The sequence below is a fragment of the Puma concolor genome, chromosome C2 (genome assembly GCF_028749965.1).
Source record: "Puma concolor isolate L17-30 chromosome C2, mPumCon1.1.hap2, whole genome shotgun sequence".
NCBI classification, from domain to species: domain Eukaryota; kingdom Metazoa; phylum Chordata; class Mammalia; order Carnivora; family Felidae; genus Puma; species Puma concolor.
The window spans coordinates 157,554,163-157,609,123 of NC_141675.1; the positions used below are offsets into that span (position 1 = coordinate 157,554,163).

The 54,961-nt window shown below is 60.9% G+C and overlaps 2 long non-coding RNA genes across 5 annotated transcripts; one reads left to right on the top strand and one right to left on the bottom strand.

The window, feature by feature from the left end:
• The first annotated feature begins 2,788 nt into the window (after positions 1-2,788).
• LOC147577654 (uncharacterized) lies at positions 2,789-12,987 on the top strand. 3 transcript variants are annotated; one of them, XR_015240502.1, is made up of 5 exons: positions 2,789-5,562; positions 6,560-6,634; positions 7,037-7,171; positions 7,278-7,611; positions 10,976-12,987. It is a non-coding gene; the product is annotated as an uncharacterized LOC147577654 (long non-coding RNA). The 3 variants fall into 3 exon arrangements; XR_015240501.1 differs by lacking the exon at positions 7,278-7,611 and having other exon boundaries at positions 2,795-5,562; XR_015240503.1 differs by lacking the exons at positions 2,789-5,562; positions 7,278-7,611 and adding an exon at positions 5,684-5,959.
• An 18,892-nt stretch (positions 12,988-31,879) lies between these two features.
• LOC147577655 (uncharacterized) lies at positions 31,880-45,131 on the bottom strand. 2 transcript variants are annotated; one of them, XR_015240505.1, is made up of 5 exons: positions 41,215-45,131; positions 40,129-40,236; positions 34,320-34,539; positions 33,830-34,223; positions 31,880-32,302 (listed from the first exon to the last, which is right to left on the bottom strand). It is a non-coding gene; the product is annotated as an uncharacterized LOC147577655 (long non-coding RNA). The 2 variants fall into 2 exon arrangements; XR_015240504.1 differs by lacking the exon at positions 41,215-45,131 and having other exon boundaries at positions 40,129-40,472.
• Positions 45,132-54,961: the final 9,830 nt, after the last annotated feature.

The following is a 54,961-nucleotide window of genomic DNA, read 5'->3' on the forward strand; positions in this document are numbered from 1 at the left end:
ATGCAGGCAGGAGAGGGGCTGACCCGGGGTCAGGACCCTGTTCCCCTTCCTCTGGGCTCCAGGCCTCTTCCCCGGCCACCAGGCCCTATTGGTTTCCTTCCAGGTCTGACCCTCGATGTAATTGTTACCCTCCCCAAGGTCCCTGCCGCCAAGCCTCCCCTCCCCCTCCTTCCTCTTTCCTTGGTGACGATAGTGACAGCACTAACCGAGAGCCCCAGCACCTGCTGGCCACCAGACCCGTGTAGCATTTGGGGGTGGCTCCCTTTCCTTGAGCACACCCCCCACCGTGGAGGTCATGAATTAATGCCCCAGAGGGAGAGGTCCCAAGTACCCACGACAAAGTCACCATGTCCCCAGAATCTCATGTTTTTACTTAAAGCAAAATTCATTCACATATGGTTTTCTCCTCGGTACGGATTGACGCTTTACGATAAGTGCTCCCAGAAGGCTTTGCTCACCCCGCCCCAGAGCCTCCTGAGCTGAGCTTCCTGCTCTCAGAAGTTGCTGATGGCTCAAGGCATCGATGTCAGGGTGACCGAGTGACAGCGTGTCACCCGGCAGGCAGGCAGGGGAACCAGACTCCGAGTCTGGTCTTGGCCAGCACAGGGCAGGGTGGGGATCCTGCTGCCCGAACAAAGGCCTGTTTACCAGGGCAGGAGGATGCCGGCCTCGGGCAAGCCAGGCCCTGCGGGATCCACCCACGGACTCACAATGGGCAGCTTGTGTCCCAGCCATCCGATCCTCCCGGGGCTACCCTGGGCCTGGTGCCGTGGACAAGGCAAGCGGGGGGTCGGGACGTGCAAAGAGGAACCTCTGTGTCCTTGGCCAGGCCAGATGCACGTGTGTGCCTGCGCGTCTGCTGAGACAGCATGGGCAGAATAGTGGCCCCAAAGCTGTCCACGTCCTGATTCTGGAAACTGGGAATGTGTTACCTTCTGTGGCCAAGGAGGGTCTGTGTCAGAGAGAGGCTGGCTGTGAATGGAGCGGGGGTGCCACAGGCCAAGGGGTGCGGAGACCTCTAGAAGCTGGAAAAGACCAGGAAACTGATTCTCTCCTGCAGCCTCCAGAAGGAACCAGTGCCACCCGCACCTTGCCTTTAGCTCAGTGAGACCCTGTAGGACCTCGGGCCCAGGAGACTGTACGGGACTAAATCTGTGTGGGTGATCTTTGTTACAGCAGTGACAGGAGCCCCGTGCTCATCGGGACCCGCTCCCCACCGTGAGTCACCGGAGGCCGTTACACCTGGCAGAGCCTGGAACTCCCCACCTGAATCTCAGGGAGAACCCCTTCCACGAGGGGCTGGGGGATCAGGTGAGATGGGGCACACAGGGCCCAGCACAGCGGGATGGCGTCCGTGTGGCCAGGGCCAGCTCCTTCCTCCCCGTGGTGTGGGTTCCAGACACTGGTTCACCCGCTTGTGTAGGTTAGGGCCTGTCACTGGGGCAAGGGGCTGTGGGGAGCCTGTGAGGTGGGCCGTGGGTATGCGGGGAGGCTGAGGGGGGAGGCTGGGGAGCCTGGAAAAGGGAGCCGTGTCCCTCCAAGATGTCCCCAGCTGTGGAGTATGCTCCCTGCACTCACGGCTCCAATGGGCTGCGGGTGAGCAGAGACATTGATCCTCCAGGGCCCAGAGCTGCGCGTGGGCAAGACAGATCCTCTGCGGGGAGCCCGGAAGCAGCCAGCCTCTCTCTGTCGCCAGGGAACCCAGCAAAGATGAGGGTTTTCTGCAAGATCAGGATGTGGAAGCAGGGAGGCCAGGGAAGGTGGCAGGGTGCTGGGCGGGGGTCACGGTGGACAGCTGGACTGGAGGGGCTGGACTGGAGGGGCTGCACGGCGCTGAGGGAAGGAAACCCGCGGAAGGCCCGTCTGGCGCAGAGGAGGGGCGGAGGGACGGTGCCAGGAGGCAGTCAGGGCTAACAGGCCGGGCCGGTGGTTGGTATGCAGCTGGACCCCATGAGGGGCCCTCCTAAGCCCCACGAGGCGCCCCCTGACCAGGAAGGGGGCGGTGTCCAGGTGGAGACAGCCGCTTCCTGGAATCTTCCCATCTCTACCAGCGTCCTGGACCACCACTCAAAGCAGCATACAGCACTTATCTGGAACAGTCTGGAACAAGGTGTCGGCCGGGCCCCGCCCCCTCTGGAGGCTCTGGAACGCGAGCTGTCCCCGCCTCTCTCCCAGCTCCGGAGTTGCTGGCAATTCTTGGGCTTCCCCGCTCTCTGGCCTACATCCTCACATGGCTTCTCTCTGTGTCCGTGTGTCCTTTTCTGTCTCTGTTAAGGACACCCTCACGGGATTGAGGGCCCACCCCAATCCAGCCTGGCCTCCTCGTAACTTGATTAGACCCACAAAGACCCGGTTTCCGAATAAGGTCCCTGTTACAGGAACGGGGGTTAGGAGTGGACATCTCTCTTCGGGGGACAAAATTCAGCCCACAACACCATCCACACCACGGAACGGAGCAGAGACAGCCGAGGGCCACCCTGGGGCGCCTGCACGGGGGCACCGGGAGGGTCTGCGTCCGTGAGCCCATGCCCCCTCTGTGGACCAAGGTGACTCTGAAAGTCTTCTCTGTTTTCCCACTGGTGGTGCTGGGCCAGCTCCCAGCCTGAGGCTCTCCCACTCCAATCAGGAGGGTGGGACCAGACCCGCAAGCGGGGCCCCCGCGGCCCCTCCTGGGCCTGGGTCTCCTCCCCTGTGGCACAGGATGGTGGACACAAGCACACACGTCCAGGACGGAATCGCAGGTAGAGTGCAGAGCCTGTAGTAGGGGCGGGACACTCATGTGTCCTTGTGGACAGGTGCACAGCCTTGTGACACGTGCTGGGGACACCTTCAAGGACAGTCCCCCACCCCCTCTCAAAGTGCAAAGGTCAGCCACTGGACAGAAGCCCGGTCACGGGGTGCGGCAGCCACTGCGGGAGCAGCGACCGGCTCCGTGGAGCCTGACCGAGCGTCCGCGGGCTGAGTGAGGCCAGAGGAGTTTCCGGAGCGAAGGGCGGCGTCTAAGGGAGCTGTGGAGGCCGTGCGACCCTCCCACACAGAGCCGGGTCCCGTGCAGCCGGCCTGCCACTCGCTCCCTGGCCGGTGACTTTGGACATGCGTGATGGCCGCGGCAGGCCGGAGCCTGTACCCGGTGGCCCTCACCGCCTGTCCAGCCAACCCCACGGGGCGAGGCTTCTCCTGCTCCTTTCCACCGAAGCAACACGACCCTGCCAGCTGGAGCTTCGTGAGGAGCTGTCCCTGGAGACAGGGTCCTGAGGGGGTGGGTATCTGGGAGTCGTCCCGGATGAGGCCCGTGGCCGTGGCAGAGCCCCCATGGACGGGTTTAACCTCCCGCCGGAGTTAAAGGCCCGGTGGGTCTGTCTCTGGCCCGGGAGTTCTCTGGGAAGGTCGTCTCAGAACTCAGCCAGCAGCAGCCAGAAGGCAGAGAACAACTCCCCACAGAGACCGCCCAGGCCCCTCAGCCCCCGGTGTCCCACAGGTACCCCTGAGAATGAGCAGTCACAGAGCGTGCTGGGTGCCCCAGGGGCCACCCGGCGCTCCCCTACACGACAAACTGGTGAGCCTGAGACCGCTGCCCGAGAGGCCCCCCCACCACCCCCGCTCACCAGCAGCTAGAAACGTGGCCTCTGGGGAAGGAAGGGCTACCCCTCCCTGAGCCAGAAACTCAGATACTGTCCGCCTGGGAATCTGGGGTGTCTGCTCCGGTTTCCCTCTGCTCTCCTGGGGGTGCCTGGGGGTTCCTGTTGCTGAGATCTGCTCCCCGGACTCCTCAGAGGCCTGGGGAGAGCGTGTGTCCATCTGTCCCCAGGGACAGCCCTGCCTGTCCTGCCAATGGCACCAAGACCGGGGCGGCAGGCCTCCTTCCCACACCGGGAGGGAGAGAGGACCACATCCGGGCCCCTCCTGGGTGGCGGGCGTCCCGGTCTGCTCTTTCACCGCCAGCCCGGGCACCCCCTTCCGAGCCAGGCACCCCCACTGGTTCCAGGGCGTGGGCACCGACCCCAAGGCCTTCCCCACCCACTCCATTGTAGGGCTGCAAGCTTAGCACGTGTGCAAGTATTTGTGGCCAGATGCCTCCCGTCAGCCCTCCCGGGAGGCCTCCACCATGAGTCACTGGCTCTGGTCTGGGGTCAGGCAGCAGCGGCCTCGCCCGTTCAGACTTTGGAGGCCTCACCCTGGAGAAGTGGGGCACCGACCCAGCTAGCAGCCTAGAGGGGCTTGGGGGGAAGGGCAATCGGTCCTGCTCCTGGGCCCTGCCCCTGCTCTGAGTCGCCCGGACTGTGACCCTCAGCGTGGCGGACGAGCTCACAGGCTCTCCATCCTCGGTTCCTGCCCGCCGTAGATGAGTCATGGTGACAGCGGATGGTCCCACCAGGCCTCATGATGTGTGGTTCTGTCCTGAGTGGCTCAGCTGTCAGGCTCCATGCCCGGGGTGGCCAGTCCCGTGGCCAGGAAGAGCCAGGGCGGCTGCTGTCCTTTACCAAGGCAGACCTTCGTGATGTAGAGCTACCCACAGGTCACAGGGCAAGTGGTGGGAGGGCAGCAGGGAGAGGAAAGGACTCTTAGGGTCTGAGGTGCTTGGTGGGGCCAGGACAGCCCCCCCCCATCATACATGAGCCCCCAGGAGTGGGGGGAACAGCCGCCCAGGTTCTTGTCCTGGCCCTGCCCCAACCGAGCTTGCCCTGGGCCAGTCACCATCCCCTGGCCTCGGTGTCTTGATCTGGTCCCGAGACACCAGCTTGGGCCAGTTAGGTGAGCTCATAATCAGGACAGGGGACTTGTTCCTCCTGCTCACCTGGCCTCGTGGGCTGAACCGTGGCCCCAGGAGAGATGTCCACCCAGCCCTGTGAATGTGACCTTCGTGCGACAAGAGCCTTGGCGGGCGTGATTAGGGTCAAGATGAGACCATCCTGGCCGGTGGGGAGGGGACATAACCCAGCGACAGAAAAAAGCACACACAGACTCACCGGGAAAAGGCGGAGGTCGGAGGGATGTGTGGGAGCACCGAGGGCTGTCAGCAAGGCCCCGAGGCTGGGAGAGGACCCCCTCCCCGGAACCCTCAGAAGGAACCGGCCCTGCCCACGCATGATTTTAGCCTCCCAGTTCGTTGATCTGTTACGGCTGCCCCAGAAACAGGTACCAGCACAGAGCCCGACACGGGGCTCAAACTCACAAAACCACGAGATCATGACCTGAGTTGAAACCAAGAGTTGGACGCTTAACCGACTGAGCCGCCCAGATTCTTGGATTTTCAGAGGAGAGCAGACTGTGACCAGTGCTCCTTGTAAGCAAGGACAAGGCCGCGGGGACCACGTCATAAGGAAGACTCGTGTCCTTGTGCTCGGGACCCAACCCCGCAGTCTGTGTCACGGACAGCGCACGGGGTCTGGCCTCCAGGCAGCCGCGGCATGGCTGGGGGGACAAGATCTCCCACCTGGGGCCGAGGGCAGCACAGGACAGCATGCGTTGGAAAAAGTGGTGGCCCTGAGGCCAGTGGGTGAGCTCTGGGTGAACATGGGTCCTTCCTGGTCTGGTGCTTGGAGGAGGAAGCTTTCTGAGCAGGTAAACTGAGGCACATGCCCAGGGCGTTGGGCTGAGGAAAAGAGAGTGTGGGCAGGCCAGAGCTGTGGGAAGGGGGATTCGAGCTGCCGCGGGTGGTCCCTCGTGGGAGGCTTGTGGTGGGGGGGGCACCTTCCAGGGAGCGCCCTGGAAGGTGACAGGAGGCCACAGGGTTTTAGCTCTGAGGGGGACGTCGGGGGACACCTTTGCAGCAGGCCCTTTGCAAGGATACAGTGTCGGATCTGTGAGGTGACTCACACTTTCCTGCCCCAGAGCGGCAGGGGTGGTGATAAGGAAGGGCTGGGAAGGTCACACGGGGGAGGCGCGAGAGGCAGTGGGGTCACATAGCTCAATCCGAACCCGGCTCGGGCTGGAGCCTCCACGGGACACCAAAGACAAGGTATCGGGAAGCGGACGTTTCCTCCCGAGCTTTAGTCCCTGTGTTTTTCAGGGGGGTCCTCGGGGGAGGCTTTCATCTCCGTGAAATTGCAGGTTCGCCGTGGCGGCCGGGGCTCCTGCCAAGCCCCTCAATTAGCCAGAGGCCTCTGGTGGCTGTGGGGAGCCCGCTGCGGGAGAGAATGCGCTTCTGCTCCCTCCTCCTGGGGCCCGACCCCGGGATGCTTGCATCATGGAAACTGCTTCTAGAAACCCCATGGCCTGAGCCGCCCCGCTCCTGGGGAGACCGGAATGCCAGCTCAGCGGGCAGCACCCGGGCGAGCGTGCCTCCTGCCTCTCCCCCGGGACTCCCCTGGCTCCGCAGGCCTGGTGACCAAGAGCTGTGATGTCACCGTCACCCTATGAGGCTGCCAGGCGCCCGGCGTGAAGGCTCCTCCTGGCCAGCTCGGCACTGACGCAAATCAAAAGCTTCCAGCTCTCTGAGCGGCGGCCACCGTCCTCAGCCGGCAGCTCTGTGGTCCAGCACGGGGCTGGCAGGGGGGAGGGTGGCGGGCAGAGGGCTCCAGCGGGCCTGGCATCTGAGATAATCAGCTGCTTTTTAAAGGGCGGCCAGCGTGGTATGTGGGGCTCCCCGGAGGTCAACAGGGGCCAGCCCCGCCCCCCCGCAGCCCCTGGCAAGGTCAGCCCCGCGCTGCGGGGCCTCAGGCGTCGCCTGCCAGGCCACCTCCTGCCCCATGTCCCCAGCCAGAGGGTGCCTGGGGTCCTTGGGCTCCGGGCAGGGCTATTTGCCTGGAGTGGCGCTGGCAGCGTGGGAGGAAGTCAGGCCAGATGGACCCACCCCAGGGCGAATGGGGGCAGGGGCCGGGGCAGCCTCCGCACGGCATCCCGCAGGGCTGGGGTGGGACCCCCCCCCCCCCCCCCCCCCCCCCCCCCGCACACGGGCCTCCGCCTGGAGCCGCGCCACACGGCCCTCCTTGGCTTCCCGGGGCGGTTCGTGGACACGGGACACGTGTCCAGGGCTCCTCCCGGGAGTGTGGGGAGCTGGGCTTGGAGGTCACGGGGACCCGGGGTGCCCTTCCAGATGGCTGTGGATGAGAGCCACCATGGGACCCTGACTGCCCTGGAAGAGGCCAGCCTGCCGGGATGTTCTGTTCTTCCTTAAAGACACACGCACGTGAACACGCTTCCACACCCACACGTGCACACACACATGCAGGTGAGTGTGAGCACGTGCGCACACGCTTACACTCACACGTGGGCACACACGCACCGTGGGTGTGGTTGCTTTCCACGTTCGGATCAGCACTGGCTTCAATCGACAGGGCACTTGGCGGGATTTGACCGCTTCTAGCACAGCACGAGGACCCTCTCCTCTCTTCCTGCCCCCCCGACCCCGTGCAGTCAGAACCGCAGCCCTCTGGCCTGGACTTGATGGCCATGGAAGAACAGAATATCCAGGGGCCACGAGTAGCCACCCGGGAGGGTGACAGTGAGACAGCAGTGGGGGGTCCGGGTGGAAGGACGCATCAGGAGCTGAGGACAACGATGCCAGGGCCTACCTCCCGGCCACGTTTGCCCTCAACCGGCACCCGGGCCGGGAAGTGCAGTCCCGACGCTTTGGACCGGCCACTGGCAAACAACCCCAGGGCGCGGCAGGTGCGGGCTGGGGGGGCGGAGGCAGGCTGGGGGGCATATGGAGAAAAACCCTGTCGCACAGCCCGAGCTCACCCTGGGGGTCACGCTGTGGGGTGTGGGACACAGCAGCCCCTCTCCTCTTGGCCACTGCGATGTCACCCTTGTGGGCGGCCCTTGGAGCGGGGAGCCCATCCCCGTGGAAGGGCCTATGGGGCGTTCTGCCTTGCGGCAGGACCACCTGGGTGGCTGGGAGGCCGGCTCTCTCCCTTCCTGTCCAAGGGCTCCGCCCAAGGGAGAGACACCTGCTGCTGCGCTGTGGGGACACGGGTCCGGGGTCCCTGCAGCCTGGGGACACCCTCCAGCACCGTCTCGGAATCACGGCCTCAGGAAACAGGGTCACTCACGAGGTCAAGGGCTGGTGAGGACTGACTCTGAACACTAAATCTGTCTGTCGCTGCCGTCGCTCTCTTTCCTGACCTGCACTACAATCCTGCCGCGCTGTTCTGGATGTTTCCAGCAGCCGTCCCACGCAGCTCTGGGCCTTTCTCCACGCAGACGGCCGAGAGGCAGGCACAGAGCTGATGGGGACTGCCGGCAGAAGCGTCCAGAACAGTGCAGCGGGATTGCAGCGGGCTCGGAACGGAAGACAGCCTGGGCTCTGGGCAGAAGGACGTACAGGGCAGGTTGGGCCTTGCGGGAGACCTCCAGGCTAGCCGGCGCTCCTGGAGTTCGGCCGCTGAACCGGATCCTCCGCTCGGGAGTGGGCCGACCCCCCGACCCTCACACTCGCCGGCAGCCCTGTGTCCTCAGGCCAGCAGGGCAGATCCTCCCGGGCCCCGCAGCCCACCTGGCCCCCGGCGCCCCGGGCTCGTCGGGAGGGAGCCGTTCTCTGCAGGCAGGGCGTCCCCGCCCACGGCCTCCCTTCCGCTGCCCTCTTTCTGCTCTCTGGGCTGAAGTTGGCCTTTGTGTTGTTTTGTTCTAGTAACCAGTCCGCATCGGCCGGCGGGCAGTCGGCCGATGGTCACGCTGTCCACGTGGCCGGGCTGTCGGCTGTCATGTGCAAGTGGGGACGGGGCCGGGGGGGGAGAGAGGAGCCTAGCAGGGGCTCCCCCAGGCCCAGCAAAGGCACCCCAGGAATGGGAGGACGCCCCTCCCCACCCCACTTCTGGTTTTCCAGACGGAAAAGCCGGCAGGAGGGGCTGAGCGGACCAGCCGCCCGCCCCTCCCCTCCCCTCCCTTTGGAGACCCGGGCGCCCAGCCCTGCGCCCCCAACCGAGGGGGCATTTCTTCTGGTCCTTCTGGCCCAGCGGCCAAGCCGCCAGCGTCTGTTTTCCCGCCGGCTCCCCGCGGAGCCGCAGTGGCAGCGCCCCAAAGTCGGTATCCGCACACACTCCAACCTGCCCTTCAGTTTATAAGACGTCAATATTTGCTCTTCCATTGAGAAAATAGTCAGAGGTTTTCCTTTAAGTGCTCTGTACACATCAGTGCCCTTCAAAGCACATGTTGTGCTCTTTCTACACGGTGGAAAGGAGGAAGCCTGGCCTGTGGCTCCCGGCACAAAGCAGCCCTCCCATATTGTCCCCGCCGGCCTGAATGTTCTAGAAGCCAAGGCACCTGGGGAAAGGAGGACAGCAGGAGCCCCTGGCCCGACACCAACGCCAGGAGGAGGCAGGCGTGGTCATTCTGAGCCACAGGCATCCCAGCCGGGCCCCAGTCCTGGCCCGCAAGCTGACCACCAGCCCACATGGGAGGTTTGGTCTGAAAGGCAGCGTTTCTGGGGTCCAGGTTCTCACAGGGCCTTTGCCGGAGAAGCGGTCATCAGTGAGACAGAGAGAGAGAGAGAGAGAGGCCCTGCCTGGGCATGGAAGGTCTGCATTTTACACTCAGCCTCTCACTAGACGCCTGACCCCCTGCTTACCCTCTCTAGGCCCCGGTTCTCTTACATGTGGAAGTGGTGGGGGGGAGGCGCGTGCAGCCCACGGTATGTGCCTCTCCATAGCGAGGCGTGGCCACAGCAGGGGTAGTTTTGCCGTGAGGATTGGCAGGTGTTCCACACCTGGTAACTGGTGCCGGCTCATCGTTGGCTCTGGGCTCCGGAACCTCTCTGGAGCCTGAGCCGAATCGAGGCCTAGAAGGACCTCATGTGACATGCCAGCGCACAGTAGGCCCTCTCTAACAGCTTTGCCTGAATCCACACGACAAACAGATGAACGGTGACACAAATCGCTGTGGCCGTGCTCTCTGGCTGCCCCCCGGCCCCCTTGCCCTGAGCGCAGGCACCCGCGAGAAGGCCACGCGGGCACCGGCAGGCTGGCGTCCCTTCTGGTGACATTTACACCACAGCCTCCTGCACGTGTGGGCCCCCGGTGGTCCTGAAAGTGGCTACACGGGCACGGACAGCTTGCTTCCTAATTGCTGGACGCCCGGGGTCCCTCAGACCTGGACGGACACGCTCCTGGGCCCCACCCCCACCAGAGCCTCCCCTGCTTGCGAGCCCTCGTCCTCCTCAAAAGCGGCTTCTGCAGCGACCAGGCCACCTTCTGGCTGGGGGGCTGCGGGATGTGGGACTGAACCCACGAGGACCCCCGTAGATCCCAGGTCCAGCGGCAGGGGAAGGTGCTGGGCCGCCCGGGCCCCTGGGACCTCATTCAGGCCATTGGCTCACCCTGCTGGGCCCACGTCCCCTGTTTCTGGGAGACGATTCTGCGAGTTGCCTAGGATGACGTCGGTAAAAAAGCTTGCTTCCTGCCTGGGGCTCTGAGGACCAGGTCTGCCGTCACGCCTATGACAGAGTTCTGCGGGCCCTCTGGAGTTGACATGAGCTGTCTGGGGCTGGCTGGGGGAAGGCGGTTCCTTGTTTCTTTTTCCACAGCAGGAGCAGAGGTTTAAGTAACAGATGGCCTGAGTGGTGGTGGTGGTGGGGGTGGGGGCACAGGTGGTCAACCCCGTGGGCCCGTGGGAACCAAGTGGTGGCCATGCGGGTAACTGGGGCATTTAAATAAGGAAACACTAGGGGCGCCTGGGTGGCGCAGTCGGTTAGGCGTCCGACTTCAGCCAGGTCACGATCTCGCGGTCCGTGAGTTCGGGCCCCGCGTCGGGCTCTGGGCTGATGGCTCGGAGCCTGGAGCCTGTTTCCGATTCTGTGTCTCCCTCTCTCTCTGCCCCTCCCCCGTTCATGCTCTGTCTCTCTCTGTCCCAAAAATAAATAAACGTTGAAAAAAAAAATTTAAAAAAAAAATAAATAAGGAAACACTCAGGTCTGATCACAAGCCTGTGAGTGTGTGGGGGGCTTTCCCTTTCTTTCTCCTGCTAGAAAGCTCTCCTCCGTCTGGAGCCCCTCCAGGCCAGGCTCTCCCTTCTTATATCTGCCCCCTTCCTCTTTCAGGAAGCAGCCCTGACCCCCACCCTCCTGCTTGCTCCCCTTGGGTCTCCAGCCTCCAGGGGACCCCTCTCGAGGGTCTGCTGACATCCTGCCATCCCAGTCTGCCGGACTCCTCTCCACCTGTCTGGAAGACAGGGCTGCTTCCTGACAGGTGTTCCTCTGCCTTCCACATCCTGGAAGCTTCCCCAGGGCTGAAAATGCCTGGTGAGTGGCAGGCCAGCCTCAGGTGGACTATGTGGGGCCTTTACGGTCCAGAGGTTTCCAGCTGGTGTCCCGCTCAGTCGTCCGATGGCCAGTCGCCCGTGTCCACCTTGGAGCTGAGTTGGGCTGGGAGATAGCAGAGTGGGAAGCCCAGAGAACGTTCTAGGCGGGCCTGCCAGGGACAGGGAGTGAGCGCCTCTGTCTGGGAGGCCCGTGGGAGGCTATTGGTCCAACGGCACTGCCAGAGGACGTGTGTGAATCCCAACTCCCGAGGCAGACGGCTTCGGAGGTGTGGGCCACCGCCTGCCTCTGACGCGGCTCATTCTGTTCGCCTCTGCTTCCTGGCCCGCTGCGGGTGGAGTCCCCTGCCAGGAACGATGGTGCCACCTGGCTCCGTCCTCGACGCTCTGACGTCTGCACTCCGCCGTTTGGGCCAAGATGGAAACCAAGCGGAATGTTCCTGACGTGGGATCTCCTCGTCCCACGGTCCCGTGGCACCTGGGCCACGTCGAGTGGGAAGGAGAGCCGTCCCTCCCCGGGTCATCCTTCCCCTCTGGGAGCATCGTCCACTGTTAGTTTTGGGGGAAAGTGGAGTCTGCAGAACTCTCTGGCCCCTTACGACAGATAGGCAGGAGTGTTGAGACGAGGGCTCAGGTGGTCTGAGTCCTAGCGGGGGCTGAGGACCACACACGGATCCCCCACCACCTCCACGTGGCTCACACCCACCCCAGCCATCTGCCACCAAAGTACTTCCGGCACCCCGCCCCCCCGCCCCCCACCGGCTCTATGGCTGGGACCACGGGCCGCCCCCTGCCCCCAAGACCCAGCTGGGAAGTTGGAAAAGTCTGGCCCCACACCAACCGAAACGTGACCCCAGAAGCCCAGGCTCGGCCCCACTGATTCATCGGTGGAGCAAACTTCCTGCCCCCACCTGCCCCCACGCGGCTCACGCTCCCGTCAGCCAGAGCTCGGGGAAGAGGGTGAGGCCCTCCTGCTTGCACAGCGTCCCGGCTCCGACCCCACGAGGCTGGACATCTGCTAGGCTGATGACGGACGTGACCACAGGCAGACGGTGGGCATCAGGGCCACAGAAGCCCAGGATCCGGCGGAAGAGGCCCTAAGATCAGCGGGCCACAGGGCGCCGTGTGGGGCGGCAGGGATAGGACGCAGCGTCAGCTTTTCAAGTCCTGTGTGGATCTTCCTGCACATTAGCAAAAAGCGTAGAGCATCAAAACCTCGACGGAAGGATGTTATCTCTTGTGGCCGAGACTGGTGAGGAGGGCCGTTAGCCCCGGGCTGGCTGAATGGAAAGCGCCAGGCGTGTCATGGACCGGCCTGGCTGAAATTCTGCCGTGGCCGGTGGGTGACGGAGGCGTGGGGTGCATCGATCTAGCCCAGGGCTCTGCGAACTGTTTCTGGAAAGGGCCAGAGAGTAAATATTTAGGCTCTGTGGCCGGCGGTCTCTCTGTTGCAAAAGTCACAGGAGACACGACGTGGACAAGTGGGCGTGGCCGTGCCACAATGAAACTTTATTTATGGACCTGAAATTTGACTTTGGTGCAACCTCCACAGGTCGTCTTCCCCTCCCCCCACCCCAGGCACTTACGAATATTAAAACCGGGGCACCCGCGTGGCTCGGTCGGTTGAGCATCTGACTTTGGCTCAGCTCACAATCTCACGGTTGGTGGGTCGGAGCCCCGTGTCGGGCTCTGTGCTGACAGCTCGGAGCCTGCTTTGGATTCTGTGTCTCCTTCCCTCTCTCTGACCCTCTCAAAATAAATAAATAAACTTTAAAAATAACTAAATAAATAAAATGTTAAAACCCTTCTTGGCCAGGGGTCAGACACAAACAGGCCAGACCTGGGCCGTGGCGGCACAGCCTGTGGGCAGAGTGCAGATTTCAGAGTTTAACACTCTCGGTTAGGACGAGGTGACAGTCCCAGAGGCGGGGGACTTGCCCAGTCCACGACTGCAGTGGCAGAGACTGGTCCAAGGCCCAGCCCTGCACTCAGATGCACTTACTGCTTCTGTTTTCTGGGGCTGTCGATGGGGGCGGGGGGAGCTGGTAGTGGCCGTTGGACCTGTGTGACACCCTCCTGACCTCAGCAGCACCCTCTGTTCCTTCAGGAGCAGGAGTGGTCCGACTCTGGGTGGTTCTGGAGGCAGCCCGTCTCAGAACCAGCCCCTAAGGACCCCAGAGACCCACACGGCAACCCCAGGTTGGCCAAAGTAGCACCGTCTCCCGGCAGGTGCACTGGCCCACGGGGCGGCTGACCAGCAGGAGCCTCGGGGCCATCCCTGCACATGGGGAGGAAGGGGCTGTAGTTCCTCTGGGGTCTTGAAGCTGGACCACCTTGCAGGCCTTGGGGGGCCGCGGCCAGGACCCCCTCCTCCAGGCAGCTGAAGGAGTCTCATCTGCAGAGGGAGAGAAAGAGCCCCCACCGGGACAGGAATGTGGACCCTGCCCTAGAGTGCCTCCAGCAGAGCCCAGAACACACACTAGCCTTGCTCCTGCATGTGGCCTGCGCCTCGCAGACGCCCTGCCACTCACACCCGAGGCCCTCCCCTCGGTGCCTGTGTGGCTCAAGGCCCTGATCGGCCCTCAACCCCTCCAGAGGGTCCCAGAACCACACACGGCAACAGACGAGCCTTAGGACCTGGCAGCCATGCCGGAATATTCCAAAGGCCCCGGAGGCTGTCAGAGGCCGGGAGTGTGATCAGAATCCCCAAATGTTCCAGGACAGGAAACCAGTTTCACCCTCAGTGCTTCCCCCGCTGACGGCCACTTCAAACCTGGCCGCCGCACAACCACAGACTCACCGCCGTTCCGAAAACTGCCGCACGTCGTCCCGGGCACACGGCGTCTGGCAGAGGCCCGAGTAAAAGATCGGTCTTCTAGATTAAAGCATGCGTCCTCTGAGGCGGTGCCTTGTTCTGCCCCCGAGGGGAGCGGGCAAGACTGAAGAGAGAGGAGGTCCAGCCGGCACCGTGCGGACGCCGCAGCCCCTTCGACGGGCGGGGACCGCAGCCTGGCAGGGGGTGGGGGCTCCCCCGAAGCCGAGCCTGCGCCCGCCTGCTCGGCACCGTGGGTTACGGGGCTCCTGTCGGGAAGGGCTGGCTGAGTCGGGAGCCGGCTGTGCAGGTGGTGTCGACGGGACCCGGTGGCCTTGATGAAAGCAGCCGTTGCCTGCGGACAAAGAGGACGAGAGGTAGCCTCTCTCACCCTCTCTGGGGAAACTGAGACCGCAGGGCAAGGGCCTGGGCGCCACGTGGCACTGTTGGGACCCCGCTCCGGCCTCTGGGCTGCCAGGAGGTGTTCTTCCTGTGCCCCGAGGAAGGCGGGGAACATGGTCATTTTGGAATGTGAGCCGTGGGGGCCCCCCTTTTCCTTTTAAAGTTTATTTATTTATTTAGAGAGAACCAAGGGGGGAGGGGCAGAGAGAGAGAGAGAAGGGGACAGAAGATCCAAAGCAGGCTCTGCGCTAACAGCGCCCGGCCCGACGTGGGGCTCGAACTCACAAACTGTGAGACCGTGACCTGTGCCAAAGTCGGAGGCTCAGCCTGCGCACCCACCCGGGCCGACGTGCACACACAAAGGCCAGGTCCCAAGAGGCAGAGCCTGAAAGCCGATTCCGGGAGAAGTAGGAGGTGCCATCGGGAACTGTCGGGCACAGGCCCTGAAGTCTGGCTTGGCGGGCTCCTCCTTCCCACATCCCTGCTAAGTGTGGAACATTCCGGAGAGCACTGGGTCAGGCAGGGAGCCATCAGCCCCGTGATAGCTGAGCCTGTGTGTGGGTGACGCTGGCCCGCTCCGAGCCATCCCCGAAATGCCTCGAGGCGAAGGGGGTCGTTTAGATGTCTGGTTCTCTCAGTTCTGCGTGAAAAATTGTCTAGCCTCGTAGTTTTTATTACATGTTTGCCTATGTGTGTAGACCTTGCATAGACGCAGTGAATCAAATCGATTAGCAAAAGTGTATTCCGCCATAATTTCTAAAGCACCCCCACGTAATGACTGTGGTTTAAAGTACCTGAAAAAATGTTAATAGAAGGTTTGACTCCTCTGCACATGAACTGACCTCTTGAAGGTCACAGCTGAATGGAGGCAGGGTCTGGAAACGGGAGGTACCTGGGTCACCTCGGGACTTCCTCCCAGAGTGACTGTCTTCACCCCCAAACTCACCTCTGCCCCTCTTCCCCTCCCCTTCTCTCCCCTTCCCTTCCCCCCCTGCTCTCAGGGCTCTGGACCCTGAGGGGAGGGTTGGGCCCCTGGGAGTCCGTGACTAGCCATCCCTGTTTGTCCAGGACGGAGGGGACGCAGGGCTTTAATGCTGAAACCAGGACTCCCGGTCACCCAAGCTGGGGGACAGTCACACCCTGGGACCATCAGAGGATGTGGTCACTCCGGTTGGGATTCTGACAAAGGGGCTTGGACTCTGGGGTCCTGGCTTTCCTGACTGTGCCCCGAACTCTCTGGCCAAGGGTGGTGGCCAACCCCTGGCCAGATCCTCACGCCCCAAGGGCAGGAGAGGGACGCAGGTGGCACCTGTCCCCTGTGAGCGTGGAGCGTGCTGTCCCGGGCGCTCGCTCCGCAGGGCCCGCGACATTATATACAGAAGAGCTGATAATTAGTCACCAGCACGATCCAGGCGTGGTTCCTCCTTTCCATTTCACGGCTCACATCTCGCCCTCCACTCCTGTGCTTCCTTCCCTCCTGGGGGCTGAGATGCCAGCACGCTGAGTCACAGCTGCTTGAGCGAGGACCGCGGTGGGGGGGGGGGAGGAGGGGGGCGGGGGAGGCCTGGTGGCCGGAGGGGAGGCTCGGGGCCGTGCTCAGAGGCCCACTGAGGCCATGGAGGGGGCAGCCACGAAAGTGCCTTCAACCCTTTTAGCCTGACTTTAAGAACAATGCAGAGTCATTCACACGGAATTTGAAAATAAAGAAAATTATAAGAAGCAGAAGGAAGAAAATACACTCAACTCACCACACAGTGAACACTATCAACGCTTTTGGAATGTTTTCTTCCAGTCCTACCTGTTTCTGCACATTGTAAAAACAGAATTAAGGCTGCGTGTGTGTGTGAATGTGTGTGCATGTGTGGATGTGTGCATATGCGTGCATGTATGCGTGTGAGTGTGTGCACACGTGCGTGTGTGTGCACAAGTGTGTCTTCTTTGAGTGTGGGTTTCTGCTCGCTTGGGGTTTAGCTCTGTCTACAGGGCCGATGGTTTTAACTACACTTCTGTATTTTCTGCAATCTTGCTGTCCTGGTGTCTGTGGCCTCCCTGGCTGGGGACAGGCGGCCCTCCCCGGGTTAGCCAGCTGCCAGAGACGGCCAGGGCTCCCACACACCGGCACCCCTGATGCCCCCACCGGGGATCAACCCCGGGGCACGTACCGGGCAACAAGAGACTGCCTCTGCGGCTCAGAACCTGCCAGAATGGCTCAAACTGGCCCGTCCTAGGCTGGCTCCCCTGCCTTGTCTTTCCTGCAGAAACCCAGCCTTCCCCTTGCTTCTGCCTCCCGACCTGGGCCTGGTGCTTCCCCATGTGGCCCCACGTGGTGTCGTGCCCCTTTCTCTAGTACGGAATAAAATATCTTCTTCCAACAACATGGGTCCCTCTCGTTCTCACCTCTGTAAATGAAACCCTGGGTGCAATTCTGATACAGTACGTGTGTGTGCAGCTTGCTCCCGTCACTTAACATTGTCATGTGGGTATTTCCCAAGGCCATTGATGTTCTTTTTCAATGTGATTTGTAATGAGCATATAATACCCTCTCCCATGAGTATACCAAAATCCCTTTTGCTATCTTTGGTTTGCTTCTATTTATTTTTAATTACCGAGAGGAACGTTTTTGTGCATCGATATTTCCCCATGTTTTGGGATCTTTCCCTAAGTCAGGTGACCAGAAATAGACGTGCTGGATCAAAGGGACATTTTCAGGGGCGACATTCATGCTGACAATGACCTCTGACGTTGCCTGCATGTTGGCTGGAAGCGTGGCCAGCCCTGAGGACTGTCCGCTATATAAAGCTCACCAGTTCGACAGGGAGAGCATGGTGTGGAGGTGTCGTGGTTTGTATTTAACCACTGGTCAGGTAGGGCCGTCCTCCCTGTGTTTTGTGATCACAAGCATTTGCTTTCTAGAGAATTCCTTATGCCCGTTCTTGGCCTGTCTTTCACATCATGGTCACCGAACCTGTTTTTGTTTTTACTCGGAGACACTCCTTGTGTACGAAGGGGGTTGGTTGCAGTTTTTGAATTGCTTCTCCCCTAAAGCCTTCGTGTGTTGAAGACTTGGCCCTTTGTATCTCAGAATGTGACCTTGTCTGGAAACCGGGTCGTTGCAGATGTAATTAGTTAAGAGGGGTCATATTGGAGAGGGGTGGCCCTGATCCAATACGACCGCTGGGAAATTTGGACACAGACACGTACAAGAACACCACGTGAAGATTCAGGCAGAGATTGGGGTGGGGCGTCACCTACCAGCCCCAGAACGCCAAAGAAGCCAGCGAACCAGCAGGAGCCGGGGGGAGGGCCGGGGACAGAGCTCCCTCCCCACTCTCAGAAAGAACCAGCTTCGCCGGCCCCTTGGCTTTGGCCGTCCAGCCCCTCCAGAACTGAAATGACGACGTTCTGTTGTCCGTACTACTCTGTGGCGCCTCGGTACAGCAGCCCCAGCAAAGTAATGCAGGGATCAGCCCCGCGTCTACAGGGCCGGCCAACACGTTCTCCAACGTTCCCACGTGGAGGAAGAAGGTCACCTCCGGGGCCCTGGGGAGCTTCTCTGGGGCTGGCCCTGCGTGTCTCGTCACAGAGGTGCTGGGCTGCCCCGTCCCCTTTCCTCCCCGAGAGGAGCCCGAGATGGCCTGACACCCGATAGCCCCTCGTCCCCATTCCCTCTCCCACGGCCCCCGCTGCATTTGGCACCCTGGTGACTGCAGGGGACTTCCAGCTACAGCATTGATCCCCACCGTCCCCAGAAATGAATCTGGGGTAAAGGGCTGCATACGCCCGGTCCTAGCAAAGCGTCAAAGATCGAACTGCTTTTGCCCACCAGGTTGGCCAAGTCACTGGATGTTGACTAAGGACCCCGGAACAAGGAGCGGCTGACTCAGCGCAGATGATGATGCCAGAGGAGCCTGGTGGGGGCAGGCGGCAGAGGAAGGCAGGGGGCGGGGGTGGCGCGTTCACGCCTGCACAGGCCCAGGCGGCCTCGGGGGATTGGAACGTGCAGGATCGGAGCCTACAGGACCATCCGCACTCATGCCAAGGTCAACAGTGTAGCAAGGATGTGGTTTCCATGCCCCGGCACATTCTCTCCCTCCCCGCTTTTCGCCCACGTGTTTTCTAGGGGTCAGTGGCTGCAAACTCACTTCCCAAGCGCACTGCCGGCCAGCTGCGTGGGACAGCCTGCAGGGAGGGAGAGGGGAGAGGACAAGCTCGTCCCGCTTGAGTTGAGTCAGCGGCCACTAGGAGCGTGTCCCTGTCCTGCTCAGGTGGCCCCTCCGTGGCACTTCCAGGACCAATGGCATCCCAGCCCTAACTGCCGGGCAGGGGCACAGCTCCGTGGCCGAGAGCAGCTCCTGCTGCTGGGATCGCCTGGCCTGCCTGTCCCTCCAAGCCACCTGCCTCTGGGGCCCCAGCACCCGGGTGGCCAGTTCCCGGCACTAACGTCCCTCTGTCGGAATGCCCGCACTGGCTGCTTTTCCTGCAGGGCCCTCAGCACCATCCCAGACCACGGGGCCAGGGACAGTCAGAGCCCGGGCCATGCCGTCACGCCTGAACCCTGCCACCGCATCTGCCTGCAAAGGCACATGTGAGCGGCCCCTCCCGCACCGCTCCCCCCTCCCCCGCAGGTCCACGTGCCCACGTGCACGGCGGCATTGTGTTCCGTGGTGGCTCCCGGGCCCGACCTGTATACCTGTGACTGTTATGAGCCACTGTGCGATGGGGAGGGAATCTCCTGAGCTCGGTGTTGCCCAAAAAACAGAAGCGCACGAATACAAGGGGTGAGACCACAGGTGTGCCCCTTCACACTCGTTTGCCTTTTTCCCTATTTGTTCATTAATGCCAGGGTTACACGTGCACAAGGGCCACACTGCTGGCTCTGCGGGGGGGGGGGGAAGCAGAGGGGAAGACTTCGCTGAGTACGCGTCCCGTCGTGCCTTCAGAATTTTAAAGCACCGCACTAAGTATGCATAAAAGGTGCTGTTTGTTTGAAGAGTTCAATTTGTGGCGGGTCGAGGTGGGCGGGCCGGTGCCCCGGGAGGGCCCGCACCGGCCCCGGGCAGCATGGGGTGTCGGGACAAGCCCTGGCCCACAGGAGGCCCCTGTAAACATGGGAAGCCGGGCCCCAAGCACCACCCCCACCCCCAGCCTGCATCCTGGGCCCACGGCCTTGCTGCTCTTAAGGGCGCTGGCTCTCGCCACCCCCGAGGCCCCAGGAAGGTCGACCGGGGACCAGCAAGGGCACCGGCTTCTTTGGTGCGATGAGTGGCTGCTGCTGGGCATGTGTGCCTCACGACAAGCCGGCGGGGGCCCACTTCAAACCCACGCGCTGGCAGCGAGGGACCCCGGTGATGGTGGCCGTCTGCATTGCTACTCCCTGGCGGATTCACGCCAGGCCCCCAAGCCAGCCGGGGAGTCTGAGCTATGTGAAGACGTCCCCACGGGGACAGGCCACACGGCACCGCTGGGCCCCGAGCAGACGTTGGTGCCAGAGACCAAGGGTGGGCGGGTTCCTGGGCCCTGCACGGGCTCCTGGCTGAGGTTCGGACCAGGCCTTAAAGAACTAGGACTTGACATTTTTCATTTCGGAAGCATTGTGCCTCTTGACAGTGGATTATCCGCTGGGAGCTGGTTTCAGTGCTTCTTGGCCGAAACCTTTGGCCGAAGCCTTGTTGGTGGCCCGGCTTTCATGCCGCTCCAGACACCTCTCCCCGTTGGTTCTGACCTCAGTGGTCTGTTCCTGCCCCTGGCCCCTGCCCCCTGCAGCCAGCACAGCGGGCGGGAGCCCGTCTTCCCAGGCCCTCTGTGACGGCTGGTCGATGGCCTCCTCCGTGGGCACAGACAGATCCTACAGTGGACTCTGGCCGCCAGAGGCCAGGCCTTGGGTGCTGACCACCCCTCCCCCGCCCCCAGGCACATGCTTCGGAGGGCCGGCCGGAGAGGATACCGCCTCCAGGAGCCAACCAGCCACCCTGGAGCCCGGAGAGCGTCCTGCCTAGACTGCAGCTCAGTGGTGCTTGGGTCTGGGAGCGAACCTGTCGGCTCTGCGCCATGGACACAGCAAACCCAGGACCTTGAATCCTGAGATTCATCCTCCAGAAGTTTCTTCAGCTGCACCTGTCTTTCCTGGCCTGAATAATCAAGTGGCAGGAGCAGGGCCCCTCACACAATCTCGAGTCTACCCCAAATAAGTGAGTTGCCACACTAGCTAGTCACTGCTAAGCACATAGACAAGCTACTCCTTTAAATTTTTTTTTTTTTCAACATTTATTTATTTTTGGGACAGAGAGAGACAGAGCATGAACGGGGGAGGGGCAGAGAGAGAGGGAGACACAGAATCGGAAACAGGCTCCAGGCTCTGAGCCATCAGCCCAGAGCCCGACGCGGGGCTCGAACTCACGGACCGCGAGATCGTGACCTGGCTGAAGTCGGACGCTTAACCGACTGCGCCACCCAGGCGCCCCAAGCTACTCCTTTAAGAAAGAAGCTGCCTCAAAGGGAAGGAGCAAGGTGACGACCGCAGGCCGGCAGGCGGAGGGGCTTGTCCCCGCAACACCCTCCCGCCCCCGCGAGTGAACAACTTGGGACTGATGGAAACAGCTCTGGGAGGCCCCAGGCTGCCATCAAGAAGCTGCAGAAACCCAGAGGGCACAGGAGCCCGGGACAGCCTGTAGCGGAGCAAGCTTGGCCTCCACCCCCGCGTCCCCAGCCTGGCGCACCGCAGCCCCGAGAGGGATCCCCTTGGCACGACCTCCCGTGGAAGAAGGGCAGCCCTCGTCACCCCACAGACTCCCGCGGGCTCAGCCAGTGCAGCACCCGGGCCACAGGGCTGCCGGTCCGGCCCCACCGCGGAGAGGGAATGAGCCACCCCCCGGGCCGGAGCCCCCACCCACGCCCCCACCCCTGCTCCAGAGCTACCCTACCCTGCACACGCCCACGCCTCAGACTCGGGCCCTGTCGCCACCGCGTGCAGCCGGAGGGGCCCCCTGGCCACCGCGTCCATCCGCGTGTAACAGGAGTACAGGGACCCCGGCGGCCTTTAGCACTGTGCACCCGGACAGCCCCTGCCTCCACCGCGGACGCCTGCAGCCTCGGTTGACGTGGCCGCACAGAGACGCTGCCCCACATCCGCAGCCCGCTGCGACCCGCCACCCGCTGGAGCTGGGTCCGCCACACCTCACTCAGCGCCCTCCTGCTCATCCGTGGGCATCACTCCTCACGGGTTAGAACGCCTATTACCGGCTAGACAACAGACAACGTGTTGCCGAGGACCTGGAGAAAAGAGAAGCCTTTGCTGCTGGTGGGAATGTAACTTCTGGAAACCAGCATGGAGGTTCCTCAAAGAATTAAAAATACAACGACTTGATGATCCAGCCATCTCACGGCTGGGTACATATCCAGAGGAAAAGGAAACCATGGGGCTCCTGGGTCGCTCAGTCGGTTAAACATCCGACTTCAGCTCAGGTCATGATCTCGCGGTTTGTGAGTTCAAGCCTCGCGTCGGGCTCTGTGCTGACTGCTCAGAGCCTGGAGCCTGCTTCTGATTCTGTGTCTCCCTCTCTCTCTGCCCCTCCCTCGCTCATGATCTCTCTTTCTATGTCTCTCAGAAATGAATAAACATAAAAAAAAAAGACAGTGAAATCAGGACTTCAGAGAGCAATCTACGTCTCCCTATTTATTGCAGCTTTATTCACAATAGCCGAGATCCGGAAACAACCTGAGTGCTCACTGAAGGATGAATGGATAAAGATGTGGTTTATGCATATGCTGGCGTATCATCCAGCCTGGCGAGGAAGGAAAGCCTGCCATTTCTGAGCGTGTGGATGAACCTCGAGGTCAGTGTTCTCCCTGAGATGAGCAGGTGCAGACAGGCCAATATGCGTGTGGACCCTGCATAGCAAAGAGCGCCACGGTGGCTCCCGGGGCTGGGCTGCGGGGAGGCAGATACGAGCAGGTGCTGGCCAAGGGTACTGAGTTTCAGTTAGGCAACATGAGTGAGTTCTGCAGACTTTTTAAAAAATGTTAATTTATATATTTTGAGGGAGGGGGGAGATATAGCTCGTGTATGCGAGCGGGGGAGGGGCAGGGAGGGGGAGAGAGAGAGGATCCCAAGCAGGCTCCGTGCCGTCAGTGTAGAGCCCAACGTGGGGCTTGATCTCATGAACTGTGAGATCACCACCTGAGCTGAAATCAAGAGTTGGGCGCTTAACCGACTGAGCCACCCCGGCGCCCTGAGTTCTGGAGACATAATGTATGACAACGTGATTACAGAGGACAATGCTGTATGTTTGAAATTTGTTAAGAAGGTAAGTTTCTTTTTTTTTTTTTTTTTTTTTTTAATTTTTTTTTTTCAACGTTTATTTATTTTTGGGACAGAGAGAGACAGAGCATGAACGGGGGAGGGGCAGAGAGAGAGGGAGACACAGAATCGGAAACAGGCTCCAGGCTCTGAGCCATCAGCCCAGAGCCCGACGCGGGGCTCGAACTCACGGACCGCGAGATCGTGACCTGGCTGAAGTCGGACGCTTAACCGACTGCGCCACCCAGGCGCCCCTAAGAAGGTAAGTTTCAAGTGTTCTCACAAGGAAGAAGAGAAGGAGAGTTATTTGAGGTGACAGATCGGTTTGTTAGCTCAACTGTGACTTTTTATTTCACAGTGTATATGACTATCAAAATAAAATCGTATGCCTTAACTATATATAGTTTTTATTTGTCAGATTCCTTAATTTATTTTTATTTGATGTTTATTTATTTTTGAGAGAGAGAGAAAGAGAAAGAAAGAGAGACAGCATGGACAGGGGAGGGGCAGAGAGAGAGGGAGACACAGAATCCGAAGCAGGCTCCGGGCTCCGAGCTGTCAGCACAGATCCTGACGTGGGGCTCGAACCCAGAACTGAGAGATCGTGACCTGAGCCGAAGTCTGATGCTTAACCTACTGAGCCACCCAGGCGCCCCCAAATATTCCTTAATTAAGAAAAATTAGCAGTGGCTTGGTCTTAGGTGTGAAGCTGGATCCCACCTGAGCCCCTCCTGCCTTTGAGAAGAAGACGCCCCTAAAGAAGCAGGACAACAGGGGCGCCTGGGGGGCTCAGTCGGTTAAGCGTCCTACTTCGGCCCAGGTCACGATCTCGCGGTCCGTGAGTTCGAGCCCCGCGTCGGGCTCTGGGCTGACGGCTCAGAGCCTGGAGCCTGTTTCCGATTCTGTGTCTCCCTCTCTCTCTGCCCCTCCCCCGTCCATGCTCTGTCTCTCTCTGTCTCAAAAATAAATAAACTTAAAAAAAAAAAGTTTCCTTAAAAAAAAAAAAAAAAAAAAGCAGGACAACAAACACAGCAGGACACGAGTCTAAGCCATCGCTTTGGGGAGGGGTGGCGCCCGCACAGAGTCTGTGCTCCGTGTAGGGAAGCAGCATGTGGCTCTCTAACACTCGGGCACGTGGTTTCCATCCAGTGCATCCTCCCACCGGGGCCGTGGCCCAAGGGACAAGGGGAGACATGCCAATTGCCCCTGCAGGTCTGAGCTGTCTCCTTTCTCGCTCAGCATGACGACTGAGCACTGGCATTTCCCACCCCAGGCGCGGAGAGTTTTCAAACACAGATGCACCTGTCTTCGTGGCCTCCGGTGGCGAGCGTTCTGAGCTCTGCTTCACAGATGGGAAAGCCGTGAGGTTAATTAAACCATTTGTTGCCCCACGTGTCGTCGGCTGTGGGCTGGGAGCCACCCGGAGACCCGCTCCCGTCGACCTTGGCTGAGCAGCACACAGCCGGAGAGCCCCCCACCCCCACCCCCCTGCAGAGCCGCCCCCCAGCCGGCCCGAGGAAGAGGCCGGGGTTAGAGCTGCACAGCAGTTTCTTTCCATTCTCGAATTTTATGATCACTCCGTTCCTCTGGGTCCCCAGGAATAAGAAACTGTGCCTGTCAACCAAATGTACGTGCAGACCGTGTGTCTTGTTAGATGGCCCCGATTATCTGAGAAAATCTGATGCTCCAATCAAAAAAAGGACACATGGGCATGTTGTGGACAGAGGTTATTTTTTTTTAATGTTTTATTTATTTACTTGTAGGAAATTTACTGTCAAATTGGTTTCCATAGGACAATGATCATTTTGAAATAGTCAAAAGAACGGGTCAGGCCCATCCGGGGCCCACATGCCTGTTCCAGCTCAGCCTCCGGGGTGCCATCGGCTTAGAGCCCGTTCCTCGTGAGGCCGCCTGTGAGCGGACGGTACACCTGTCCCACCTTCTGACTTGGAGGAGCAGGACGCTGGCTGGGTCCTGTCTCAGGCTGGGTTCCCCAGAAGCACAGCCCGAGGCGGAGTTTGTGAAGGTGATTGGTGGGGAGGCGAATCACCGAGCATTAGGAGGTGAGTTACGTTCCCCAAACTCACGTGCTGAAGTCTCAAATCCCAGGACCTCAGCATGTGACCGTATCTGGAGACAAGGTCTTGAAAGAGGTGATTAGGGCACGATGAAAACATTAGGGTGGCCCTACTCCAACCTGACCAGTGTGCTTATAGGAAGACGATTAGGACGCCCAGAGAAACGGCCGTGCGAGGACACAGAGGGAAGGCAGCCATCTGTGAGCCAAGGAGGAGGCCTTCTCAGAAGCCAGTCCCATCAGCACCCAAGCTTGGACTTCAGCCTCTAGATGGTGTGGAAAAGGTGTTCTGTTGTTTAAGCCCCTGGTCTGGGTTGTGTCATGGCAACCTTACTCATTCCCATGGGAATGGGGGAGAGGGAGACGGGACAAGGGAGGTGGCTAAGCTAGGATGTTGGCTGCAGAGGAACATTAACCTGTCCCACGGGGGTCCAGACTTTGAGCTGTCCCACAGGGAGGACCCAGCCCGCGGGACTTCGGGTGTGAGCTGTCCTGCACAGAGGACTTGTCCCGCAGGGGCTCCAGGCCTGAGCTGTACCCCAGAGCCCTGAACCCCTTCCAGAGACGCAGCAGCCTCTGGGCTCCTAGCAGCTCACGGCCAGGGGTGGTGCCGAGGCCTGGAGAGGGGGGTTGGGTGGGGCAGCAACAGCACCCACTGCCTCGCACGGGGAGCTCCGGCCGGCCTGAGCGCCTCAGGAACTCATCGATCGCCGCCCCGAGCGGGATGAGATTAGCATTCGGACACCGGTGCCCAGAGGGACAGCCACCGGTGAGGGAAGCAAAGTGCCCATAGCACATAGGACCTTGTGGGACCTCGGGGCGCTGGGTAGCCTTTGCACGCGGCTTGGGCAGAGGGCAGCCCCAGGGGATCTAGAACTGTGGCCTCCGGGAAGGGGTCCGGGGAAGCCACTCCCGGGGGCGCGGCCCAGGCCCCGCTGGCCTCACTGCGCATTGCCCGCACCTCCCGACCTTCCAGTGCCCCCGAAGTGAGTTGCGCAGCTGGCTGTGCCCCGTCCCCCAAACCTTCCCCGTCGCTCCCTGCTGGCGGGGGTCCACTCACCCCTCCTCGTGCCCGCTGAGGCGCGTCTGGGGACCCCACAAGCAGTCGCTGTAGGCGCTGGCTGGCAGGCCGTGTGAGATCACTTGCTTTTTTCCCCGTGATGGCAGGACACGGGGCCGGGTTGTGCCGCGTAACCATTGAGTTCCCGCCTAGAGGAAAGAAAAGATGCTCACGAGGGAGCCCAGCAGGAGCCCTGCTCCCTGCTCACCTGCTGCGGTGCACGTGCACACGCACGGGCACATGCGTGTGCCGGGCTGGGGGGGGGGTCCGACCGAACGTTCCATCGGTCCCAGGCACCGTGCCCGGATGGCATTCCCTGCGTCGGGTCTCCCTCTCATCCACTCGATATCGTGCAGATTTATTCATCGCTTTCTACCTCTCTTTGCTCATCTATAAAATGGGGACACCTGCTGCCTGCCCGGTTGCCATGACGATTAAATGGACTCTCTGCCCGACCCCGGTGGGGAGCCCCGGATGGCTGCCAGCTGACCTCCGTCCACATTCTTCACACGCAGGGGCTCGAGCACTCGGGGGACCCACCACCTGGGCCCCCCGGACCCACCACTCGCCGTGGCTCTCGGTCACCGGGAGTCAGACGCGGCAAGGCAGGTGCAGGGTAGGCCCAGGTGTCAAAGGTGATGGTGAGAGCTGTGGTGTCCAGCTAGCCGTCCTCTCCCCACGTGGACAAGGCTCCTGGTCGGGCCACGACCAACAAGGAAAGCTCCCGCACTCCTGTGGCGTCTTCGGTCTCTCCCGCTTGCTTGCACACCAGGCTGCGAGCCACGTGCCGTGTTGGCCAAGGCCCTGGAGCCATGAGGGTCACCACCCTCCCCGTCTTGCAGGGACAGGGACAGAACCCCAGATGAGAAAATGACTCGGCCGAGGTGGCTTGGCGTCCCTTCTGTTGCGGCCCTCGGGATCCTGCTCTGCATACGTCCCGCCCACGCGGCCCCCAAGCAAAACCCGAGCTCTGATGACACGAACGGCTTCCACCCTGGTTTCACACGCCCAAGGCAGAAGGCGAGAGAGGTTCCGTGTCCCTTTGCGTGAGAAGAAAGCAGGAGCAGGACCGTAGCCGCCACGTGGGCTTGGGATGTCTGCCCGCAACGCCCAGAACACCCCTTGCAGACACGAAGGGTAGGGTTTATCTTTACCAAGTGGCCTCTTTGGAAAGACCTGGCACGCGTGGGCAAACAGGGCACACGAGGAGCAGTCCGCCCGTTGCCAGCCCAGCTGCCCAGGTCGCTGTGTTCAGTGAACGTCCCTAACCTGGTGCGGTGCTGTTGGTCATGGCGGTTTGGGCGGTGGCCCTGCCCGTCGGTGTGGGGCAGCGGAGGGTCTGGCCCTCCTGAGTTCCACTGTCCACACCCAGGAGAGCCGGCCCCGGCTGGGTGAGGTTCCAGGATGGACGCTGTGAGCCCGGTCTGGCCCCGAGGGTCGGTTCCCTGCAGCCTCTTTGTTTATAACGGCCTGGGGTAAGTCCCACGTGCATTCCGGTGACAATATACATATACACGAGTCAGGAGAGGAGCGGGAGGGAAGGTCCAAAAGGTTCGCCACGCCAGAAGGCAGTGCTGATTGGTTTGGCGTTGCATGGAAGGTTTTAAACCCAGCCCGCCAGACAGCTCCCTCCAGGCAGGGAGGACGGTCCAGACAGACGGAGAGTGCGCCTCTCCCCTCTCTGTCCTCCCGGGAGAGCGGAGGACTCTCCGTTCCTGGGCACTGAGCCCCAGAGTCTCCAAAACCACTCTCTGTCCTCCCTGGGGGACACCAGCCCTGCCACGCGGGACCTGGTGGGAGAGGGACACAAAAGACGCGCGGCGAGCAGATGTCACCCGCCCCGGTGAGTGCGTGTCACTGCTTAATTTAGGCTCAGCGTGGAATTCTGAATCACGGCTCAGACACAGCTCAGAGAGGTCGGTTTGTTTTTCAAGGAAAAAACATCCAAGGGGATTTCTCTCAGTGCGTATTTTCTCACGACCCCGGTCCTTCCTCTTGTGTGCCTTTTCACCATGTGTCCCCCTCTGCCGTCACACGTGGCGTCATCCCCCCCCCCCACCCCGTCGTCAGCCGCTCAGTGAGACTCTACCAGCGTCAAACACCGCCCCCACCTTCCCCTCCAGGGCACGGGCTCTCCCGCCCGCTGCTTCCTCACGGCCGATGCTCCTTGACCCGAGGGAGCCCGCGGCCCGCAGGCGGCCACCTCTGCGCCTCGCTGCCAGCCGGCCACCCGCACCGCCCGCGGGAGCTTTTGGAGCGGCAGAGGTCCTTCAATCGAGGCCCCGGATGTGCTCCTAAAATTCCGTCCCCGTTTGAAAAAACGGATCACACAGTAAAAGCACTCGGGGACGTGGCTATCGGTGCTTCTGGCAAATTCAGGGTGTTCTTTTCTGGAGAAAAAGGTCCTTTGGAGAGCGAATCATCTCTTTCTGATTCCTGGATTTTGCACGCTAGGTCTCTTGAAAGGACGCGTCCCCTTGGGACCGTGTTCATGACAGAGCAGGAGCCGGACAAAGCAGGACAGAGGAGGACCTCAGAAATAGGCACGCGGGCAGCGGCTGCCGGCCTCCGCGGTCACCCTGAGCACGACGCGTGGTGCTGACCTGGGGGTCCGCGTTTGCCACTATTTTCCAGAAGCACTTCCGGGGTCACAGGCCTGTGGGCCTGCAGTCCTGTCCTCTGGCCGTGGCCCAGGACCTGCCAGGACCTCGTTTCTGATTCGGGAGCTCACCAGCGCAGCAAAGGTGAGGCGCGGGGTCTCCCTGCACTGTTTCCTGGGCAGGGGTTGCAGAAGCAGGAACGGTCACCGCCTTAAAATGACCGATCCAAGCCCATCTCCCTGCCCCCACCCACCCTCGCGCCGCTTCAGCAATGGAGCAGAACGGGCATCCCCAGCGGTGGGCCCGGACAGTGGCGGCGGTGAGCCCCGGGGTGGGGGGGGTCCCTGTTCCGTGTCAGGTCGGGGACCACAGAGGGATCTGGGTTACTCTAGTGGCTACACCCGAGAAAGCCCCCCGAGGCTGCCAGCCTGCCCGGGGTCCCCATGGCAGGGCTGGGGACGGGGTGCCCGTTACAAAGGAGTCAGCAAAGACACGGCACGCAGGCTAACTGGTGATCGATCACCTCCTTCCTCCCCGACATCCGCAGGAGAGAGGGAGGCGGTTGGCTCAGGCCAGCTCTGCTTCCCCCAGCCGGATGGAGCCCTTCCCTGTGACCTGCTTGCAAGAGGAACCCGGGAAGCGAGCAGCCCGCCCGGGGGCGTGTCGCAGGTGGACGGAGACACTCCGCGTGGTCAAAAGACCTGGTCTGTTTGGGTCAAGGACAAACCCACCTGCATTTCGAGGGTTGTGGAGACTCCTGGGGGCCTGGCTGGGGGATCAAAGGGCTTCAGCCCCCAGCTCACTGCTGGTCCCAGGGAGGGTCAGAGGGCCCAGTACGTCATAATACCCCTGCTGGAACCCCACGTTCCTCGTCTGCCCTCCCCTCGCCCCTATTCTTGGCAGGGCCGGCTGCCCTGGAAGAGGGGTCCGCTTGTAAGGTGGGTGGGACCAGGTTCTTCCTCCTTCCCTGGGGGAGGACTGGGCTTCCGGCCTGCTGGGGGACAGGTGCAGACACCTGGAGGCTCTGGCTGGTGACAGGGACACAGTCAGAGAGCCCCCACCCCAGCGGAGGCCTCAAGGGCCGTTGCCAGCTCCAGTGAGCTCTGTCCCCTTGGCCGTGACCCTGAGGAGGCTGCCCCGGGCGAGGGCTGGCTGCACCTTTATCCTGGGTCCCGAAGCCAACCCAGCCCGGACGGGCACCTTGCGCAAGAAGGAAATCTCCTGTGGTCAAGCACCGTGAGTCTGCCGCGGGTCCCTACAGCCTGACCTGCTCGGCTGACCGAGCGAGCACCGCCCTGGAGAAGGAAAGTCAGGTGCCCGTTAGCACCTGCTGCCTTGTTACGCAGGGTCGGGAGCCACTGCAGACACAGCCAGGGGCCAGGTTCAAGCGGCTCGCACCCCATGGGGTGAGGGCGGTGCACAGCATGCAGGGGGGAGGCGTGCAGCCCTGCAGCCCCCGGCCCCCGCCTGGGGACGCATCCAATCTCCCTTGGGAGTGGCCTCAACCCTGCAGTGAAGGCCAGGTGGTGCCCGTCCTGCTCCTGGGCTCCGGGCCACGTGACCTGCCCTGGCTGAGCAGAGCCCCAGGCCCGCCCTGGACTTTTCCAGAACCCCTGGGAGAAAGGAGCACGCTTTGCCCTTTTGCCGGCTTTGGAGGATGAAGGTCCCGGGAGGAAGGAGCCAGCACGCGGGGGAGGGGCAGCCGCCTAGTGGGTCTTTTCTCCATAAAGGGCAAGGCGTTTCACTCGTTACTTGATGGAGGGTTTGGGGTCACTGGCCGCCTCTGTCACATGTTCTCCTTCGTCGTGCTTTACATCCTCCTGGAGCTGTGCAAACACTGTGAGCTCAGGGCTGTTGTCAAACATGGACGCCTGCCTCCGTGGGTCAGGTCAGGAAGGTGGGGCCGTCCGCGACACCTGAGTGTGGGGACACCGACAGGCCTCCCAGCCGCTGGACACACCCCAGGGCCCTGCTCCCGGCTGCTGGCTGCACGACCCCGCCCGGCTCCGACAGACCCCGACCCACTTCTCGGCACACCCGGGGAGAGATTGCTCAAGGGCACCGGGCGCAAACCCCCTGAAAGTTCACCTGGGGGCTGCGGGAAGCTGGCAGAGTCCTCTCGGTCTGTGAATGATTCATGAGGGCCGCCAGCTGAAGGCCCGGTAACAGCCGAGGGGCGGGGGGGCAGGGAGAAGGGGACAGCGTGGACAATGTCCAGGCAGGACAGCAGGGGCCGGGGGGGCCCGGGTCTGACCTGTCCGGGGGGCTGCTGCACTGGAGGAGCTTCATGGCCACCGGCCAAGGTGCAGCTGGTAAAGAGTGGGGGCCACCAAGGCTATTCTGGACCCCGTGGGGGAGGAGGGCCGTTCTCCCATGGCCGGCGGGGGGCCGGTACCCAGTTCAGTGACTCCGGAATCGGATGCTGTCCTTGTTCAGCAAAGCCTGGTTACATGACCAGCGAGTAAGACGCTGCCCTGGGCACTGTGGGGGCTGTGACAGGTGCCAGACCCCTGCCTCGGGGTGTCTGGGTCAGGCAGGGGTGGCCTGGGGCTGCACAGCGTGCAGAGAGACCCCACCCCCTCTCCCAGGATTCATTCCAGAGACTGCTGGGTTTCGTTTTCCCTGTTCTTGGCTTCTTTCATCACTTTCCAATCAAAAGCTTCATTTAAAAGCACACTCTGAGCTCTGCAGGGAGGAGAGGGGTCAGTGGCGGGCTGGCAGGCTGGCGGGTGGGGGGGCCCGGTGAGCGGGCAGAGTGCAGAGGGCCTGGAGGGCAGTGAAACCGGTCTGCGTGACACTGTGACAGTGGACACAGGTCACCAGCCTTTCGCCTGAACCCGCAGGACTCACACCGGCAAAAGCCTTCCTGGCCTGTGCGCGGTGATGACGTCAGTGTGGGCCCATCCATCTCCATCACGGCGGATACGCTGCTCGGCCGGCGTTGGGGGGGGGGGCACGGCGGGGTGTGGGGCCCGGGAAACGGGACATCTGTCCTGTGCTCAGTCTGCTGGGGACCTAATGCAGCTCTAAAGAATAAAGTCCGTTTTGTTTTGTTTTTTAAAGCGTATGCCCGAGAGCCCTTCAAAATGCATCTTTCCCTAAAAACTCAAATGCATGTTCACTATTAAAATCCTGTATATTTATTTTAATCTTTAAATTTTTGCAATGTCCCTGTAGTGTGTGATTTGTCCTCATTCTGTTTGGGGAGAGGAAGAAGCACGAGGTCCCCTCCCCCCGCCCCCGAGCCCCCACCTGGCTGGGCCTCCTGGAGACTCCCCAATACACTCTTTTCTCATGCTACCTCCCATCCTTCTGGAAGCTTCCCTGACTGCTCTATCACTTAGGGCCTGGGCAGCCGCAGACCCAGGTTTTGTGGGCCTAAAGCTTACACTTCGGGGCATCACTCCAAGAAAAAGAATACAAAATTATAACCACAAAGTGTAGGTGCAAACGAGACTATTTGGAACCAGAAAAGAAACCATAGCGAAAGGATCATATTTTAAATTCCGTGTGCATGATAAAGTCAAGGAAATTTATCGATCACTTGACATACCTGGGTAATTCCCTTTTGCCTTTTTTCTTTTTTTAAAGTTTATTTTTGAGAGAGAGAGAGACAGAATGCGAGCGGGGGAGGGGCAGACAGAGAGGGAGACACAGAATCTGAAGCAGGTTCCAGGTTCTGAGCTGTCAGCACACAGCCGGATGTGGGGCTTGAACTCATGAACCGTGAGGTCTTGACCTGAGCTGAAGTCGGATGCTTAACCGCCTGAGCCCCCCAGGTGCCCCGATAATTCCCTTTTTTCTACATTTCAACTGGATACCCTGATTGTCTCTTCATGTGGCTGTGATGTCATAACATTTCCTATAAAGAGAATAAAAAGATAATTCAGGCTTTTCTGTTGCACTGTTGATCAAAATTTGCTTCTAGGGGCGCCTGGGTGGCGCAGTCGGTTAAGCGTCCGACTTCAGCCAGGTCACGATCTCGCGGTCCGTGAGTTCGAGCCCCGCGTCGGGCTCTGGGCTGATGGCTCAGAGCCTGGAGCCTGTTTCCGATTCTGTGTCTCCCTCTCTCTCTGCCCCTCCCCCGTTCATGCTCTGTCTCTCTCTGTCACAAAAATAAATAAACGTTGAAAAAAAAAATTAAAAAAAAAAATTTGCTTCTAATTATTTATAGGAAAGTTTCTTTACTGATGATGTTGAGCATATTTTCAGGATAATCAAATTTAGGGAACCCTCTGCTGAGGTGTTCTGCTTAGTATTTATACGAGCTGTCAGGTTTGGAGAACGTTCCACAGACTTCCCCTGGCCGCTTCCCAAGCTCTCACGATTCCAGGACCAGGACTCACCGGGCGTGCTGGCGTCCTGACCCGACCTGACCTCTGGCCCTGAGGCCAGGGTGGCAGAGGGCAGGAGTTTCCAGATGCCCATGACCCAGGTATGCCGCCCAGAGGTGGCCGTGAACCATCAGAATAGACATCCACTCCACCCGAGCTAGACGTGGCCCCGATTCTATGTCTCCCAATGCCTGTGGCTCTTGCAAGTCCCCAGAGGGGACATGCCTGGGGTGGGGAGGGGCCCAGAACCCATGCTCCCCCTGCCAGAGGCCCCTGCCCCCTGGGGGGTCTGAGCCCCGCATGCCAGAGGAGGGTCACCCAGAAATGTGCAGCTAGGGAGAGTTCCCGGGGGGTGGGGACAGGCCAATCCGAGGCTGCCTGCAAAGGACAGGGGTCTAGGGGACTTTCCTCCTGGCTCTTCAAGGAAACCCCAGCCCGGGTCTGCGGGTCGCACGTCGTGGGTGTGTCCGGAGCCCCAGCCCAAGTGTGGTCGTGACAACACTGGTCACCCCAGGACGTCCTCGGGAAGGGCCACTCTTGTCCCCTGCTGACGTCCCTTGAACAAGGGTGACAGTCACTCACACAGAGTGTGAGAAGCTGCTCCCTGCCCCCGAGAGCTGTGTCCCCCGCCCCTCCCCAGCAGCAAAACGTTACTGGTCCCTAGGGTGAGTCGGGGTGGGGGGATGGGAGCACGCACTGTGCGGAGAGAAAACTCCGGCGGGGGCTTCACGGGCCTGTCCCCCCAGGCCCAGGGACAGCGTCTGAGCCGGGAAGGGAGGGCCGAGGCAGGCTCCCTGTGGTGGGTAGGAAGGCAGGACTGGCTGGCACTCTGGTTGAGACGTAGCGAGGCAGGTCATGAGGGCAGGCATGGTGCCCGCGTGAGAGGACCCGTGGTTCCCTCCCTTCCCGCCCCAGCCCTGTCAGCGAGAGCCGCCCCCCCACCCCCCCGACATCCACGCTGGGGCCTCGCTCTGTGGACACCGCCTGCTGCAAAGGCGGGTCCCGAGCGGGTGACGGCCCCACCCTCTGTCCCCGCTGCCCCACACAGCGCGTACAGGTCGCGTAGGCTCGGTTCTCTCAGCCACTCGGCAGAATGAACACGTGCCGTTTAGGGCATCCTCTTGTGTAGTCAATCAACAAACACTCCTGTGTGAGTCTCCTGCACGGGCACTGGTGGCGAGGCGGTGGGCAGAGCGGACAGCCCGCCTCGGAGAGCCCGTCGTCCCAGAGCAGATGCCGACCCCCGCGGCCGCTCACACGCACAGGAACACGTCGTTGGCAGCTGGGATGAGTGGCCGCTCCAGGGCGAAGACAGGCCGGGTGTCGGGTGGGGGGATTAGTCACGTCTTCCCGGCGACTGACACCTGAGATCTTGGGACCGGAGCTAGAAGGTTGGAGGTGTGGCGGAGGCCGAGGGTGAAGGAAGGGGAGCCAGCACTGGCAAAGGCCCTGTGGTTGGGTGGGGGGAAGGGTTTGTCAGGAGCGGAGAGGCCGTGGCCGGCGGGCAGAGAGAAGCCCTTCGGGCAGGGCCGAGAGGGGCTTTACCGCAAGTGTGGTGGGCAGCCGTCCCCGTCCGTACGCTCTGACCGCCCTTCAGGACGCCGGCAGAGCTGCTCTGCGGATGTGCTCAGAAGTCAGGGAGTGCCGTCCTGGGCGCCCCAGCTGAGAGAGCGCCCAGAGACCCAGGGGAGGATGACGAAGGCCTGGCCGGGTGTCGGTGGGGCGGCGGAGGGCACACAGTCCCATGCGTGTGACTTGGTCCGTCCTGGGGGTAGGGTAGGGACGAGGGAGGGGTCCGGATGTGCCTCTGCTTCTATTATTTTGAGTTTTTAAGTTTATTTTTTTAATTGTGTTTATTTTTAGAGAGAGAGAGAGAGAGTGAGCAGGGGAGGGACAGAGAGAAAGGGAGACAGAGAGAATCCCAAGCAGGCTCCGCACTCAGTGTACAGCCGGACACAGGGCTCCAACTCACGAACCGTGAGATCATGACCCGAGCCGAAATCAGGAGTCAGATGCTTAACCAACTGAACCACCCAGGCACCCCAGGTTCTGCCTCTGCTTCTAGAACAGCAGGCTGGGAAATGGGTAGCAGGGCCCTCGGCAGTCACAACAGGTAAAGTCATGCTAAGGTAACAAGTAGCCCCAAGCCCCCCAAGGCTTAGGCCCCAAATGTATCTGTCACTCGTGGGACATGCCCATCACGAGGGACCCTCCCGAAGCCCACAAGTCGCCCGGCTCACCCCCATTGGCTAGACGAGTCACCGTGACAGGAGGGGACAGAGAGTGGGAGATTTGTGCGAACCGCTCCCGGGGCTGTGGGGTGTGGGCGGACACAACCCCCGCCGGTTTGGGACACTCAGGCGAGGGGCCCTGAGTGGACCGACCCCAAGGAGGCCGGTCAGAGCTGGGGAACCCTGGGCCCCGACAGGCACAGCCGGGGCTGAGGACCGAGACCCCAGGTTCGGAAATGGAGAAGGATCTGAGTGGGCAGAAGGCAGAGAACGTGGGAGCCAAGCAGCAGAAGGGAGCCCAGCTGGAGAGATTTGGGGGTTTCCTCTTCTGTTGTTGAAGTTGCCTTATTGTTTCTAGGATAAAGAAAGCCCCTACCTCCTGAGTGGGCCAGAGTGATCAGCCCTCCGTTTAGCTGCCTAACAGAGGAAAGAGTGCCTGCCTCTGGGTGGGGGGAAGTGATACTCACCCCCCGGCTGCCTTTCTTTAACCGTGATGCCCAGAAGACAGTAAAAGATTATGAGACATGAGAAGTAGGAAAATGTGACCCTGAATCAGGAGGGAAAATTTGGCATGAGAGGCCGACTCACAAATGACCCAGATGTTAGAGTCACTGAATGAGGACTTGAGAATAACTATGACAAAGATGCTAAAGAATTTGGAGAAACATATAGAATGAGTTAAAGGAAGGAGAGTTTCAACAGAGACATGGGATCTCTGAGAGAAGGCATCATACGTCTGGAAGCTCGGTGTTTGCACCCCAGGATTTGTCATGTGGGCAGAACGGCAGCACAGGGAAGAGTGAGATGCATTCCAGGGTGAGCTTGAGTGCGAGGGGCTGGCTGTGCACATGGGGCATCACACCGTATATGCGTTTAGTGTGTGGGGGCTGACAATACAGTTTGGGCAAACACAAGCCAATAGAAATTATCCAGGGTGAGGCATGGGGAGAAAAGAAATAGGGGCAAAAGGGACAGAATTTAGGGGCATATGAGATCACCGCAAATAGTCTATCATACACGCTTTCATGTAACTGGCATCCCAGAAAGAGAAGAGATCGAGAAGGGGGCAGAAGAGATATTTGATGAGATGGTGGCTGAGGATTTTGTAGAATTGATAAAAGACATCATTCTACAGATTTTAGATGCCTCGTAAATCCCAAAGAGGATAAAGGCAAAGGAAGCCACACCCAGGTACATTAGAGTGAACCTGCTAAGAACTAAAGATACGGGCAAAATCTTGGAAGCTTCCAGAGAAAATGATACTTTGCCACCCAGGGAACAGCAATGAGAATGATGAGCATCTTCCAATTAAGAACAATGAGGGGCGCCTGGGTGGCTCTGTTGGTTAAGCATCTGACTTTGGCTCAGGTCATGATCTCGCGGTTCGTGACTTTCATGAGTTTGAGCCCCATGGTGGGCTCTGTGCTGACAGCTCGGAGCCTGGAGCCTGCTTCAGATTCTGTGTTTCCCCCTCTCTCTGCCCCTCTGTCTCTGTCTCTTCTCTGTCTCTCTGTGTCTCTCTATCTCTCAATAACAGATAAACATTAAAAAAAAAAAAAAAAAGAACAACGAAAGCCAGAGGCAACTTAATACACCTTCAAAATGCTGATGGAAAGAACTTTCAACCTAGAATTCCATACCCAGTGCAAACATCCTTCTAAAATGAATACGAAAACGAGGACATTTTTCAGACAAATAAAGAATTTATCAGCAGCAGACCTACAGAACAGAAATAATACCAGAGGAAAGTGATCCCAGATGTGAGCCTAAGTCTGTAGAAAGGCAAAGACAGAGCACCAGGAAAGTCTGGAAAGGAAGAACAAAGGAGGAAAGAGAAGGTGGCAATAGCAAGACTGAAGGTCTGAACCCAGCCATATCACTAATTACATTAAATGTAAATGGACTAAACACTCCAGTGAAAAGACAGAGCTTATGAGATTGCATAAGAACATCAAGACTGAACTGTATGCTATTGCCAAGAGACACAGTTTAAATATCAGAACACAAAGAGATTGAAAGTATTGGGTAGGGAAAGGCACAGTGTCACACTCTAACCATAGAAAGTGGGTGAGGGGAGCCTGGGTGGCTCAGTCAGTTAAGTGTCCAAATTCGCTCAGGTCGTAATCTCACGGTCCATGAGTTCAAGCCCTGTGTCAGGCCCTGTGCCGACAGCTCAGAGCCTGGAGCCTGCTTCAGATTCTGTGTCTCCCTCTCTCTCTGCCCCTCCCCTGCTCACATTCTGTCTCCTTCAAAATAAATAAACATTAAAAAAATTAAAAAAAAAGAAAGTGGATGAGACTATATTAATATCAGACAAGTTGACTTCAGGACAAGAGCATCACCTGAAGTTTCTACATAAACAAGGTGTTGGCTCATCAAGAAGGTGAGGGAGTGGAAGAGCTCAGGATGTTTGCAGGGATGTTTACAGATGTGGGCATTTTGCAGACCAAAGACAGAATGAGTGATGTGGTTCAGAGTCCCAGGGAAGAGGGAGGCTTAGAAAGGAGTGAGAGAGAGACACAGAGAATGACCAGCAGGCGAGGAAGTGTGGCTGAAGGCAGAGAATGGGTCAGCAGACTGCGGTCTCGTTAACAAAGTACATGCCAAAGCTGTTTTCTGGGAGAGTGAGGTAGGTGATCCACGGGGTCCTTTGTCCGTGGGCATAAATGGGAATAAGGAGGGAGGGTGTCAGGACACCATCCAATAGCCCCTCTGTAAATACTTCCTGGTACCCACTATCAGCAGAGGGCTGGGGGCCAGGACCAGGTGGAAGACTGGATGTGGGCACCAAGCTGATTCACAAGCTGAGTCCCTCCACCCCCAGGCTGCATGCAGGAAGGAGCCTAGCTGTGCTGTGTGACCTTGGGCGAGCCGTGGTCTCTGGGCTTTGGTTTCCTCAGCCAAGTACGGGGGTACTTCCCCTGGCTGGAATGGTGCCCCGGTGGCTCTCTCTGCCCAACAGCACTTGACCCCATCAGGAAAGCAAGCAGGTCTGGTCACTGGCCCACACCTCCCGGGACAGCCCTGGTCAGGCAGTGAGGCAAGGTGAGGCTCACCTGTGCCGAGGTGGGTAGGCCTTGTGGCAAACGGAGTAGATTGGATGCGGCACAGAGTGAGAGCCAGAAACACAGCTCTGGCTGATTGGAGACCCAGGAGTTTGTGCTTGTTGTGCAAGAGGAAAGCCTAGTTCTGTGTGTGTTGGTGTGTGAGGGGCATGTGGGTGTGTCCATGGTGTGTGTGTCACGTGTGTGTGTAACACACATGTGCACAGGCTCTACCTGCACACAGACCTCTCTTCCCGACGCCCTTCCTTCTCTCAGCCCTGCCAGCGGCTTTCTGGGCTTCCAGCTCCTTCTCTGAGAGGGTGTGCTCACTGCAGAAACCGGGCAGGCAGGGCGGGTGCTCTCTGGTCGGCCCTGAGCCTAGTTGGGCGGGTGCAGGACAGACAGACAGGGGACGGCTCGGAGGGGTCCTGCGGGGCAGCCGGGACACTTGCTATTTCGGCCCACCTCACCTGTCCCCTTCCCTTCTGTTGGCTGCCTGGACCGTCCCAGGGCTCGGCTGCAGGCCCTGGACCGGGCCAACGGAGAAGCTTCAGAAGGCACGGCACACGCAGGGACGTGCCGACCCCACGTGGAGCCCACCCCTGCTTCCCTTTCCAGGGGACTCGATCTCAGCAAAGTGGGGAGCCCCACGCTCCAGGGTACCCCAGGGGGCAGGCGCCGGGCAACCCCACACAGGTCACTTAACACGCTGAGCCCCAACCACACAACAGGGGCCCGGGGGGTGGGGGTGGCCCACGGCATGAAGCCCCCAGCACAGCACCAGGTCAAGGAGCATTCGCTGACCCTTCCATGTATCAGATGGAGTGACAGGGGCCCTAGGGCTGGGGGACCTGGCAGAGGAGACAGGGGAGGGGCCCTGCACTCTGCATGTCTGGGATCGTGCTGTTCACAGGCCTGCGTCTGTTCATGGTGCGTCTGAAACGCGGTGTTCAGGTTGATGTTCCAAGAGGGGTTCAGAGAAACATCAGCGGGAGAATGGGGCGGAGTTGTGCTGAGAACTGGGGAGGGAGCGTCTAAACCAGGCAGGGCTGGTGTGATCCCGGGGAGTCTGGGCCCAGGGCTGGGCGGCGGGCGGCCTCACCCATCTGGGATGGGGGCCACTGTGGCCACTGCTGCAGCCGCCGGGACCCCCAGACCCCTTCTGTAAGGACCCACACCAACCCTTTGGTCCCTCAGAAGCCACCGGGCATCCACAGCACTGCCCGGTCACTACCCCGGGGCGGAGGCCAGCGTGGGGCCGGCAGACGGGCAGTGGCCGCTCTGTGTCCCTCAGGACTGCCCTCCTGCTGTGCCGGGGGCCCTGCCGCCGTCCGTGCGGGGTCCTGGCCCCAGAGGGTCAGGCCCCTTCCGTGTACTGGTGTTTATCGGGCTTCTGTTGGCGTCTGCCAGGTGCTGGCCCGTGGCTGCATGGGGTTCAGGCTCCGCGGGGGATGCCCCATGCAGATGACCACGCACACCCAGTGTGTGATGTGTGTCCCGTCCCTCAAGGGCAGAAACCAGACGTCAGGGCACAGCGAGGGAGATGCTTGTCTTGGTGCGAAATCCAAGTGGGAGTCACTAAAAAAACTCACTGATCAAGATGAGCACCATTTTAGCCCAACCCTCTCCGAAGCCAGAATTAATTCAAAATTCCTGATGAACGAAACATCAAACGCCTAAACACAGGCAGGGTCCCCGGGGCTGGTGCTGCCCCTCGTGGCTCTGGACCCGCCCCTCCCGCGGCCGCCCGGCCACCAGCCCACGACCTGTGGGCAGCGGCGTCTCAGGGGTGGGGGCACCGGAGGGGAATCCCTGGCAGGAAGAGACTCCTGCGCCCAGGCTTCCTCCGGAGGGAAAACAACATTCCAGGGATGCGGTGAGGAAGTCCCTCCTCCCGGGACTTTCCCGAAGAGCCTGGGCAAGTCGGCCTCCGCAGGTGGCACGGGGACAGGGACACGGGGACGGAGCCCTCCGCCCTCTCTCCCTGGTGGAAGGCGGCTCCCGGGGCCCCGGAGGCCATGCGGGTGACGGTGGAACCGAGTAGTGTCCTCTCACACGCTGCCCCCTTTGCACAATTACCTGCGGAGGTTGACGGTTAGCAATGAGAAAGCAGAACGTCGTTCCAGTGCATCCGACTGCATTTTCTTTATTACGGGTCCTCAGCCGTCGCTGCTGCTGCGGGTGGATCTGAGGAAAAGGTCAAAGTTGCTTCCAGATTTCTCCAGCTGGGAAAGGCCCGGAAAGTCCCTTCCAGTGGCAGTTGGTTGGGTCTTGACTGGGGGTGGGGGTGGGGTGGCTTTGCCAAGCGTGGGCCTGACAAGAAATGGCTGTTGCGTGCAAACCGGCTCATTTGAGAAGCGTGTAACCAAGGAACTGTGGGCAGGAGCGTAGACAGACCTGAAGAAGCAAGGCGGGGATTGGGGGCTGGGGGGGTGGTTGGCCTGAGTGTGTGCCGGGACGGGCAGGGCTCTCCAGGAGAACAGAACTGACGTGGAAACGTGGGGTTCGGAGCGAACAGCCAAGGAGGAATTCCCGAGACGTCTTCCGTGCAAAGAAGGAGGTGATTTTATTAAAGCAGGGGGACGGACCCGTGCACAGAAAGAGCTGCACTGGGGTTGCGAGGAGGGGTTCAGGGTGGGAGGGGTTCAGGACAGCACAGGCCTCCCGGCAGTTTTGGAAACAAGGCTTCCAGGACCCGGAGGGGCTTGCTGTTGTTGGGAAAAGGTCATTTATTACTGTTTAGTCAAAACCCCGTCATGAGACCCTTCAGATGGAGATCAGGGGGCCACACGCTTGGAGGATGATTGCCAGCATATATCTTGGGGTGGGGGGTGTTGAGACAAAGGAAGTTTCCAAAGGAATCTTTATTTGTTAAAGGAGACTCACAGGACCCTGGAGAGTGGGACAGTGTCAGGCTAAGATCGACTTTTGCCCCGAGCAAAGTGTCCTCATCCAGGCCGCTGAGCTCCCGGGGGAAGGTCACCCTGCCTGTCCCAAGGACTTGTCAATGGGCTGTACGTTGTAAGGAAATTTGATTTGTTTCTTTGCCTTTGTTTCCCACAGCAAGAACCAGTAGGTGTGGGCGCACGCAGGGGAGAGGAGTTACCCGGGGCTCTGTAACAACTACCCCAAAAGTAGCCGTTTTAAACAACAAGCGTTTATTACCTTGTGGTTTCTGTGGCTCAGGGATTTGGGGGGGTCTGACTCAGGGTTTATCACGAGGCTGCAGCTAAGATGTCAGACAGGGTGGCATCACGTGCGGGTGTCACCGGGGCCGGAGGGTCTGTTTTCGAGAAGGTGAGTTCACACGGCCGTTGGCAGGGCCCTCGGTGCCCGGCCGCTTGGCATCTCCGAAGAGCCACGCGGACGTCCTCACAGCATGGCGGCCGGGGTCCACCAGGGTCAGTGATCCGAAAGGGGGTAAGGTGGAAACCACAATGTCGCCTGTGACCTCGTCCCGGCTGCCACTCACCTTGGCACAGAGCAGCCCAGACTCCACAAGGGCCCGGACACCAGGAGCCGGGGACCGCGGGGTGGCATCTGGGGAGCTAGCGAGGGCACGGTGAGAACAGGATTGAGAGGGAGGTGCCTACCAGAGCCCCGGAGTCGGTGACTGAGGTTGTAAATGGCAGTGGAGCTAAGCAGCCCCTGACACCCCCACTCCCCCTGCACCCCACTCCGATCCTGAGAGGCCCTCCGGGGACGGAAACCTCCCTGCCGGGCTTTATGCATGATGACTCGCGAGGGCAGGCCACGGGGCTGGGGGCATCAGACCTGGTGGCACCTGGGCCGGGGGCAGCCGGAGCCCCGTGTGACACAGTCCGGCTCCGGCCAGGCGGGCCATGGGCGGGATGAGAAGCTGCTTTAGACAGAGGACGGCACCCCGACCACCCAAAGTGACCGGGTGTGGCGGGGCCCGCGCAGGGGAGGAGGCCGCAAAGCATGATCGGGAGGGGCTGTTGGCCCCAACAAAACCGCTCTGTGTTCACCCCGAGCCGAGGCTCTGAGACCCGTCCCGCAGAGAGAACACGTGCGCTGTGGCCTCGCCGCCTTTTCTGCGGTGGCGTTCCTCACCCTCGAGACTCCAGAGAACCCGTTACGGTGGGTGGGGGTGCGCTCGTCTGCGTTTTTAGCCTGGGGAAGGAAAGGAGACGCTGAGGGCAGAGAGAGCTGCAGACCTGCGTGAATGTCACGCACGGAGGTTCCAGGCTCCCCGGGATCAGAGGACGTCAGGACCCGATGCATCCCCGCCCTGGGGGTGGGCTCAGCAGAGGGAGAGCCTTGGAAGCAGCCAGCCCCAGCGATGGCGGCGGGGAGTGTTGGGGGACGCTGAGGAGACACACGGCTCGTCCAGAACCGAATCCACCAACTCCTTACCCGCCTCCGAAAGCAGGGAGGTTCTGTTGACAACGGGGCAGCTTCAGGCATGGCTAGATCCAGGACCCCACATCATGGCCTCGAGGCTCTGATTCTCTGCCAAGGCTGGCATTGGGTGTCTGGGATGACCACAGCAGACAGCCTCCAGCATCTATGTGGCATTTCCCCACTGTAGGCCGTGGGTTTTGATTTGGAGCTGAACACTGTCATAATTGTGGGAAGGGCCTCAGGGGCCAGGAAAGCCTGCCCACCCCTGCCCCCTGTCCATTCTGCTGCAGCTTAATCCTTCATCTTGAGGCCATCAGAGGAGGAAGAGCCACACCTGGGCAGCCGAGAGGTTTCCCAAAGATGACCTTTGTCACTTTATAATTTCCCCAGAGCCCGTGTGCCCCACTCTCTAGAGCCAAGAAGCCCCTACGTGGGAGAGGGGCAGTTGCTAGTCAAGAACGACTGTACCCACCCATGTGCCAGGCACTGTGCAGGGGGCCACGGGTGCAGAGACATTTAAAATGCACAACCTTCTCGTGAGGAACTCACCCGGCCCGCTGGGGAGACTGCCCAGCCTCCCTCTCCCCTTGGCCAGGCAGCAAACCTCTCCTTCCTGTGGGGCTGCCCTTACCCAGTATAAGGACAGACATGTACCCCGTCCGCCAGCCACAGCGGTTGGTTCTGCGATGCTCACGTGACCCAAATCACACCATGAGAACCCCCTCTGGGACTTGTTCCCAGAGTGACCAGAAAATCGGGGCTCACTTGGTAGGAGGCAACTGTGGGATTGTCAGAGGCCACCTCCACCCCGTGGGGAGAGAGTTGACACCCAGAATGAAGTCAATAAAAGACAAGCAGAACCAAGACAGGGAGAGAGAGGCCAAGACTCGAGGCCATGACTGGGGCTCCTGGATCCAGCCAAGCCTGAAGCTGCTCCTGGGAGATGTAGTTAATGTAAGCCAATACATTTCCTATTTACTTAAGTTCATTTGAATGGAGATTCTGAGCCAAGGGAGTTCTAGCAATATAAAGAGACCAACACTCATGCGGGAATGCCAGGTCCATACCTAGGCGCTCAGGCAGGGGGGTGCAGAGGTACCGTGGAAACTAGAGGAAGGGCAGGCTGGGTCTCGGAGGATGTGTGCAGCTACCCAGGCAAAGGCTCTCAGAGAGGCTGGGGGTGGGGGCGGGCCGATGCAGGAAGGGCTGAGGGCGATGAGCAGAGAGTGGCGGGGTGGAGGCCACGTGCGGCAAAGCAGTGAGGTGGGCATTGTGCGGACGGTCCCGCCTCTCGCCACCCCGGAGCGCCAGGTGGTCAAACATGCAGGTACACACTCATGGGGACCAAACGTAATCGGCAAATCAATCCTTGGCCTGCATTGTCTGCCAGCAGCGTGATGGAATTGACCGACCACGGCATCTCTGCCTAGAATCCCTGCACCCCTCCCACGTGCTGACCCCACCTTCCTGTCCCAGTCTCCCCACTTAGCCACGAGGTGGATCTCTCTTCCCCTCTCCTCCCGTCTCTCTGTCTCTCCACCTCCTCTGTCCGATCCGTGGGTCCATCAAAACCCTGAGCAGCACCCCCAGCCTCCAGCCTGGGAACCCCAGGCCCCACCTGTTTCCAGGGGCCGGTTGGCACCCTGGGATGGGGGAGGGCCGAGCCCCGGAGCCCGGGGTAGGCTGCAGAGGGCTCCTGGCAGCACAGAGCCAGGCAGGGGGCCTGGGGGGACTCCTGAAAGCCACTCCGGCCTCCGCGTAGCGTGGATTCGATGCCCAGCGTGGGCCCTGCCTGGGCAAGCTCACGGGTGCCTCAACCCCGGGTCACGAGAAGTCACTGGTCTCCACGCCTTCCCAAACCAAGCGCAGCCAGGGTGAGCAGCGAAGCCTGTCGTGGCTCCGCACCCGGATGAGTCACCCTGAGAGCGTCTGCCCGGGGTGGAGGTGCCTCCCTCCCGCCCTCCATCCGTCCCCACCAGGGTCAGGTCCTCAGGAGAGAAGGCCGGGGCTGCGATCCCCGTTGTCTGAGTCCAACTCCGGTGTCCGGTCTCACCGGAGCTGTTCCCCGATGGGCCCGGAAGCCGGAGCCAGAATGGAGCCCCGCGACGAAGCCGAGCAGGGGCCGGGGGGAGGGTGGGCGCGTCCTCGTGGGGAGGAGGCCTCCCGCCAGGCGGAGCTTCCCCGGGCACGGTGCCCAGGAGGATCCTGGCCGGTCCTCGGGAACTTGGAGTGCAGCCTGCGGGACTCTATCCCCCAGAGAGAAAGTCACCTGAGTCTCAAAGTCAAGGATGAAATGCCACCTGAAAGGACTCCTGTTTACGCAAAAACGCAGCGTAACGTCTGTGCAGAGTCAGCCGGGCTCGCGCCGGGCAGGCCGCGACTCTGCACGGAGCCCCACGGCCACAGAGCTGTCCGCTCGAGGCGGGCCCCGCGGGCCCAGGAGCTCGCGCAGGGAGCTGGGGGCCCAGCCCCTCGGCCTTAGAGGAGCCCAGAGCCCGGAGCCGGGGCAGAGCCGCCCTCCACATCAGGGGCAGGTGCGCCTGCCAGCGGGCACCTCTCCCCAGCAGGTCTTTGTGATATTTGACCATAAACGAAGGCTACAGGGAGCCCTGTTTACAGTAAACTCTCACTTCCTCCTGCCTGGATGAGCAGGATTCCGCCGGCCCAGGAAGGAAAACCCGCGTGCGTCTGGTTTCTGGAGCAGAAATGACTTCAGGCTTCACACCCCCCACCCCCACCCCCACCCCCACCCCCGGCCTCCTCGGGTCTTGCTCCGCACAGACCCTCGGCCTCTGGCCTCCTTCGGGACAACTTGCACGGTGGCGACCACGGCACATTTTTCCCCGTGGCAACGGAGGTCTCGGGCTCAGGAATGCACGCGCATGTGCACATGCACACGCACACACGCGCAGGCTGAGCCCTGCACACGCCGGCACTCCCTCACGGCAGGGCTAGCGCAGCCCAGCACGCCCGGCCTGCACACCTAGCCCACACACCCAGTGCACACTTGGTGCACACCCAGCCTGCACGCCCGGCCTGTGCTGACGCCATCGGCTTGGCTCTCGCGAGCTCCAGGATCCCTGGAACACAGCGGCCTGATGATCAGGCACAAACGGGGCCCCAGGGGGCGGAAGGCCCTGCTGAGGGCGAGAGCCTGTCCTAGCAACAGAGCGCCCAAGGCACTAGGGACCGTGAGCTACGGAATCCGGTCAGCCCAGGCCATCCTGCAGCCCCAGAGGGGACAAAGACTGCTGTCCCTCGTCCTCCCCGAACACGGGGCACAGGGTAAGTGCCCTCCTCTTCCTCCGATGAAGGCCAGCTCCCTCCCTCATCCTGCACTGCAGGGGGGAAGTCACCTCCCCGTGGTCACCTCTCCCCCTGTGGTCCCACCCACCGACAGGAGACACCCTTCTCCTGCCATGAGCTCACCCACTTGGCCCTGTTGGTCAACAGCGCTGTCCCCAGGCTCGCGGGCACCTGACCAGGAGTCACACAGGCCAACACCAGCTGATGAGCTGGACGTCCTGAGTCACCGACTCTCTCAGGCTTCCTCCTCAGCAGCTTGGGGACAAAACCTTTGCCTTTTAAGCCTGTGGTGGTGACCCAGTCCGAACAAGCGGGGCGATGGGTTTCTGCACCCCGGCCCACGTGCGTGCACGTGCAAACACATCACCGAGCAGCCTCCTCCAGCTTAAATTCTGCCCAGCCTCCGGGCCAGCCCCTCCTGTCCCCTGGCCCCTCTCGAGAATGTGCATCCCACTTGGGGTGAAACAGCAGGAGGGGGGTGCCGGGGCCCCGGGGAGGGCTTGGGGTGCAGGCACAGCACCGGTGCCTCTCTCGTGCTTCTTGCAGGCTGAGTCCTGGGGTTCAGCTTCCTCATCCGGGCACCGGAGACATGATGCCTGCCACCGAGTGGGTGTGAGGGTGAGTCACCAAGTGTGACAGCCAGCATATCACCAGATGGCATCTGGGGGAGAGAGCACGGGGGTCTTGCCCCAGTCACTGGGGCTGCTGACCCTGGCTGGTGGGGGCTTTGCCAACCTCAGTTTCCCTGCAGCTCCCTAGGCCTTTCCCGGGGAATCTCCTGCCGTCCCGACCTGTGGGCACCTCCTGAGAGCTGTCTCCGGCCACCCTGGGCTCAGGGAAGTCCTGGAAGAAGGCTTTCCTTTTGGAGTGACAATAACGAGTGTGCTCCCAGGAGCCGACAGCGCCCCCCTCCTCATGTCACTTCTCTGGGCACCCCTGTCACCTCTGCCCCAACTCCCACCGCGGGTGAACCACAGATGAACGGTCTTCCTGGGGCCAGGGCCGCCTGGACGCCGGGGTGTGATGTGATGAGGGGGTGTTGCCCCTAGGCGCCCTGACGGCTCTCCTCGGCGGAGGGGGGTCTCCGTGTGTGTCCAGGGATCTGGCTGCCCGTGGGCCGGGGGCCCGCTGCTCCTCCCCAGGGTCCCAAGGCAACAGCAGCACAGGGCCCACTGCCTCCGCCGCCACCGTCCCCGCGCTGGGCACTTGTGACCTTCTGCCGCTCAGGGAAACCACTTCCCTCTCTGGTTTTCATTTCCCTTTTTCCCAAGGAAGGGAGACCACCTGCCCTTGGCCCAGCGCGAGCCCTCAGCAAGGGCAGCTGCATCCCCAGGCCCGGTGTGCTCGGCTCCGACGGGGCCTGGCACCCGGGGCCAGCAGGGAGCTTTTGGGACTCAGGGTCCTTACCCACAAGTCGGGCGAGCTGTCACCTTCCCTCACAGAGGAAGGGACTCAGAGCCAGGAAGCGCCCACTGAGTCTGGCTGCAAGGGTCCCACAGCCCTGGAGCAGGGCAGGCGGGAGGCGTGGGGCAGCCCCCCCCCCTGTGGCCTTCCTACCACCCCTGCACCGGGAGACTCCCCACCCCTCACTGCCCCCAGGTCACCCCAGCACAGCCGTGGGGTCCCACTGCAGAACAGGGCAGACACCCCCACCTCAGGCCCCCACTGAGGCCGGGAGGTGGCCCTGGGTGGGTGGCCGGTCTGCTGGCTGAGCTCCCGCCCAGCCCCTGCTTGCTGGCCCCACACGGGGCTCTCTGTAGCCACTGGGGACTGTGCTGGCCCCAGTGCAGGCTGCCCACCCCCCACCTCCTTGCCAGGCCCCTTCTGTGGCTGCGGTCTCCACTCCTCCCGGGCCGGCCCTGCGTGGCCAGCTCTCCAAGCTCTGGCCTCCAGTGACCCCTCCACGTGCCGGCCCGGAACACCTGCACCCACCCCGCCGAGCCTGAGCCTGCCTAGCTGGCCGCTCCCTCAGCCCCTCAGCCCCGGGGCCTGGGGGCAAGGTGGCCAGTGGCTGAGGTCCTGCAAAGCCCAGGGGGAGACCCCCAGAGCCATTCCACAGATAAAGCCCGGGCCTCTGTTTACTCAACAGCTCCACAAGGACGAACAGTGTTGGCTGGCCCGGCAGGGAGGGGCGCCCCACGTCCCCTGCTGGGGTTCAGCCTTCCAACCCCAAGCTCGGGCACACCCTGACCCTCCCATGGGAAAGCACGGGACTATCAGGCCCGACTGTCAGGCTGGAGGGAGGAGGAGGGGTCCGCAGGGAACGGAGGGCTGCGGTGCCTCTCTAAAGATGCCTCTGTTCCTTGCACAGGGGAGGAGGAGAGAGTCGTTCCATCGGGAAGGTGCATCAATACTTGTAGACGGCACGGTCACGGAGCATGGAGAGGGCAGGAACCGAGGGCACAGAGGGGCTGCCTGCCCAGGAGTCCCTGGGACTTAACGCCGGGGCCTCTGCCCTTTGGAGGTGGGCACTTGCCTGTTTCGTCCTCCGTGTCAATTTCCCGGGGCCACTGGATCATAGGCCACAGACCAGGGGGATTTCACTCCACAGAAGTTTATTCTCTCACAGGTCTGGAGGCTGGAGGTCCAAGACCAAGGTGTCAGCAGAGCTGAACCAGCTCCAGAGGCTCTGGGAAGGGTCCCTCCTGCCTCGGCCAGCTCTGGTAGCATCTGCTGGCCCCCGTGTTCCTTGGCTTGTGGCCACACCTGTGTCCACCTGTCCCTCCACATGTGCCCAAACTCCCCTCCTCTATGACACCGGTCCTACCAGGTAGGATAGGAGCTTATGGCCCAGCTCAACTTGATTACACCTGCAAAGACCCCGTTTCCAAATAAGGTCACATCCGCAGGTTGGGGGGTTGGGACATCAACATATTCTGGGGGACACAATGCAACCCACAATACCCTCTTCTTAAAAGGGAGGGAAGAATGGAAAGCATCACAAATAGGGACTTGCCTCTGGCCTGGGGCCCTAGCCATTGGGTCCTGCCTCCGGGCAGGGTCTCTTGGTGGTGGGGAGGGGGTCCACAGGGCTGTGAGAGCAAAGGAAATGGGGAGTCTCTCTTGGGGAGGGCCCGGAGAGTCCCATCACATCACCATCACCGTGTGGCTCTGGGGCTGTCAGGTAAGCTGATGTGCCCATCACCACTGCTGGCCCGGGAGGAGGGACCTGTGACCCTGTGGGGACAAAGCCTCTGTGCTTCTAGCCTGCCCTGTGCACAAGGATGAGGCTCTGGCCCTCTGAGCTGCAGGAGAAGCCTCAGGAATGGGAGGGAGAAGGGGGGCCCGGCTCTGAAGGGGTCGCAGCCTGAGAAACAACAGCCCGGTCCCTACGCACCGGCTGCTCCCCTACCAGCTGCCCCCAACCCAGGCAAGGGGAGCAGTGACCCCACAACACCAGAGAGCCTCAGATGACAGCTGTGCCCCAGCACCCCTCCCCTGTCCTGCTCTGACCCCTCGCCACTGACCACGGGCAGCCCAGGGCGATGACCAGCCTCGACATCACCAGACCCCAGGGGCCTTCTCTTGATGGGGCTGGCGTCGGTAGGGTGCGTGTTGGGTGCACCCCTTCCCCCACCGCAGGACCTGGCTGTGCACCCCATCCAGAGGCATTTCCGCTGCCCCGCCCAAGCTTTACCGCCCCCAACACACTCTGGCCACCAGCCCGCGTGACCAGCCATGTTCTCTTGGCCCCATGGCCTCTGGGTGGGGTGGCTGTGGCGGGCAGTACCTCCCTGACCCCTGGCTCTCCCCTGAACCACCCAGCAGGTCCAGGGCGCTGCGAGCACTCGGGGCTCCCCGGTGGCTGAGGCCACGGCACACCTGCGGGAGGCGATAATCACCGCCCAACTCAGACAGGCAGACGACTTGGCTGCCGTGCCTGTTCAGGAAAATTAACTGGACCCCATACGGAGACCCATACGGAGAGGGAACTTGCCCAGTAAGTGTCTTAAATGCACGGGCCCAGAATGCTGCAGCACAACCTGCCTACAACTTGGGGCCCAAGGGAGGTGGGCAGGGTCCCTAGGAGCTCGAGGTCTGGAGGGCTCCCGGGTGCTGGCCAGTGGGACTCTAGCCCCTCCAGCTGGGCTCCTATCCCCTCCATCTATCTATCATCTTCCACCCGGGGAGTCCCACCCTGCTGTCAGGAGGGGCCCCGGCCGGGGCTGACCGGAGAAACTGACTGGCCCTGTTGTGCCCTTGTGTGGCCCTGCACCCCGAGGCCAGCGATGGCCCGAGCTTGGAAGGCTGCCCAATGCCCGCTTGGGGGGTTGGACCCACCGCAGAAGCCTTTTCTTTCCCCCACTCGCTCTTTGGGGTCTTCTGATTGCCCAGTGAGAGGAGACAGACAGCCGGGGCACCAAGGGACCAGGGCCGAAAGCCAGGCTCCGCTGACCTGGGGCTGAAACCCCAGCCTCAAGGCCTCGGGGCCCTGGCCCCACCCTCCCTGCCCAGCGGGAGCTGAGACCTCGGCAGCCAGGCTGCAGATGTGAGGAAGAAGCTTCCCAGGGACGAATCACAGCAGCTCACGTTGGCCCGGTGTCCTCTGTGTCCTCTGAGAGCCCGGGGCACGTGCTGCTGTTGGCTGAGGGGCAGGTGGAAAGAGAGGCCACGGGCACAGCCGCACAGCAGGGAGGTACTGGCTCCACAGTCCCGTCAGAACAAGGGAAGTCCTACGGACAGACAGGCGTGGAGCTTTCGTGCCAGGCGTGGAGCTTATGGAAAAGCGGACTCTCCTGTCCTCGCAAACACTTTATCTCCATACCCGCCGGGTAGAGAAGTTGTGCTTTTCACACTCCTGTCGTCGTTATCATAGAAATAAATGCTATACGAACACAGTTCTGCAAAACACAACGAAACTGGGCAGCTTCGTGGGAGCCCACAGCCTCCCAGATGCGAGGCATGGCCGTGTGTCCACAGTGTGACCCGCGGGAGGTGGGCAGGGTGGAGGTGTGCCCTTCTCCTTGCGGAGACAAAAGGGAACAATCAAAACCCAGCCCCGCAGAAGACATGACGAGCCACAAAGGAGAGACAGCCCGGAAATGCGGAGCAAGACGGCCGACTGGGACCCGACACGTTAGTTATGTGCGCGGTTAAAGGGGCGAACACACCGTGTAAAGAGCAGAGATGGCGGACTGGGCTCCCACCCGAGACCCCAGGTTGGACCATCTACAGGAAACGCACCGGAAATAGAAAGACAGGCCGCACGTGTAGATAAAGCATCGCGCCCACACGGCGCTGACCGTACGGAAGCCAGACAGCGGCGAAAACACCAGAACAGACCTCGGAACAAGGGGGATCCACGGCCAGGAATCGCCCGCAACGGAAGCACGGTCAGCTCGTCCAGGAGGCACAACAGTCCTAAAAAGTAGGCAGCGGGTAAGGGAGAGCTTCAGAGTGCGCGCGGCTAAGGCGGACAGGGCGGAAGAAATGAACTCGCAGGTGTAACTGGTCGTCTCAACACCCGTCCCGCAAAAACAAATACAAAAGGAAGACAAAATCAGGAGGATGTGGAGAGCACAAACATCGGTCTCACCCAGCTTGACTTGCCTGGTGGTTATGTTTACAGAGCATAAACAGCAGCGCACCGGAGGGTCACCCAGCGAACCTCGCGCCCGTCCGCAGAACAAGCCTCCGTGACACAGAGGACACGGCCGCAGATCCCGCAGACGATAAGAGGGGCCCGAGAGAATACGACGGACCTTGGAGAACTAAATCCGACAGCCCAGAAGAAATGCGCAAACGCCTTGGAAAACACAAACTTCCGAAGCTCGCTCGAAAGTGGAACGGGGAATGTGCGTCCCTCTAAACGCAGTAATGAGATCGCATGTGTGATTTACAGTCCCCCCCCAGCCCCCAATGTGGCTCCCGCCCCAAGCGCTCTCACTGACAAATTCCACCCAACGCTTAGCAGAGAGAGAATTCCGACTGTACACAAATATACAGACTCCATACAACTTGTAGAGAATGACAGGCTGACTCGAAAATTTATACGGAAATGCAAAGGACCCAGAAAAGCAAAACTCTTAGAGAAACAAGAATAAAATGACAAGACTTACACTACCCGACTCATCAAGACTTCAGAAATCACTTGATGTCTGACAAATGTTTCAAATTAATCCAGCAGGGGCAAGGGAGCGTCTTGGCAATAAATGGTGCTGGGACAACTGGCCATCCACAGAGGAAAAATAAGCCTCGACCGTTGTCCCAAAGCACAGGCAACATTCATCCCAAAGTGGGTTGCAGATGTGGACCAAAAGCTAAAAGTGTGAGAAGCCTCCAGAAGGGAGCACAGGAGAGTCCCTCCACACCAGGAGCGGGGGTGGAGATCGCTTAGGACAGAGGAAGCACCAGAAAAGAGAAGGTGTGTTGGACGTCATAAAATTTAAAACTTTGAACTCCTCTCTTCCAACGAAACGCAGAGGCCACAAGTGGGAGAAATAGTCTGTGTGTGTGCACAAACATGTGTGTATGTGCACATGCACATGGGTAGATCTGTATGTATACATGTGTGCAGATACGTATACATGTATGTGTATATACACACACACGACGAAGAAACTCATATCAAAACATATAAGGAATTCCTACAACTCAATACTAAGAATTCAAACAACCAATTAAAAATTGGCAAAGACACGGGCGCCTGGGTGGCTCAGTCAGTTAAGCGTCTGACTCTTGGTTTTGGCTCAGGTCATGGTCTCAAGGTTCATGGGATCGAGCCCCGTATCGGGCTCTGTGCTGACAACGCAGAGCCTGCTTGGGATTCTCTCTTTCCCTCTCTCTCTGCCCGCGCCCCCCGCCCCCAATAAATAAGTAAACTTTTTTTTTTTTTTAACTGGCAGAGATTTAAGTAAACTTGAAACCTAGAACGGCCCATAAGCACGTGAAAAGATGTTGGCCATCACTAGCCATCAGGAAAATGCAAAATAAAACCACAATAAGGGACCCCTGCAGGCCTATCAGGGTAGCTAACTGGGCCCTGTGAGTGCTGGTGAGAACGAGGGGCAGCCAGCGTGCTCTCCCGCTGCAGGGGGGACTCGTGTCACAGCTCGGCAGCTTTTACGACGTTGACAGCCACCGTGCCACGGGACACGGCCGCTGTGCCTGTATCCCCACTACCCGAGAGAAAAGAAGGACGCACGCACAAACACTCGGACGCAAAGATTCCCAGCGGTGGCACCCGCGGCAGCTCGCACCGGAAACGGCCCGACTGTCCGCCGACTGCGGAGGGACCACAGACGCTGGCCCAGCGAGCGCGGCTCCGCAGCGAGAGAGGCTGAGGCCCCAGCGGGCGACCCCTGCACGAGCCGCCACGCGACGATCGGAGGCGCACGCGGCACGGACTGTCTGCAGGAAATTCTAGAAAGTGCAGAACTAGTCCACGGTGACGGAGACCAGGCCACGGCCGCCTGAGGCCCGGGGAACGGGAAGGGCCCCTGCAAAGGACCTAGGGGCTTTCTGGGAGGCCGCGGTGACGGGCGGGCTGGGTTTGGCGGCGGCTGGCAGAGCTCCTCGAGCCACATGCTCAGTCCGGATGGGTGAGTCCCGCTGTGTGTCCCCTGCAGCTCAGCAGAGCTGGCTTGTTCTGGGGACGCGCCGTTCTGTGGGAGGCTCCCACCCCGTGCTCCCCACAGTCTTCGATCCGTGGTCCAGTGGGACCTACGAGCCCCCCGCTTTCCTTGAGCCCTCGTGGCCGGAATGGACACCCTTGGTGAAGGCAGTAGGACACCCGGGTCCACGTTTCCGACACCCTTGAGAGGAACGGCAGTGCCTTGAGCGAGCTGGGTCCACCGACGCCTCTTCCCTCCTGGGCGCCCCGCCGCTCCTGGCTGTGGCGACGTCGCAGGCGCCGCTGTGCTCACGGAGCGCCCGCCGTGTGCCGGGCTCTGTGCGAAGCGGTTCTCGCAGTAGGCGGTGTTCGCTCAACCCCGAGAAGTACACCGTGTGGTCACACACGCCGTCTTGACCAGGAGAAAGCCAGGCATGGCTCGGCCCTGTCCGCCGCCACAGGCCTGGAAGACTGCCGCGCGGATCACATCCAGGCGCATCCGACAGCAGAGGCCACCTTCTGGGGCCCCCGTGCTCCTCTGCGTGCTGGGCTCAGCCGCCCCTGGGTCTGCCGCGGTCACGGCCCCGGGCAGTACCCGGACGCCCGCCAGAGCGACCAGGAGGCGGAAACTCTGAACCCCCGGCGTGCCCGGCACTCAGGTGTGCCAAAGCACAGGTGAGCCTGGCCACACCCCAACGGAATGGCACGCGCACACCACACCGAGCAGCGCCCGAGTGGGCGAGGCCCTCGTGGCCCAGAGCAAGATGCAGACGGTGGGGCCGGGCGAGGGTCCCCAACAGGCTGGCGGGCCTGGGCCAGGCCCATGGCCGCCCTGGCCCTCTCTCTGAGGGCCGGAATGACTCCCGAGCAGATCACCCGGCCCGGACGGATGGTAGCCCCACGAGACATCCGCGGGGCTCCCCAGGCGGGGGGCTCCGACTTCCAACCTGGGAGTTCCAGAAGTGCCACTTAATGACGACGACGACGGGAGTGCCCCACAGAAACAACCCAGTGTGAACTTGGGATCTCAGCGGGCAGCGGTCCGGCTGCTCGAGGTGTCCTAGGTGTGGGACGGGATGCGGCCGGCCCGTAAGGAGCCCAGCCGGGGAGCCGTGGGCCACGCGTGTCGGTTGAACACCCGTTAGTCTCTTCCGAAGCCGGTGTCCCCCTCGGGGACCCCCACTGCCGGGAGTCGCAGGGCCCACTCGGGGCGCACACGGCGAGGCCGAGCCCCCACACACATCAGGCCCCCCCAACACCCAGAGCCGCGGCTCGGTTCTGGGCATTGTAGCCATTCCCACGCAAGCAGCATAACCACCCCACTGCTGCTGCCAGCCCGGCCTCCTGCCCGCAGCGCGAGTGCCACCCCGGGCTTGAGTGGCCGGGCTGAGGGGTCATCCCCACGCCGGCTGACAGACCCTGACTCTTCCAGAGACCCCTGCGGGTCCCAGCCTGCTGTCCTCTGTCCCGTGTCCTGCTGTTCCGCCACGGGGAAGCTTCTTGTCCACGTCGGGCCTCTCCCCAAGAGAATCTATTTCCTTCTCATTATGGTGAAACGTGGTTAACGTCAAAGTTACCACGTTAACCATTTTCAAGTGCCCAGTTCTGTGGCCTTCGGTCCATTCACGTTGCCATACAACCGTCACTTCCATCCATCTCCAGAACGTTCTATCTTCCCCACACTGAAGT